The sequence below is a fragment of the Lathamus discolor genome, chromosome 6, assembly GCF_037157495.1.
Source record: "Lathamus discolor isolate bLatDis1 chromosome 6, bLatDis1.hap1, whole genome shotgun sequence".
Lineage (NCBI taxonomy): Eukaryota > Metazoa > Chordata > Aves > Psittaciformes > Psittacidae > Lathamus > Lathamus discolor.
The window spans coordinates 54,806,499-54,866,514 of NC_088889.1; the positions used below are offsets into that span (position 1 = coordinate 54,806,499).

The window sequence follows — 60,016 nt, forward strand, 5'->3', positions numbered from 1 at the left end:
CAGTGTAAAGGGATGCAGGTCCTAGGAATGCAACTATCTGCAGGACTTCATGTGAGCTGAGGAACACAGAAGGGTCACTAACGGCCTTGAAAGCTTCTGTCTTTTTGTAGGAATGATCAGGACCTTAGCAGCTTGGGAAAAAAAAAAAGGTAAAATATATGTAAGCATATATTCTCAAGAATGTCCTAATACTTCATATTCTATGGCTGTGGGCAGCCAGGGTAGAAATTGGCTGTGTGAGATGAATAGCTTTAGTCTCATCTGCTTTGCTTTTCCATTCCTTCCTTTCCAAGAAAGGAACTTTGTGAAGTATCAGTCTCAAGAATAACTCCTTGAGGCACTTAAAACCAAGAGTAAAAGAGCTGCGGAAAGAATGCTGTAGGGAAGATTCAGTTAGCTACAAACGAATTAGTCAGATTTGCCAAACTCTGTCTTCTGTAACTGAAACTAAAATTACAATTCACTTGCACCAAGTCTTTGTTGTGTGTACTTCAGTGGTACTGACAAATCTTTGCTTTGAGATCTGTTTTGCCATATAAGTGTGCATGGATTCTGTTAATAGCATCCATAGTAAATACAGTGCGACCACCCCGTTCTGTGTATATATGTGTTATGAGTGAAGTTAATCTTTCTGCAGAGCACCTGTGGTATATCTGTGTTACTAAGCACAGCAGTTTGCATTATCATTTTGTTTTCTTTCTTGCCCACAGTCAAGTTATGGGCACATTGAGTCACGGTGATGAGAAGTAAGAGAGTGTTGCATCCTTCAAGCGCAACCTTTTGGACTCTTAAAGTTGGTTCCAGTCTCATCAAGAAACAGGAACTCTTGTAACTTGACAAGGCTTCCAAGAGCTCATCACTTACTGTTAAGGGCAATTTTTCGAACACAGTGCTTGCTTTCCTGACTGAAGGATAACAAAAGGTAATAGCCCAGCCATTTAGAAAATACCTGTTTCTTACCAGCCATTTCTGCTCCTTAGCTGGCACAGACTCCTGGATCTTAACTGTAATGTTTTCATGTTCAGAAAATCTGTGGCCAAGGATGAAAATTTTGATCATGCAAAAGAAATTAGGAATAAAGGGAATTCCATTTTTAAGATGAAAGGAAGAACTGTTAAAATGGTGGTCCTTACTGATTTGAATATTGCAGTTCATGTTTCTGCAAAACTTGTGATCAAATGCTTTGGGGAGGAGTCTGGGGCTCAAAGAGTTGTAAATAACACTTTCAGTTGTGTATCATCTCTCCCATACAACAGATCTGTGACTGTCCATAGGGACAGAAAGATCATATGAGTCTTTATCACAAAAAATCACAAATCATTCCTGTCAGTGTGCAGAGTGCTGCTGATGAACAAATTTCATTCCCAAAGTAGTATCTGTGATGGATGTGAGGTTGTAAGAAGTACAGTAAGTAAAGTAAAACAAGGTTAATCTAATCTCCTCCATAAAGCTGACAGGAAAAGAAACCATGTATTTAAAGTGAAAGTAGACAAAGTAGGTAACAGGCCTCTGTTGTATTTCACTCATTCGTTTCTTAATTCCAAAGTTTCTTTTTGAATTTTAGGAGACAAAGCAATATTATGAGCTAAAGTTCAATGTAAACCAAAGCCTGATGTAACATGGAAAAGAGAAAGTGGGTGCCAGTGGAATGTATTTTAAGAAGCATGTGCCAAGGTAACACACCTTTTATTCTTACCATTAGCTCTTCCTTTTTTTTTTTTTTTCTTTTATTCCCACAATAAAAACTGTAAAAAAGAAAAACTTAATATATTATTCCTCAGCAGTAATAAAACTGTCCCTGTTTGCAGTCAGTCTACTGCAATAATTCTACTTTAAAATAATTTTTTCAAACACTTCTTTATTCCCAATCTGGATGCTGTTTCTGAGATGATACAGATAGCTACATCGTGTCCACTGATGCCATCTACATTGTCCCCTTGATCATAACTAAAGGTAGGCTCTAGAGGTCTGGCTTGACTAGTAACTAATAAATGAGCTTGGAAGACCTGTGAAGTTAGACAAAATGGAGAGTCTTTGCAGGACAGATTTACTGCAAGTAGAGTGGGGTGAAGCAGGATTAAAGACTCTACCCCCTGCTGACTTTAAAATGAGCACTGTGTGTCTTGCCCTTTGCATCCACTACACAAAAAGAACGTTTCCAAAGGTGTAAGCATTACGCTTATGGGGAAGAGCCTTTGTGCTCCCTGTACTCAATGAAAAAAAAATGATACAGAACATATGGGTATGAAATATGTGGCACCACCAATGTGAATGGCAATACCTCACACCTACAGTCTTCTTGTGCCTGACAATCTCTGTTATGCTGAGAGTGGCTGGTAATCTGCATGCTCATATACATGAGGCTGTGTGTGCAATGTCAAGATCTGAAACAAACATTTGATGGTTAAAACTGGTTGGCCAAACGTGATCTACTTTCTTTTCTTATGTGTCTTTGCAACATTCATGATTCACTGGTCTTTTTAAGCTCAAACAGAAATATAACACTGTACAAGTCATAAACTCACCCTCAATTACCAGTGCGTATGTGAAAACACCTTTCATAAGACAGCAGTCTTCAGTTTGAGGCCTAGTTATTACACATAATAAGCCAAATTCTCCACTGATGTCAGTGTGGCAGGGGGGTGAGTCACTACTGACTTTGGACTAGTTTTAGTGAAGAAGATGGGAATGATAAAATGTACCTTGGCACCATTCTTTTAGTGGAAGTGAACTTTGCATAAACAATGTTCCAGGACTTGGGAGTGAACTGATAGGCCTGGGCATAATGACAACGTTCCTTATCCATCTGCATATGCTTCCTACAACCAGCCAAATGTGTGTCTGCTGTTTGAAAGAAACCAACCACATTAGATACAGAAAACTTGCTTTAAATCAATGCCAGGTAAAACTGATATTGCCCATCTGCCTTACATTTCATTGCAGTAGGACCATTTCTTAAAGATGAGCTTTGCCATAAGTACCATTTTTTAAATATAGTACCTTTTAATAAAGCCTTTAGCAAGGCTTGGGCACAGGCTGTTTGGTAGTATGGTAGATTACCTTATTTAAGCCAAATAGTGATCCTGTGCCAGGCACTGCAGCACTCTTGATGGATAACGCAGGAAGATGTCAGCCTTCCTTCAGCTTGCCAAATGGTTACAGGTATGCTTATAGAGGTTGCCTGAAACCATTTGCTTTACAGTGACCTGCAGCAAAGGAGAAGAAACAGCAGAGGTAAGACAGAAGTACTGGACAGAAAAGCAGTGTGTCTGTTGGTAATTAGCTTTGTGGGATTAAGTGCAACTTTCACTGAAAATAATGAACTGTAGCTTAATTTCCACTGAAGTTGAAGGAATAAATTGATCTTTCTGCTATCACTCCAGGAAGAAATCAAAATTACTTCATTGATGTCTTGCTATTTAGCATAGGAAATTTGAGATTAGGGACTAAAAATAGTAGAGTGAATGTTTATCTTTTTGGTATTTTAACAGGTGGGCCCCTAAGTCCTGACAGAACTGAAACCACTGAAAGACAGACAGCAGCGTTTGAAATCCCCCTGCCAAATAAAGTGCAAAACTTGACTTAGAATTTCAGTGGGAAAGAGTTGAAGTTTGACAATAAATATGAAATTATCACATCTGATGATGGCTTGACCCACACAGTGAAAACTAAGGGTTTTCAGTCCAGTGACTTTGAAGAACCCAGTGTTGAGACTGGAGATCTAGTGCTGAACACTCTGCTCTTCATAAATAATGGAAATTAAGTATCTTCGGGCAGTTAGTGGATCAGACACAAGATAGTGGATTTGAGCTGCAAAATCCATAAAGCTAAAACACAAAACCTCAGAGTCTGGGCTGAGAAAACTGGAAGCCACAGTCTCATAAAGCTAGTCTGTGGACTAGCAAGCAGAGGAGCATCAAGACCTTTTCACACTGGAAGTGCCAAGCCTAGAATCTCTCCTGCACAGAAGCCATGTTGTACCTTGCAAAAGCCAATCCATTTATTTTGATCTATGGAGAGCTTACTGGTATGTGCCGTTTTTTTCTTGACAGCCCCTTGCCCTTTTCCCAGGGGTTCTAATTCAGTTTGTCAGTGATCTTAAGAACATCCAAACAAAAAAAAGGGGAGAAGCCTGGCTGGAGTGTGTGCTGGCTTCTGAAGATGTCAGCCTGAAGAGGATGAAGAATGGACAAGTGATTGAGAGGTCTCCAAAGTACACCATTGAAGCATGAAAGGAAGAGAGGACAGTTTATCATCAATCTGCTGAGCTGAATGACTCGGGAGATTAGCACAGAGGTCATAGGCTATGCAAGACAGTGACCCCGATGAGCAGCACCAGTGTAACTGTGGAAGGTAAGTGTGAATGACTCAAGAGGAAGAATAGGACACTGAAGAATGGTGTAGACTGCTCTCCAGTGAACTCTGCAGGCAGAGGAGCAGTGCTGCTTTGCTGTAACAGCTAGGAAACTGATGTGAAATAGCACTACCCTGTAGTCTATTTATGTTTAATGTGGAATAAGCCCCCAGTCTGTGCCCCCTCTCGGTAGCATGAAGGTAATAATTAAGGACTTCCCTTTGCTGTATAAAGTGGTAAAAACATAAGCAGTAAATCTTCCATTTAAGTCCTTGCACATGTCACCTAAACCAGCCTAGTAAAGTGTGCCGTGTGTTTTACTTTAATCAGGGTTGTCCTAGTGAATTCTTACCATATTCTTTAAAGTGACCTATGGGATGTTTGACTGCAGTCTGCTGAGGACCAGCAGCACAACATGAGGCTGGTAAATATTTAATACAGCATTTGTTTGGGGAGTTAATTTTTCAGTAGCAGTATTTATGCTATAAATTTAAGTCCATGATTTTTTACAGAAAGACATAGGGCTATTAAGATTAGGAAGAAGAGTTAGAAAGCTTAGCTTCATGCTGTAGGCTGGAGAACAAAAGTTAGGGTGTGGATTTCAGTGGCCTTTAGTATTTGAAGTTACTTCTGTTGGTTGTGAACCAGCTTTGGACTATGCCAGAAAGTTTTTTTATTCCATAAGAAGTGCAGCGTTTTAAGACCATTTTAAAATGAACTATGTGGAAGGAGAATAAAATGATACTGATGTATCTTGCACAGTTTCAGGAACAACTGAATATTCATAAGTATGTTCATAAGTATGGTGGAAGCTTCAGGGCCAAAAAGTTCAGCTGTGAGGTCAAACAGATTTTCTCACATGGAAGATCGAGGTGCTCTTGTGCCCACCCTTGACAGATGTCTCTGTAAGGCTGGCTGTTCCTAATAGTGCTGCATTTTCTATGTCAGGTAATGCCCTGCAAACCCTGTCCTGGTGTACAGACTCAGGTGGAGGTCACTCTGTTAGCTGCGTTTTGGCCAAGTATTTCTCATCTTCCTAAAACAGGCCAGAAGGGAGTGGCATCCTAGTGGCATCCCTAACCCTGGCTTTCCAGGTGTGAAGATTCTGTGGCCAGGGTTAAGTGTGGCTGGTGGGAGTGGGCAAGGAATTCCCAGCTCCTGGAAGATGGGTACCAGGCCTGGTATGTGAGTGCTCTCTGTGGGCCATGGCCACAGTGGCCTGAAGGGACAGCGTGAGCCGGAGCCTTCTCTGACTGCTCCTCTGAGGCAGAAACCACTTCAGTGGCACAGGTAACCTGGAAAGCTGTGGCTGAGCTTCCTCTGACTCTTGTGCACACTGGAATTGCAGCCCAGTGTCTTAGTTATAGATTCATCTTTACCTATGCAGAGTTCAGTTTCAGATACCAATATTATGCAGGCAGTAGAGGAAGTGCTCAGCAGGTTTGACAGCTCCTCTGGACCAGGTATGGGTCTGGAGCAGTTCCAAGAGACTGTCCTCTGCTTCTGCTTTTGTGTTCCTGTCGCTTGCATTCCCTCCAGTGAACACACATAAAGAAGAGTTAAAACTACTTAGGAGCAGCCTTTCTCCATCCCTCTTTCTTCCCAGGATGTCTGATTTACTGAACTGCTTTTCTGAAGGCCTGCCCATTTTGTTAAGAGGTCTCCCTGCCGTTAAATACCTCCATGGTGTTTGAAATGCTCAGCTGACAATCATTCTGCACAGTGTTGCTGTTCACATGCTTCCATCAGGATTTCTTCTTAGAGACATTTGCGACCATGTAGAGTTTGTGTGTGATGTTCATGCTCTAACTGGAGGATCCTACCAAGCTCTGTGTTGTCCCAAATGATGTGAAGGTGGAAGGAATATGACTCAAGAATGGCAAATCATCCTTGAGTCATATTCCTATCCTGATGATACCGTGGCTATGCCATGCCCATGGTAACATCAGTAAGGCTGCAAAATCCTAGTGGGACGTTTTCTCCAAATAGCTACTGTGAGGCTTGGCCTGGTGTAAAGAGCTTCTGACTAAGGACAAGAGATGGACCGATCAGACAAGAACATATCTAATCTTTTCCAGTCTACTGCAGCCTCAGTCTTACTATGTTTCAGCTTTGGATCTTGGCCTTTTCAAAATTTTCCTTCTCAGTTTCCTGCAAAGACACATTCACATTTGCTAACCCATTTTTCTTAGCCGATAGACTCGCATCGTTTCTCGCAAGGTTGGCTTCTAACCACCCACCGTTCTCCTTCTCAAGTCTCTGCTTTTCAGAGTAATGAGTAACTGTGTTCTTTGGGGGATAATGCACACCCTTTCTTATGTGCCATGTGGCTAATCTAGTCAGGTGCACAGATGACTTAACACTGAATTTGTTTTATCCATAGATCACAGAGCATTTTACCAGAGGACGAGCTAGAAATCCTGACCACTTAGTCATTATAGAATAGGAAACTGATCAGAGAATTCAGGGACAGGGTTGGAAATAGTGTTTGTTGCAGTGTGGCTTGATTCCTGCCTTAGTTTTCTTGTCACATTACAGACATGAAAAGCATCTGGATAGTGAGGCAGGGAGCCGTTCACAAACTCATCATTGACAGAATGGGAAGGGGGTATAAAGGGAGGTAGACATTCAGAGCCAAGGACAGAGTTGCCATTAGAGGTAGCCACCCCATCTCCTTTACTGCTTTTTAGCAGCTGTACACAAATACATGCAGAATCAGTGCTTCATCAGGTCCCCTTACCTGGGCCTGTACCATTTTACTTGCTTATCTATATGCATGAGCAAAACCTCTTCTTTCTGCTTCTTCATTCCACAAGGGGAGAAAATTGAACAGTCATACTAGTTGATTTTAAGTGACTAAGCATAGGTTTCCGTGTTTATAAATCAGTGATCAAGAATTTTGGCCCGAGCCATTACTTCAAATGTCAAGAGCAACAAGAGAAACACCTTTTCTGAAATTGTATCTAGAAATACATAAATATGTGTATTACTCAGCTCTTGGCAGCCAGATGGCGCCAGATGGACTTTCAGACTCGTCTGCAACACGGAAATAAGCCTCTTTCTGGCTGCTCAATCAAGGCAAGTTGGATAGATAGGCTGCCCAGACAGCGAGACAAACACAGCAGTAAGGATGCTCTGTCTGCAGCACTGAGTATTTATCATACCTGTGTTGCAGTAAAAACCCATCCACAGCAAAGCCTAGATACAGGGAGGGTTCATTTTCCTTCATTCAAAGATATTTTTCAATGCCTTTTATGACTTTCAGTAGACGATTGTAATTTCTAAACATACAAGTTGTGTGACAAAAGGAAAATCACAAATTATGTTTAGGAAGCTAGTTATTTTTCTTTATTGTTAGCAGGAAGTTCTCATCATTTTCCCGTATTACTCTAACAAATGAGGGAGCATTTTCTTCACAAGCAGTACGTAACTTGGACTCTTTATGATAAGCATAGATATATATCCCAGTGTGGGCTTAGGGATAACAGCACAAAGCACTGCTTCTTGTGCCTTGCAAAATGGAGAAACTTCCTGGAGTCCAAACTCCAGGCACTAGGGAAGTGAGGAACTCTGGGGCTTGCTATTTCCCAGAGGTCCCCCTTGCTCTGGTGAGCTGAACAAGGAGGGCAGCCATCTCCCTGTACAAGAAACAGAACTAAATTAAAGAGTCAAAACATACTGAAGATTTTGAGTATATCCGAAGAGTTTCATGAAATACAGAACTCGTACTCCTTAATGTTTTTACTGTAAATGAAGGGCCCAACTAGACAATCTTTTCTGGGAACGCACCACCAAAGGAAAGATGTTAGGCTATATTTGCAGCTCCAGCTTTCAAATGTCTTCTTTTCTTTCCAGATTCTCCTGTTATTGAAGAATTTGCCCTCAAGCTTTTACTGCACGCAGCCTTACTGTGAAGACTAGCCACAGCAAGCATCAAGGTGCCTTTCGAGGCAAAGCCAATACCCAAAGTCACATGGTTCAAAGATAGTATTGAGGTGACAGAGGGGAAGAGAAGGTGGTGATGGAGAAAACCAGTAACTGTGTTAAAATCAAAACCAGAAAGTATTGCAGCTGTTATGTAAAATCACTGCGAATTTGTAAAATCACTGTGGCTTGGCTTCTGGCAATCCTTATCTCAGCTTCACTGGTAGGTCCTCAATTAATTATTTTATAACAGGACAATCACTGGTAGATGTTTGGTTACACACGCTCAAGTTCAGACTTTCTCTTTAGAAATCTTACAGTAGGGCAGAGATTGAGTTACCAAATCAAGTTATTCAAATCAGTTTAGTTTTGTTGTAATCTACACTGACTTAAACCATGAGAGGATATGACCCTCTAAATCATAGGATATGACCCCATGTCATTCTGGTCAGCTGCTCACACTGCAGACAAACCAAAACCTCCACAGGGAAAAGCAGAGTTCCTGCAATATATGAGGAAAATGTGAAATGAGATGGAAAGCACCCAAAGGCGATGGAGGAAAGCAGGTGACTCACTTTGTCATGGCGATGAAGATGGCTGGAGGAAAAATCGTGGATCAAAGTGGGGATGGTGAGCAACTACACCACATTTGCTATGGAAAAGGTGAGCAACTACACCACATTTGCTATGGAAAAGGTGGAGGAAGGGAAAGCCTAGTAATTCAGAATACATACCATCAACTCTGAGGGCTTCATTGAGCACCTCAAAGCAGCAGAAACTCTTTCTGGAGAATCTATTAGCCAGCTGGTTTTTAGTGAGGTTTTACAGTCCTGTTTCCCATAGTTTTTGTCCTTTTCCTTCTTGCCAGTTCCCAAAAGAGCGCTGTACCCTGTGCTTCAGGGGACAAGATTTCAAGGACAGAGTTTAGAGGCTGCTTTGTGTTTGGGCTGATAACCAGGATCATGGAAATACCCGGGTCCTTTCACTGCAGGTGTCTGGACTCAGAACCCCCTCAGAATGGACTGGCCACAAGAGAGGACTGACTGATGCACTGTTTTAGTGTCAATTCTGGAAGCTTAGTAGAGTACAGCAGAAATGAAAAGTGTCTTTCTCTAGAAAATATTGTGGGGGAGAGAAGAGGGAATGCTTAAAAACGTTTTGTTTCATGTCAGAAAAATAAAGTCAGCAAAAAAATATCTTGGTTAGAAAACGCTGTTGAACTATCTTCTGGGAATTATAGTTCGGGTACCTCTTGCTCTTATTTTTCCTTTTTGAACTGGGAACCCCAGTGAAAGGAGATTTGCATTCCCCTTTCCCCAAGGCCAGAATGTAGCACAGAAGACACAGTGCAAAAGCAAGTCTGGCCTATTGAAATTACCAACTTGAAGTAATATATATATAATTTTTCACCTAGAACATTGCATTTCTGTCCAAACTTCCTATGGATTAGGGAAGGCATTTCTGAGCTGCTCTGTAATGCATTGCAGAAAGAGCTGATTTTTGAATAAGTGCAAGAATTGAAATGTTTCAACAGTGTTTAGAAAAATGTTAGTTTTAGAAAAACAAATAAACAAAAACATACAAGTTACCCTCCTTGACTTCTTGGCATATATACATACATCCATACTTACTTATATGGATGCACATAACACATCACACAATTTGGAGTCAATGAATTCTGATTGTACTGTGCTAATTTGATTTTCTTCTTTTTGCAGAGCCTCTGAAACAGGTGTCTCAGCCTCAAGTTGTAGATGTCAGGAATGAATCTGTCCCCATCACCTGGAACTCCCCAGCCCTGGATGGAGGCTCCCCAGTGAAAAGTTACGTTATAGAAAAAAGGAAGAAGGGCAGCAGTCTTTGTTTCCCAGTCACCAAAGAGCCAGTCCAAGGTCAGACTAAGATTACTATTTGTTTTATGTAGGCAGAAGGACAGTTAGATAAGCTTTGAATGAAAAGCGGAGTATTGATTAATCAAGGAAAACTGATTCATGACATCCAGCAAGATAATTTTGACATACGCTGTTCAAAGTGAAATTTTCAGCCCTCAAATAGGAATGGCTTGATACCCATGAGCAACAACGAGGGGGGCAAACACTCAGCAGCTCTGGAAGTCACATCTATGGATTTGGGTGCGTAAGTTCAAACATATGTTTTTTACATATTATATAAATTTGACTGCTTTTACCCAACTTAGACCAGAACTGAATTAAACAAGTGACTGATTTTGTTGTATCCATGCATTGGGTTTGCATGGCAAAGTTTTGGTCGCAGGGTAGGCTACAAGGGTGGTTTCTGTGAGAAGCTGCTAGAAGCTTCCCTTATGTCCAATAGAGCCAATGCCAGCTGGCTCCAAGAGTGACCCGCTGCTGGCCAAGGCTGAGCGACAGTGGTAGTGCCTCTGGAACAGCATAGTTAAGAAGGGGAAAAAATCTGCTGTGCAACAGCAGCCAGAGGAGAGGGGTGAGAATATGTGAGAGAAGCAACTCTGTAGACACCAAAGAAAGCGAAGAAGGAGGGGAAGGAGGTGTTCTAGGCACTGAAGGAGGCTGGAGCAGGCTCCCGGCAGCACGTGGGGACCCATAGAGAGACGAGCCCACGCTGGCGCAAGTTTGCTGGCGGGACTTGTGACCCTGTGGGGACCTATGCTGGAGCAGTCTGTTCCTGAAGGACTGCACCCCATGGAAGGGCCTCACACTGGAGCAGTTCATGAAGAACTGTAGCCTGTGGGGAAAAAAACATGTTGGAAATGTTTGTGAAGGACTGTCTCCTGTGTGAGGGACCCCACGCTGGAAGAGTGGTAGAGTTCAAGTTGTTCTGTGATTCTGTTATTCTTCTCTGAGGCGGAAGAAGCAGCAGAGACAATATGGTAAACTGACCACAACCTCCATTCCCTTTCCCCCTGCACTGCTGAAGGGGAGGAGACAGAGTGTTTGGAAGTAAAGTTGAGCCTGGGAAAAAGAGAGGGGTGCTAGAAGGTGCCTTTAAGATTTGGTTTTATTACTTATTATCCTACTCTGATTTGATTGGTAATAAATTGAACTATTTTCTCCAAGTCAAGTTTGCTTTGCCCATGATGGTAATAGGTGAGTGATCTCCCTGTCCTTATCTTGACCTACAGGCCATTTGAGGTGGAGGAATGATAGAGCAGCTTTGGAAGGCATCTGGTGTCCAGCCAGGGTGAACCCACCACAATTCATCAGATAGCAACCATATGATCCATGCTTAGCACAGCTTGTATAACACATGGGAGTGTTCCTGTCAGCAGCAGCATCTGACTAACAAGACTTTTCCTTTTCTGTTAATATTTTGGTTCTTTCTTGGATTTTTTTTTCTGTCTCATTCAAAGTGTTGGAATTTAATATTAAGTTACAATCAATCACACTAACCAAAAATATCCTCCTTAAAATACCAATATTATTCATGGTAAATAATGGAAACACTTTTTAAGATAAATTGTTCAAAGGTTTTTTATCCTTTTTATCCTGAGTGTGGTTTTGGGGGGTTTTGGTTGTTTGGGTTTGGGGTTTTTTTACTCAAATGGAGGTTTAACCTCGGTTGAAAGCTTAGCTGCTCGATTGAGTCATCATGGGAAGTCCCACTGAGCTCAGTGGAGCAAGACATGAGGATATTTTTCCTCAGTATGTATGATTACACCAGGCTATAGACCATAATCTAGTGGGAAGCAAATTATACATTTTTCCTCATATTATATGTATCAAATTTCCATCTCCTCCTTAAGGAGAGAGATACAAAAATGGTGCAGCCACTGGAGAAGTGAAGGTTAGACCTAGTTAAGGGGCTCCCTAAACCCCTGAAATTTGTATTGCTCTCCAGCAGTCTGTGAGCTGAAATTTCTTCTTGGTTTATCTCAGTCCAAAACCAATTAAAACAATAATAAGATTAATGACTATTGGGAACACTTTTATGGGTGATTAGAGAGTTGTGTAATTGCAACGTGTGTCTCTAGGTACCAGATTCAAAGAGGATGGTTTCTGGAGGATACAGAATGAGCTCTGTGTGATAGCTGTGAACTGTGCAGGCCCTGGACTTCTCAGCATGCCCTCAGCCTTTCATTGTAAAGGAACTCATCAGTATGTTTCTCTCACTATTTAATGTCTAGTTTTCCTGGTATTTTCTAGTTTTCGTGTATGCCGTGACCCAGTCTATGCATTTATGACTGAAGTCTGAGGGAGTGTGGCAATCTAGCCTTGCTCAGTGTGGAGTGTATTATGTTTATAGCTTAACTAAAGGTTAAGGAAGGCCTTAATACTGTTGGCTATAAATGTAATTATAAATGCCTGGAAGTATGGTATTATTCACTTAAAACCTGTAACTGTTAACATAAGAATGTGGTAAGAGATTCCTACCTGGGGGGAATTGAGTATATGCAAACAGCAGAGATTGACATGATAAAGATGCTCTGAGGTGTAGGTACCTTTACTATTTAATAGTCACATACAGGTTGCCAAAGGCCCTAATGTATGATGAAGAAACTTTCTTATACATCTTATTATGCTCTTTCATCCATCCCCCATCAGCTCTTAAAAAAAAAAAAAAAATAGGAGATTCTTGGAGAATTTGAATACTTGATTTTTAGTTCAGGAATCTTGTACTGGACACACAAGTGGGCCTTAGTAGCTGTACATAATGTAGGGAAAAAAAAAAAACCAAACCCAAAAAACACCTGTCCAAGTGTAGAAGTTGATACAGCTAAAAATTAAGAGAATTCTATGTAGTAGACAAGTGCCTTGAAGTTAAATAGTTACTTGGATGGGAAAGGGATTCAGGATCCTTTGCATCAGAAGACACACAAAAGCAGTTTAAAGCCTGAAGCTAAGATTCTACAGTTGAAGACTTGGATTATCTCACATTAGGCCTAGGATGATATATACCGTCCATATGCCTCATATTCCTTACGACCCTGTGTGCTCATTTGAGTGTTCTTTATGAAAGCAATTAGCATCAGGTTTGTCAAGGCATGCTGCACTGGCTGACTTTTTTGGTTTGGGGTGGAGGGTGTCATTGTACTTCAGCTGAGACTTTTAGAGCAGAATGTGGATTTGGATACATAACCTGCTATTCATTTGATTAAAACCACACAAATATTTTTTAATATTCTATCTTTTCTTCTTCTTTATGGAGATCTACCTAGTCTGCTGCAAGGTGGACTAAAGAGCAAAAAGCAGTATCTCTATTTTCAAAAATGACCATTCATTGGTGTTACTGTTATCTTTGGCAAATAAACTTGAAGGATATTAACAGGATCTTGCAAGCCAGTAAGTTCACTAATCCAAGCAGTCCAGATAGCACCAGACCGCTTTATACAGGACTATAAGAGGGGTTTATTAAATAAGGCACTCAAAGCCATACAAGACAGGTTATAGGAAATGTACTGCAGAGCTTTACCAGTCAGGTAGGAAGAGACAGAAGCAAAACTGAAATGCTAGACACCTCTCCCAAACACATGTGAACAATGTGTGGTGTTCAGTGCCCATAGAAGAGACCCTTTCCAAGCTAAAATCAGATGCTCCTGTGTCAAATGGTGTGAGGATTTTTCTTAAATGGCCAGCCTTGGAACAGAGTCCTACAGTATGTGCTGTGTTAGGAACTGCATTGTTTTGTTGGACAGAATTTGCTCTGTGTTTACTAAGGCTCCTTTTACCCTAAAACCTTGCAGGTTCAGCATCTTGAAATAGGAACAGCTCTGTATTCACATCTGCAAGCATAAGCCGTAGAGAGGCCGGTAGAGTCGTGTGTTACAGCTCTCTTGCTGTCACAGTGCCTCCAGGCACCTCCGAAGATGGTGGATTTTTCTAACTCCAGCATTCTCTTAGCCTGGCTGGAGCCAGACCAGGAAGATGTGATGTCGGGATACATACTAGGGATGTGAGCTGAGATCACCAAGTAGACAAAATGCACTAAGATCTCTATCTCTAGTACCACTTGTACTGCGGGAGGCTTGTAGGAGAAACAAATACTGTTTCTGAACCCAAGCTTTGAATGAAGCTGGTATGGGAGAAGCAGTGGAGTTACAGGAAGCAATTCTAGCAATGCCACCTTCAGGTGAGACCTGCAGTATCCATCCAGTTGGAAGTCCCATCTACCAGCTGTTACTTCTTATTATGTAATATGTTTTGTAAAGGGTTATCAAATTAATCTTGCACACATTCACCATCCCAGCTCTGCTGCTTTTTGCTGAGTTTTCAGAGTTCCTGAGGGGAGATGGAGAAGAGCACAAGCTGTGCTTGTGCCAAATTAGAATCATCTACCATCCTTTTTGCTGAGCTGTTCCCTGAATAAGTATGTCAGGTGTAACAGCAGTTGTTTCTTCCACCATCTGACCTTTCACGTCACATCTCACATGTGATTACAGAGGTCACTGCTGGAAGATTCTCTGATTCCTGTCATGGATACTGTAGTATGGGTTAGGAGGGTGGGTACTACAGCAAATAAACTGTCATGTTTGAAATGGTGTTTGCTGTAAATACGGTGGTGCTGAGACAGGATTGATATTCTTTCAGGTCCTCAGTTTGAATGGGATGAACAGTAAGGTGCCAGCATGCTAAAGTTGAAATAATATTATCAGAGGTCATGCTTCAAAGACACTAGTTACGTCTTGAGAATGAATGTATGGTGACCTGCCATCAAATCCCTAGATAGTTTACTCTTTGAGGTAGCAAAGTATTTAAATCTTTATTGTTTAGTACTTAGAATTGCTTAGTTATTAATTGTGAAAGTCAGACTTCTTTATGTCTAAAACACTTCCAGGTAACAAAGCATGGTGCTGACTGCCCTCGGTAGCAATAACACCAGCAAGAAAAGATTCATGAGTGATGTTACATAGTGTTGATTCCTATACAGTAAAAGGACAATCAGGCTTGACTGAGGAAGTCTCAGAAGTCATATCCAGGTGATACTGGGAAAAGAGCTTGCAACATTGCGGCCCTTATACTAAGTGCTTCTGCTGAAACAGTTTGAAGGTTTCTTCTTCCAGTCTCCAGGCAGGACTGAACAGTTTGAAGAATGGCTTTACATTTCTTTACAATCTCGCACTCTTTTAATTTTTAACTTCTCTCTCTCTTTGTTTTTCTTTTATCCACCCCATAGGTTTGATAGGACTGTGAGGCTGAAGAGCCACATGGTGGTTTGTGCTGGGACAGCACTATGCATTTTTTGAGCATGCAGTTTATCTTTTGAGCATTCAGTTAATGCTAACTGAAGTGAAATCATTCTTGAGTAAACCTTGAGTGACCCAGGGGAGTCACTGAGTTATAAAGACAATGCTCGATGTCTCAGCACTGTCCTTTCTGAGGTACAGTTTCTATTAACGTGGATATTGATCTCATTTCTGTAGAGGCTAAGGGCACCTTCTGTGCTTTCCTTTTTTTTTAGCATAGACTACTGCATGAGCTGAGGCTCTACAGTACTTTGCAGAATCAGCCACAGTGTACAAGTTTATCTGTATCACATCAGCTGTTTTCTCTCAGCTTTCACAATGATCAAACTAATGAACTGTAGTATAAGGTTTATGTGGCATCTCCCAAGCTAATCAAGCTCTGTGCATTTTGCTGAGTGCAAAACGTTTACAGCTTGAAGAAATCTCTAGGACTGTTGTCCTTGAAATATTTTGCTGTCAGGCTGATCATGTACAAGTGGTTCTTGTAGACACAGATATCTCTGTTGTACTCAGAGATACAGCTTGTTTCTGTTGCCTTCCAAGCCAGGAAGCAGAACACTATAGCTGTATGTTTGCCGTGGCCAGGACTTGCCACCACCACCACCAATGATGTGGCAAAAAGAAGGCATACCGGCATGAGGGAGCACAAGAACCGTTTGCCATCCTTATTCACCAGACCAGGCAGTTGGTTTCTGACTAGTACCAGATTATCCTCAAGAACAGTTATGGAGAATCCCTTTATGACATTCAGATGCAAGCTGCAGGTACAGTATAGAACAGACTTGATCATCTTGGTCACCTCTGGGTACTGACAGGAGGTATTCCTCTGTTGACAGAAATTTCACACAATTTCCCCATCAGTACTGGAGTTGGGAAGGTTGGGTTTCCCCTTAGGAAAAAAAAAAAAGAGAAGAATTATCCCAATCATACACACCCCTTATCTAAAAAAAGCCACAGGAGCAATCCATAATATTTCCACTCAAGGGGAGAAAGACCTCCTGGTCAGAAGGGATTTTCCTACCTCTTGTCACTGTATTTCTTAAGTCCCATCTTCACACTAGCTCAGAGACGGTTAGCTGAGCCAAGAAGCATGGTTCAGAGCCGAGGGGTAAGGAAGGGACTTCTAGGGCTTTGGTCACTCTGTCCAATGTGGGGGGAATTGATGAAGCAGTTGTCACTCCAGACATCACCAAATGCTGCCTTGTTTTTCATGCCATTACTTGATCAGGCAAATCCCCCTAACAGCACTAACACAACAGTGTCTGTCCCCTCAGCAGTCTGGTGACATCATTTCTACTGCAAGTGGGCCTGTGACAGCCAAGTGGAGGCAGGCTGGCTTGCTTCTGCTTACCGAGACTGCTTACTGCTTCTGCTTACTTAAGCTCCTGCTTACTGCTTGGCCTCCTTGCTTAGAGACTGCTGTTACTGTAACAATTTGCTGGGGGTTGAGGACCTCTGCAGTGTATGTTGTGCTCTTCAGAGGGTGCTTTTCAAAACTAACAGGCTTACTTTTTCATGAGACGGGAACTACATGCACAAGGAAAATTGGTCCTCAGGTTGCTCAGGCTAGAAGAAATCAAGGAAAGAAATACTTCTCTAGACACACAGTGACTATGGAGGGGAGGAGCTGAACTGAAAACTTTTTAACCTCAGAAAAGTACAGAGGGAGGGTCCCAAACAGAAGAAATCAATACTTAAATATGCTCATTAATTCTTAGATTTCCCCTGACCACCCACTGATGTGCAGCTGGTTGAAGAAATCCCTAATGCCCTAATGCTGTGACTCTAAACCATAACTCAGGGGTAGAAGACGACTAGCAGACAGATTATTGTGTCCTGAAATGTGATGTCAGTTCCTCCACATGGTTCACAGCCGCAGAGGTCTACAGCAATAAGTACACTGTCACAGGCCTGCTCCCAGGGAGGAAAGACTTCTGAGTTACTGTCTGCAATGACGCTGGGGACACTGACCCTCTGGATTCACAGGAGCAGTGGTACATCTCCAAAGACAGAGGTAAGCATAAAAAGTCATGACAGCACTGAAGGAAGACGGGTTCTCTTGTACATAAGACTGTGGACTAGCTCAGGCTCCCTCTGTGGCCTTAGGTATATCACTAAACTGTTCTGCACCTCAAGTCCCCTCCTGGGGAATAGATGCAAGAATACCTCCAGGCCTATCCTATCCATTTGTTGTTAACCTCTTCAGGCTTCCTTTTACTGCATGCATGTGTAGCACATTACATAGCAGTTCATACCGACGCTGTTTAAAATTCAAGGGGCCATCTGTGTACAGAGAAGGTGATACTGGCATATCTTAACAGAAGGCTGGCATTGCAAGTGGTTTGTCTTGTAGCATATTTCCAGTTTGACTGGGATTTGTTTCCTAAATAAAAAGCAAACCAATCTGTCGCATGTAGGACACTGTGTGACAGTCTTTCTGAGCCAGAAGCTATAAGAAGTCCTGAAAAGTACATTAAATTAAACACTTGGAGGTCATCCCACCATGTAAACACCTCCTTTGTTCAGCCACTCCCTGCTCAGGCCTAGTCAATAATAAGGATGTCTTATTAGCAGGACTTAACCTGAACATGCCCCAGCTCATCAAATCTAAATGGTAAGTGAGCCTTCTGCCCAGTCTGGGGGGCAAAGCAAAACGTAGTTACTCTGAGTAATGAGATCCAAGCCAATTTTTTTTTTGCTTGGCCTACTCCTGTTATAATATATACTATAGTAGTATGAAAGAAACTATATATTGATACATATTTTCAGACAATGTATATATTTCTTCAGAAGCCTACCTACATGCTGCTACAAGTCTTCTAATCCCATTAAAAATAATGGGAAATACATGAAAATAACAGAATAAATTGTACCTTAAGGTGAGTAATGAGGTCTTAAACTGTGCATTCAACTATCAGTCTTCCTTGATGAACATAACTAGACCATAGGTATGTTACTTCAGCTACATGTGCAGCTGAGAAAGAGCACTTCCAGTTACGTGGCTATGGCTGTGTTCTCGTGTAGAGAAGTACTCCAGGTCTGAATTTTACAGTGTCTGAAATAAATCGTGTAACTTCTTTGTATGTAGGCAAGTATAGGGGAGTAGTAAATGGAGGAAAGCTGGGTCGTTTGTACCTTGCAGTGCATTCCCTTGAACATTCCTTTGATAACAGCCTACCTGTTTTTAGGCAGGACAGCAGGACACAAGCAGATGAGAACTGATTTCCTATTCTTCTTTATAAATGGCAAGTCACACGGTTTATTTGCACAAACCTGAGAGATGGTAGAAAAGCTCTGAAGGATGAGAAGGAGATAAGTTATTTTCTGAGAATGAGGTCTCATGGGAGAATTTTGCTATACATTGCTACGTTTAGGATCCAGGGATTTACCTGAAGGGTCTTCATTGCAGTGCAAAAGTTGATAATAAAGTCTTCAACGAATGTGTTTAAACAGGCTGAAAGTGGAAGTTTTGCAGTGGACGCTGGAAATTAAATTGCACACTCACTTCCCCTTGATTCCCTCAGGGCATTCTGTAGACTATTAGTGCCTCAGAGAGACACCAGCAGAGTAATATCCCTTCCTTGACAAGGTTACCTGCTTTGGTTTGTAATTGGGTGTAATTTAATCATGCATTTCTAAAGTGCCTTGGGATCCAAATATCCAAAAGCACTTTACAATTTAAAGGCATTAGTGAGAGAAGGCATCAATATATCCCCATGGAGCAAAAACACGGTACCTTATTTACAGACCAAGAAACAACAAAATTAATTGCTTGCTTACAGTTGCATAGATTGATGGGAGAATGAGATTTCTGATTCCTTCTGCTCTTGCTTTTCAGTTTGTATTTGTTAACATGTTGATATAGGTATGCTGGTCAGATGCTGATAGTAATGTGGTATATTGTTTGTTCTTCCCTGAATGAAATCATTTCCCTGAGTTTTCCCTGGTGGCAAATAAGGCCCAGGTCATGAAATGTCATACCCAAGCTCTTTGGATTTGTACTCATGCAGAAGACTCTGTCTTGGTGGTGCTGGCTCTGTGTTTGCATGTGCAACAGACAGTGCAGTGCGAAGCATCCCACAGGGACTCCATCCTCAGCAGTGTTTTGGCTTCAAGATGGAGTATCCCAGGAAGATCTCTGCTTCCTTGTTTCATCGTCCCATTGAAAAATCACAGCATGAGTCGTGGCAATGACTGTGCCATGAGCTGTGCTTTCATCAGCAACCCCTACCTAAATATGACCCTGTACAAGAGCAATATTAGCATCACATCCAAGACTAAGTTGTGGTTCAACTCAACAAGTAGTAGTGTCTGCTTATTATCCCTACAACTTGCAGCTGCAAGCTGATCATCTGTGATAAATCAGTTTTGCAGCCACTGTGATTTTTTGGGTGTGATTCTCTCCAGGTAGAGTTAACAATAGATTTCATGTCTTAGTATAATTTACACCCTGTTGCTTTCCAGGGCGAGTGCACTTACTGGGACTGGCACTGGGGATCACACTTCCCTGAGCCAGTATGGCTCTGATCTTTGTCCACGGAGGAAGAGATTGCTCAGTTTGTAAGTACTGCAGCTTCATATCAAAAAACACAGCCTGGTTCTGACTTTGCCTTCCTCTGAAGTTACTGTGATTTGTCTTCAGTTGCTTGAGAGCAGTAGTAGGTCTCTTAACATGGTCTCATGAATTGCCTAGATAGCTCAAAAGCAAGTATGGGCATTTCTCAGTTCCTAATCTGCCTGGCTCTGCACATGTGGCGTACTTAGCACACCTCCAAGCAGTCAGCTGATACATTCTAACAACAGCTTTGCCCTTTTTTTTGCAGATACCACAGATACTGCACTGGGTAAAGCAAGTGAAAAATTGTAAGACACAAAAAGGAATAAGACACTCCATATCCCACTCTCCCTATTTTTTTCAATGCCGGAAGCTACCACCCACTGAAACTTTAAATCAGGTTGTAACACCTTGGTTCCAGCTGTCTCAAATTGGTCCTGTAAGACTGTACACTTCCAGGCGCATAGGGTGAGGTTTTACGACCAGTAACTCATGTCTTCATACCACCATGCCCAAACTTAGAGCTTGCAGAGTGGTTTTACAGCAGTGCCGCAAAACAGCTGTGTCCTGTGATTTTCATCAGGCCCTGCTTAGCTCACCCTGCGTATGATTAACTAGGGATCATTCAAGGTTAAACATTTGAGAGCAAGAATTATCCATCCTTTGTCTACCATGACACTGAAATGTTTTCTCACTTCTCCCTTTCTAGAGAAAGGCCCTGGTGCCTCAGGTGGTCTCTTAAAGGGAGCCAGAGAGAGACACTCGTGGAATGAAAACGGTGTGAAATGAAACTGATACAGCACCAATAATGAGGGCCATATTTGGAAAGATCTTTTAAGGTTATTTTTGGCTATGATCATTGCTTCTGGACAGCCTGCTGACAGCTGCCGAGTCCTCCCCCTTCCTAGGCTTAGTTCTCTCTGCTAATACTGAAGTAGCTCACTGGGGGTCAGTGGAGGGAAAGGATGTGCATGTTGGATTTCCTGCTCTGATTTTGAAGCAAACTTATCTGTCTTTGCATGCAGGGTACATGCAACACACTTCTTTCACTGAAGCCAGCCACTAAAAGCCTGAAAGCAATTCTTTACCATTTGTTAAGAATTCCTGGTGTTATTTGGTCTCTCACTTCCCACACTCCCTGATACACTCCTCCCTGAAGCCACAGTTTCAAGCCACAGCTGGGGGACAGCTTCCTTGTCCCTAAAATCAGTGGGAGCTTTCCCTGGTCTAGCGTTGCTGCCAGCCAGACTGGAGCAAGAGGAACCCTGGCAGCACTGCTTATCTAGGTGCAGCGAGGGCAGGCAGGCCTGAGGAGTGCAAGAACGGCTTGCTTTCCCCTAGATCTGATTGTTCCTAAGTTTTACCTTCTGCCTTCCCACACAGAGCTTGTTGCAGTGACACTGTTACAATAGGAACACACCTCTTCAAAGGTATTTAAAGCAGGCTGTTTACAAGCAGAGGCTTGTGAAAGCACTGTGTGGGTGCGATGCCAATTTATATTCAGATTCTTTAATGGGAGCCAATTTTTGAGGCCTCCTGGGGCTCCTCTTTACCTTGACTTGGGCAGTCTCCTGGAGGGTCTCTCTGCTGGTAGGGCTATTTACAGCTGAGTGAGGTGGGAAAGCAGGGGTTACAGTAAAAGACTGGAAAACCACTTCAGGAGATAGCTTAATTGAGCTTAACTGCAGGTTTATTTTAGATCTCAGGAACTATGTTCTTGCTGATTTTAGTTCTGGAAGAGGAACAATACTGCCTGGAGTCAGGTGCTAAAAGACATCATACCAAATGTGAAAGTGGTATTTGTTAGGCTCCTTCAGATCAGGGACTTGTAAGACTTTTGTTAGGGACTGTTTTTTAAGAGACTTGCAATGGCATTTACTTGGTTACAGGCTTTCATAAGGGAAAAGAGTAAGAAGCGATCTAAGGGATGGGCAAATCTCCCAATTCACATAGTTGTGCAGGAGTCTCAGTTGCTGATTTCTATGTGCAGGAGTCTCAGTTGCTGATTTCTATGCTGATTCCATGGGAGCTAAACCTCTAATGCCTGTCTCTGTTCATCTGAATGTATTGTGGCGACCCTGGCTGGACGGCAGGTGCCCACCAAAGCTGCTCTATCATTCTTCCTCCTCAGCTGGACAGGAGAGAGAAAACATAACAAAAGGCTTTGTGGGTGGAGGTAAAGACAGGGAGAGAGTATTCACCAATTATTGCCATTGGCAAAACAGACTCAAGTTGGTGAAATTAGTTTATTGCTAATCAAATCAGGGTAGGGTAATGAGAAGTAAAGCCCAATCTTAAATACACCTTCCCCCATCCCTCCCTTCTTCCCAGGCTCAACTTTACTCGCAAATTCTCTACCTCCTGCCTGCAGCAGTAGAGGGGGACAGGGAGTGGGGGCTGTGGTCAGTTTACCACGTTGTCTCTTCTGAATCTTCCTCCTCAGGAGAACTCAACACACTCTTCCCCTGCTCCAGCGTGGGGAGACAACAGGAGACAGTCCTCCACAAACACCTCCAGCATGAGTTCTTCCCACAGGCTGCAGTTCTTCATGAACTGCTCCAGCATGGGTCCCTTCCATGGGGTGCAGTCCTTCAGGAACAGACTGCTCCAACATGGGTCCCCCACGGGGTCACAAGTCCTGCCAGCAAACCTGCTCCAGAGCAGTCTCCTCTCTCCACGGGCCACAGGTCCTGCCAAGACCCAGCTCCGGCACAGGCGTCTGACAAGGTCGCAGCCTCCTTCGTGGAGCCTGGGGTCCTCCATGGTTTGCAGATGGATATCTGCTCCACCATAGACCTCCAAGAGCTGCAGGGCACAGCCTGCCTCCATGGGCCGCAGGGGAATCTCTGCTCCAGTGCCTGGAGCGCCTCCTCACCTCCTTCTGCTCTGACCTTGGTGTTTGCAGGGCTGTTTCTCTCACGTATTCTCACTCCTGTCTTCAGCTGCAGTTGCCCAATTGCACAGCAACTTTTTCCTCTTCTCAGATATGTTACTATATCAGTGACCACCACTGCTGATGTGGTCAGCCTTGGCCAGTGACAGGTTCATCTTGGAGCCAGCTAGCATTGGCTGTGTTGGACATAGGGGAAGCTTCCGGCAGCTTCTCAACAGAAGCCACACCTGTAGCCCCCCCTGCTACCAAAACTTTGCCACACAAACCTAATACAGATATGCTCTTCTGTCTTCTCTTCTTTAAGGAAAGACACCTACATTCTTCTGCTTAGCCATGTTTTCAGTTTTAACCCTTTTCTTAATATCCTCAAAACCAACTAGGGCATTGCTCCACCTCCGTGACACACACCAGCATATTTCCTGTTGTTGAAGCTCAGAAGGGTTGAATGCAATTTTACTTAGGCTGCAAAGTGGCAGGCTGCAGAGAACACAAAGCCTGTGAGACCCAAAGTGAATTATTGGGAACAGTGATGAACTGAACAAGGAGAAATGAGAACAAAAATGAGAACTCCCTAAATGTAGCCCTTCACTTCCTACAAAAAGTGCGGCCAGTCAGCTTTTTTCTTTATTTAGTGGAAAGCTTTATAAAGCGTCACAGTTTTTTAGTCAGAACTTTGTGAGACTTGGACTCAAAACATAGCATTGCTTGCAGTAAACTGTGGTACTTTCATTATTCCTTTTTTTTTTTTTTTCTTGAAAATAGGGTGATAAAAGCCTCCTGGACACAGTGACAGCAAGTTTGCAGAAGTCAAAACACAAGATATAATTACTGGAAGTTGCTCTTCCTGGTCCAGCATGCAGAAAAACATTGCTGTGTCTGTGTAGTTCGTTTGTGTGGCTCAAAATGCAACTGCCCTTGGCTTTTGTAATAGTCAGTTAAACCAAGTGGCAGAGTGGGGCTTCTGCTCGGCAGGGATGCTAGTATTTCCATCTTACTTCCCTCTGAGTGGTTTCAGACAGCAGGCTATGTGTTATATTTCTAATACCATCTGATAATGTATATTAATAGTAATAAAAGGAGCCAGAGATTGCAGTTTTCAATGTATGTTTGCTTCTTCACTGGTCAATGAAGAATCCTGCTTCTCAGTTCAAGAGGAGCCTTGGGTTCTGTCTCCATGTCTCCACATAGCTCAGCAGGACCTCCGTGATGATCTAGGCTTCATTACGACAGATTGTGTATAAACATAGAGTACGCCACAAATCTGAAGTACTTAAATCCTTGCAATACGAAGAAGGTAAATACAGTCTTCAGCTTTGCAAATGAGGGGATCACTATCTCAAAAAGCTGGCTGTAGAAAATAAAACTTGAGATCCAAAAGAATCCAGGCACCTCCGTGCTGGTGGCCAAGACTAGATAAGGAATTATAGAGTATCTGAACCATTGTAGGATCAACAGATTGACAGATATATAAATATGCATTTATACACATTGGTGCTGGTTCTTCTAGTGAATTCTTCCAGGAGCCAGTTGTGGGATAAAAGCATAGCAGTGGCCAGCCACAGCCACACGCTCAGTCTGAGAATATTTTGCCACCTTTGTTTCATGTGGAGCTAGGAAGGAGGTGTGAGGAAATGGGATGCTCCTCCCAGCAGGCCTCTAATATTTTAAAGGAATTGTAAACAACCAAATTAAAGAAAGAGGGACGAAGCACCCTCTTCTCCTGCTGTTAACCCCTTTAGGCTGCTTTAAAAAGAATTTGGTAGTAGTCCTGCTTGGAACTGGTTCATTTTCAAATCAGGAACCATTCCTGGGCTGGGAGCAGTTACACACAGTGTTTCTGTCCTATAAATCCTTGAAACCCATTCCTTTGGTGACAGATGGCCTGGTTTGGGATTAATGTAACCAAATATCTGTGCCACTGCATCAAACAGCTGAAAAAACTGGCATCACACCCCCACCAGAGAAAAATGTCCATACTACCGGACTTTTTTCCTCCTGGAAATTTTGCTGGGGGGAGGGACAGGGGTGAGAAAGATTTAGCCATTTGTCTGGGATTTCTGGGCAGTGAGCAGCCTTCCCAGAGCAGTCCTTTGCAGCAAGCTGCCTTCTCCTTGGAAGTGCAAACAGCTGTCGTACGTGGGACTGGCTGCAGCAGCAAGGGGTGAGTGTGCTTCAGGGCTCTGTATCCCAGGGCACCCAGGATGTGTTATAACAAGAGCTAGGTGCCATCATCACAGTGGTGCATAGTCAGTTTGTGTTGGATGTGCTCTATGGGGTTCATGTGACTGTGTTTCAGGGTTCCCCAGACAGAAATACTGTAGCTTTCTGTGATAGTCAGTCAGCTTCAGTGGGGCACTGGGCAACTCCAAGGCAGAGCCACACAACTAATGGCTGTAACAGTGGCACAAAACTGCCCGCCACAAAGGTTCAGTTCGCTACTCCGTGCTGAAACTGTCATAGAAACATAAAACAAGCAAGGAGACATTGTATCTGGACAGTAAAAAATACACAGTAAATTAATATTTTTAATTGCTGTTACACAGTGAAGAAATGAGAGAAAAATACATTCCAAACAAAGAATTCAAATAGTAAAATCAGCATAAAAATGTGTTAAGAAAAGATCCCAGATCAAGTGGCCATACTGCATGTGGTGACCTTTATAATCACAGTAAAGAAAGTAAGTGCTAGACACTTTCAGACCTGTCAAAATGCTTGACTCCCAGAGGAGAGCAGCTGCTTCAGTCATGTCTTTCAGTGCACTCTGCCTGAAATGCATGGAAGAGGGGCTGAAGCGAAAGGCTCGCACGGGCACAAGATGTGGAGATTAGTGTTCAGAACAGACCAGCCAGTCTGTGGTCTCAGCCATGCAGAACTACTGCTTACCAACGGCATTTGCTCTTTCCTTCCTGGTTTTCTGTAGTTGTTGTTTTGGTTTAGTGGTGGTTGGTGTGGCCTTCTAGTTTTTGGCATTTATTTAACAAAGCATCAGGTTCTGCTGGCCTGACTCTGCCAGCACCATAAGCTTGGAGCAAACCTCCCCAGTTGTATTAGGAGCAAGGCCTCCTGGTCCTACAGGAGCATGCACAAGCAAGGTCTAGGTACATGTTTGTACTGATTCAGCACCATTGCCCAACAGGCTGGCTTTGGCTTCTTGCTTTTTATTTGTCAGGAAAAGTTTTTTCTTTATTTCCTGATGCTCTCTCTCTCTCTTCTGGCTGATCCAAATTGGCCCAGTTGTGCTCCCACTGCTGTCTCAGTGGCTCAGCCCCTGCATCCCTCTTACATGAGGCTGGCCTTGTGCTTCAGCCTCACTGTTGAGCCGTCACACCATTCCAGTAGCTCATCCTACAGCAGCATAGTGTCACCACAGGAACAATACAAGCCACAGAAGTTTTGGCATTCCTGCCAACTGGCCATCTTTTTTCATTTGTAGTCTATCTAGAGTTGTTTAATTTTATTCTTTACAATAAGAGCAAAAATAAAATAACATTAAGAAAACTTTCTCCAAACTAGGAAAATTAAAACCCATCAAACATTAAAGAAATCATAAAAATTTGCATTGTGTTTGCTTCTGAGTTCATATTAAGATTTTACTGCAGCTGCTTCTAAATTATGGTCCATTTCACATGTACACAGCTTGTATTTCTTGGTGTGTAATTCCTTTCCTTCATTTGTGTTTGTACAGCAGCTAATGCTACTAGAACCAAGTAGCTTCTGGCTGTGGTCCAAACCTGAAATCAGTGAACAGTGGTGTTCTTATACTAGTTGAGAGCATGGTGATGGTTTAGAGCTGTATTTCTAGATCAACGTTTGCTCTGGGCCATAGGACTAGTGGTACAAGCACTTCCTTCATGACGGAACCTGCTATTTCTTTGATTCAGGTGAAAAGGAAGTAATTCAAGAAGGATATGATGACTTTATTGATTTCATCAAGGCCTTCCCTCTCCCGATTAAAGCCAGAAAACTTACAATCACAGAAATTAAACATCCCTTTGCAGGTTGTCCCATGAAACCTAGCTGACCTTCTGCAGAATGAAGGTTGAAAAGAATGACTTCTTTTTCTGTCACAGTCTTTTCAACAGCCATAGCAGATTGTGAGAGCGCTGTGTTTTGGCTGGATTAGATTTATTTTAGCTAAGTCAGGGATAAACTAGACTGCAAAATTTGGATGTAAGGCTCATATCTAAGAATTTGGTTGGGGCTTTTAGAAGACCTAAAAACCATCTGCAAAACTGAAATTACAGTTCAGGCTTTTAAGCTAAACCCTCCTCAGAGTTCAGGTGCAGCTGAGCCCATCCTGTTAACCAGTATCAACAAAAATTTTGCATTTTCTTTCCACCTGATGCAAACTGAAAAGGCAGTCACATGTTCCGTGCTTTAAGGAAAGTCCTACAGATCCCTAAAAGCTTTTTTAACACTAAGGTAGGATAATACTTGGGATTTACATAGTACTTTACATCTTCAAAGCACTGTATGAGCATTAATCCTCATAGCATCCTTGTGAGGTAGGTAGGTAAGTGCCAATATCCCCATTTCAGAAATGGGGTGAGGGCCTGGTCCTGTGCTGTTGTAACTTGGCATAGCACTGGCCCTCATACACACATGCCTTTTTACACCAGATGAGGACCTGGCCCTAGAAAATTTAAGTGACTTACCTAAGGCCACAAAAGGAGAAAGCATGGATAAAAGGCAGGAGAAGTACCCAAGAGGACTTCAGTCATGAGAAGTTGGAAGTTCCTTTTCTCTTCCCAGAACACAGTTACGATGCCTCTGCTAAAAAGAGCCCCTGTCTGTATCCAGAAACTAAGCAAAAAGAAAGAGGCACCTACCACTGAGCTTTACAGTTGCTGTTTGCTTTGATCTGCTTCTTCCAGAATTGCTCCCAAAATTGCCATGATAGCAAGCTGAAAACCTACAGTTAGTGTCAAACTACAGGAACAGAAAACTCTGAAGAGTCACTAAAAGTTCTGCAGTTTGTCCTGGGAATTTTATATACTTGTGTAAAAACTATCTCCGTGGATTACAACATGAAACCTTCAGCAATCTACTTAAAAGCCATGTTAGAATAATTTTTAAACAAATCAGTCTTAGAGCTGCCTCAGTACAGAGGAGTATGAAGCCGGGCATCAAGCATGAATACAAGTTTCTTGTTAGAGTAGGAATAAAGCTGTGAGAATCCTCTGGCTTTGTTCTTCTCAACCTGCCATTTCTACACGAACTTCATCCTGCTGACGCCAGTGTGACTGGCACAACCCAGAAGCATTACTAGTATTTAAAAAAGAGTTGCAATGAACATTGCTTCTCTGACTTCACTGGGAGTCCTGTGTGAGGAGGATCTATCTACAGAGATACAAAGCTTAAATAAATGTGCTACATCTTTTATCTGTCCAAATGAGGAGCCAAAGGATCTCAAAGAGGGTAATAACTACAGAAAGGAAAGAGAGCAAAAGTAATTGAACCATGTGTGGAACCTCTAAAGATCATAGACAGGAATTGCAGAGGATGTTTGAATACAGCAGTGTCAGAAGAAAGCCTCTGTATTTAGCAAAGGAGCTGATGCTGCTGGAGCCAGGCACACTACACCACTGGGAGGCTTCATTCCCTCCGTGATGTCCCTGGGCCAAAGACTGGGTGCTTCTCAAAGACTGTACCCCTGAAAAGGAGAAGAGTGGATCAAACCTCACAGTTTTACAGTGCAAAGAGACAACAGGAAGGCCCACAAAGGCAGTACCACAAAAAGTCACGTTGTTGCCACTTCTTGTTTGCTCCCTTTCAAAGTGAGAGTGTCCTCACTGGGGTTACAGGAACAGCTTTAATCCCAAGAAAAGTATTTAATGGACTATCAGCAGCTGCTTAGTGTTTCTCAGGGTTTATGAACCTCAAAAGTTGTATCAAATAAGTATCCACAGCAGGTGGTCTCTTCCCAGCAGGAACGAGCCTCCAGGAAAATGGTCTCATTCAAGTATATGGATTAAAAGGAGGAATGCAGAGTGGGAGAGAGATTTTGAAGACTGAGAGCCTTTGCTAGCAAACCTCAGAGCCAGCCAGGACTCTCCCTGACTTTGTATGCTGAGGGCTCTGCCTCATGTTCCTGGGAAGTCCGAAGCCATTGCAGCACTGGGACGGAGCCAGCATGGCTGGCCAGGATGTATCCCGGCCAGCCCACTCCAGGTGAGAGGACAATGAGAGAACAAGAGCCCACTTGAGCTGCACATGTTTGCTGTCCCAGCTAGAGCTACCTAGAGAACTCTGCTACCAGAAACTGCACCTCTGATGACAAGTGGGGAGGAATGGGCAGGTCTCCTAATAGCACTTAAAAGATGCATTTCTGCAGCTGTCCAGTGGCTGATGGTGGAGCAGAATAACAAAGCCAGCCAAGATCAAAACAGACACAGAAAAGCAACTTGGCCATCTCCAGGAAACTGAAGACTACTCATTTCTAGGGGAGAAGAAAGAATCAAAATTCTGTCTTTTAAACAGAGCTTTCTTTAACATGCAGTCATTCTCCTCAAAGTAAAGAGAAGCTCAGGGTGCAGAGGACCCCCCTGAAGAAGTGCCAGCTAAGGACCAAATGTGCTGGACTGACCCATGTCAAGGAGCTGTAAATCAGACTGATATGTGCGGTTTGCTCCCATGCTGGGAGAACAGTGGGATTCACCCCAAATGCTCAGATTTCTTCTTAGCTGGGTCAGCCTATTGCAGGAATTGATTTGCAAACACTCAGCCTGAGTGGCAGCAGGTGACATCTGCAGAGCTACACTGCTGGGTTCAAGCTGTGGCCAGGAGATAAGCAGTGCTGATGAATGAAGATGTTTTATGGCTCTAAATTCCCTTACTAGTTTACTCTAGGCAGGCCCTGGTGTGCCAGTGAATGAATCCTTACAATATTACACAACAGCATTAAAGCGAAGAGATTACACAGGGCTGTGCTATTTACTATGCTTTCCCTCTCAATAATGCAGCTGACCTTTCTGTCTGACTGAAAAGCAGCAGAAGACTTCACGGGGTCAGGGTGGTTAACCTAGATTTTTGTCATACTGGCTGCATTTGCACTAATGCAGGAGTCAAGGGGAAGTAATGCCTACTGCCCACCCAGTCCCACCATGCAAGGCTGGGGAGGAGCAGGAGATCCACGGGGCAACTTTTGACACCAAGGGAAAAGCTAGCAGGGTTGGTTAGGTTTCCTTAGCTGCCCCCTGACCCTGCTGCACTCTACAAAGAGGAATTCCTGCTCTGCCGACTGTGCCAGGGACTCAGTGCCAGGCTTTAACCTGGAATGGTCTGGGCATGCTAGGTATGGAGTCCGTGGTGATTTTCGGCCCACAAGACTGGTCTGGAGGGCTGCCCCTCCTGCTTCCTCTGCCTGCATGCAAGGGGCTGTTGGGGCACATGGATTCGAGTTGTGCAGTCTGCACTGGTTGTCCCTGTTTGCCTGCAGATCTAAAGAGGTGCAGGAACCCTCAGCAAGCTTCCTTTGCACACCTGAGTGCATTCATGTCTTAAATCACTGGGGGAGCATCTCAGCCCATGAGAGTGGCCCTAGGAAAGGCCAGAAAGAAAATGTACATTCAAGATAGTTTCAACCAGAAAGAGAGTTTGCTATGAAATATCCTAAATAAGAGGAAAAAAATCACAAATGAACTTAGATTAAAAATCAGGGCAACCTCTTCCTCTTATCTTTATATAAGAGCCTGAAATCAGAATTAATCTTGCTTCCTCAGATGGGCGGACAAATCCAAAGCATTTAGACCAGAATTAAACAGCCCTGATGGCACATTCTCACTGCATCCATGTGAGTTTGAGAAGGAAGCGGCAGGCACTTTGAACATACTTCAGTGCTTTTCAGGAAGCCCTGCTGAAAGAGGCTTTCTGAAAACAAGTGGTGCAAAGCTGACTGTTACCACCAGCTGGCAACAGTATACATCCAAAATCGGGCTTTCTCCAGAGGAAATGCTCACGTAAAAATTCAAGAGAGATACTGCAAGCAACGGTATTGTAAAGCTTAATGAGTATATGGAATATTATTTGTTAGGATACTGGGAAAGAAAGGCATAAAAGTCAGATTCCTGTCTGCCATATTAAGGATAATTAGGACATAACATTACTAAGACAAAAGCTCAAAGTTCCTCATGTGCCCATTACATCTCAGCTGACAGGGGTGGCCGCAGACACTATGTAACTGCACACGATTGACAGTGGAGAACACAGTGACCTGGCTACCTAGATGTCCCTGAAATCCCACCGAACTCCTAGTTCTGCCACACATAACAACGCTGACTTGCACCCACAGACCTGCCCTGGAGCAGTGATGAACCACGATCAAAGCACACAGCACTGCATGTCAGCACACCTCTTGGTCTGTGCTGTCTGGCATTTTGCTTTCATTCTGGTTCTGCTGGGGGTGCCCCACTTCCTGCTGTTGACTCCAAAGCTCATTCCTTATCCGGATTTTGGTGTTTTTACCCAAACTCCAGGTTTTCTTTCAGCAGAGGCAATAGCTCCAGTTTGCATACTAAGAAATACACAAAAAGAGACAAACGTTGATTAGATTAATGATTAGTTTTTACCTATGATTTTACCAGAGACCTGTGCCTGTCTGTTTACTAGTGAAAGCAAGTCTTCCAGCACAGTGCATGGCCAAACCTCCTTTCCATCAGCCCTCCTCATCCCAGACATTCAGCATCAGTTTCAAGACTAACAAATAATGCAGTAGTACAGTACTTCCAAGGAGGAAAAGTTGACTGAGTAGCTATTGCAGGGACAGTCTAAGCTTTCTGATGAGGACTCCACACTGAAGTAAGCTGTATTCAGAGAAAGCCATTGGAAAAAAAAATCCCCGAAGGTGATGCTTCAAAGAAGCAAAATCAACATCACCAATGTGCTTAGAGAAATGGAGATCTCTCTCAGGGGTGAATGCAGCTACAGCACCTGAGATATAGCCCACATTGTTCACAGACTATTGGCACTCCACCTAGCTCCTCTTTCTGAAGTCCTCTTCATCTCTGCTCTCTACAGCTGAGAGTGCAATAAGCATTTGGGCTGCATAGTAGGTAGCCATGATGATGAAGCGTGAGTAGGGCACAGGAAAACAGAACTTGTTAAGTGCAATGGTGAGATCCGACACCATGAACAGCATCGCTCCGATGCAGGCCGAGAGCTTGGTCCATGTCCAGAGGTCGTTGCACAGCTGCATGCCGGCGACTGCTCGCCAGCCCATGAAGCCAATCAAGGCAATGTAGACAGCTACCAGGTAGGTGAATGGGCCTGAGAGGTAGGAGTACAGGAAGGCATAACAGGAACTGGAAACAAGGCCCATCAACAAGCCGGCTTTGAGGTCCAAAGGCTTCATGCCAAAGGCTGAAGAGTACAGGATGTGTGTGATGGCAAACATCAGCAAACCTGGAAAGACGCATTGACATAGCAAGTGTGACCTTTTGTCAGTGACTGGCAGTTGGGAGCAGACGAAAACATGTAACTATATTGGGTTTCAAATACATCACAACAAGCACAGGCTTAGATGTCTTTGTAGCATTACAACTCAACATTATCAGTGGGAACCATACTGACCACTTGGGATCATTTTAACATAAAAATCTGTTCATAGGAGATCGGCCTTAGCACAAGCTCGCACCCTAAGAAAAAAGCCCAGCACATACACAACTGCAGCCAAGTACAGCTCTGTTGTGATGCAAATGTTTTTCTTGAGAGGCCAGATGAGCTAGGCTGCTGCAGAAGGAACAAAGCTTGTTTTTCAGGTGGTTCCTCCTCCCCTGCTTTGGACAGAAGGGTGTGAGCAAGGCAGACCAAAGATCAATCCTCTAACTATCCAAGTGTTTTGCTCATAGGCCACATGTGGAACAGGAAGGCTGGAGTCCAAGCAGTGTAGAAACAGAATGTGAAAAAAGATACCAATCCCTCTGAATTCAGATGAAAAGCCTGACAGTATTTAGCCACAAACCCAAAGGTACTCAGAGACTAAATCCGGCTTCTACTCCATCTCTGCCCACAGCTAGGAGAAACCTAAGATGGACAGAAGCAGCTGGCATATGTCAGGGACTGCACCAATGTGATCTGCCAACAATTTTATGGCTATTTGCAAGATTCAGATGAACCTTTGCTGGAATCAATGAGTGAAAATAAAATGCCAAATTCTCTTTGAAGTATTGGTACAGCTGCTGACTACTAGCTGTCGTGCCAATTGTAGATAATGGGCTCCAAACTGAGTCCAGCTCCTCTGGTCCTCTGATTCTCAGACCCACACGTCTGCACACGTGGTGCAGCTGCAGGCTGTCCAACTTTATCCTGGCAGGGTTATTAGAGTAGCTTTAAAGCATGAAATGGAGAAAAGGAATTGGAAGCTGAGTCCTGCATCAGGACACTTGTTTACATTGAAAGCATGATGCTGTGGTGTAACAGGCAGTCACTAAAACCACCTGCTGGCAGACATTTCTTCATCCTAATATTTGAGCAGCTGAGGCAGCTCAAAGAAGGGAAAGTGTCTCCCTCAGCCATGGTGGGATGAGAGGGGAACCTGCAGGAGGGAGGGGACTGGTGGGGATCTGGTCTTTTCTCTAGACTCGAGATGAGTCTAGAGAAAATGGACAGTGAAAAGGGGAATGAAGTGCAAAGGGGGGCAATGAGAAGTTGATGTTCCACAGAGCTATTACACATCATGGGCACAGCACTGAGGAAACCAAGGAGGGATTTAGGGTAAGAACTGTTTGTAGTGTTACAGTACAGGAAAGGTTAGAGCCCTGGCACAGTAAAAAGGTGACTTTGCCAGTAGTGAGGAGCGTTTTTTCCTTAAGTGGCATTATATGAGAGTTCTGGGATGGGGAACTGAAGAATGTGTTGTTCTTCATGCAGGCAGCTGGCAACAAGGAGAAGGAGGAGGACAGGATGTGGCAGCCAAGCAGAAGCCCAGAAAGGTAGGAGGAGTTTTGTGATATGTGGTGAGGCTGGTCACAAACAAGGGAGTCAGTTCCCAGGATTGCTCATACAACACACATAAAACAAGTCAAGAACTGGGGAATCCTGTGACGGTTGCGCACGGAGCGGCGGTGCATTTCTCTTGCATTTCCCAGCCTTTGGCTTGACCCCCTCAACCACATCAGGTAGATAAGCCATACTCCTCTCTGTCCACTTCCTTCCCGTGGGGTTTCCTTCCCTCTCCATGCCCTGGAGTCTCCCCTTAGGCTGGCAGTAAGGCTTTTTTGCTAGTCCCTGTCTCCTTCATCAAATGCATAAATTGTTTCTAAGTGCCTGCTGTCAAAGGAGGTGGATGTTAACACTGTAAAGTATCTTCTACAGATAAGACACTAGTCAGAAAACAGCGTGTTATTAGCGGACTGAAATGGCAAAAATGAAAAAAGCCAAGCCTGCCAAGAGCAGTTTCCCAGGCTCTCACTTCCCTAAAAAATAATGAACAAATGTCCTTTTACAAAATCATTGTCTCAAAAGCCATTCAAATCAGCCCAGTTCCTAAACCCTTTTTTTTCCATCCCAAAAGCTGTAGAAATTGAACAGAAAGCACATTTCTATCCAGTATTTCCTCTTATTCTCCTGAAATTTCAAATTCCCACAGTGTCAAAAGGTTGCATATTGTCAGCTGTCAACAACAGTGGCCTGCTGGGTTTTAAACAGGGGAAAATACCTTTTGCAGGAGAGTTGAAGGATGAAATGGGGTGGTGCACTTTATCTGCTAACAGCTGAAACGCAAGTGTTAACACCTCACTACAGAAGATGGTAACCTGGATTAGCACAGACTGAGGCAGGCAGGACACAGCCAGAATGAAGGCTGACATTTTTAAAATGCTCCAAGATAGCTTTTCTTCTCCGTAAGAAGAAAAATGTGTCTAAACCCCCAAAGCAATACTTCTCAGTCGTAAGGCTAGGGTCGGAAATACAACTTATTTGCAGATTAAAACACATTAACCAGATATGATAACTGATTAACAGATAGTGAATTGCTGTAACTGGTTGACCTTCCTCTAGTGCTAGACTGTAGAGGGAACTCAAGAGATATCCCAGCTACATGGGAATGGAGAAGCTCAGAACAGTCCATGTGTATAAAAATTATCATGGTGAGAATCAGGCCTTGAATGTTTTCCAAGCCACAGCTCAAGGAGCAACTCCAGGTGGCAAAACAGAAGCATAAACCCTTGGGCTGAGGTGACCTGCTCCATGCTGGCTTACCCCTGTTAGGAGGAGGCCCACCAGTGAGAATGCCAACACTCAGCACGGAAGGGATGCACCTCAAGAGAAGGCTAGAGCTCCTCAGCAACATGCCCAAATAAATCCAATCCTCAGGGCCCAATCTAAATCCCACCAAAATCTGTAAAGGTTTTTATATGGACTTTTAATGAGATTGGGATAAGCCCTTGGGAAGCAGAATTAAAACCAGATTCAGAGCATTTGGCCTTTCATAACTGGCATTGCACACACTTCCCTCTCACAAAGAAACAACTGTGGGAATACCAGAATAAAACCAAATACTGACCTCATGAGAGGGGAGAAAATAAGCCTTTGACTTTCAGAGCTGACAACAGCACAAGTCAGGAAACTTCCCTCATCTCATCACATTTTCCAGTGGGACAGTCACAACAGCCAGTTAACGATGGATGTTACATGAGATCCCTGTGCTGGTTGAATTAACTTCAGAAACCCCACCAGTCAGTTTAGTGAAGGACTTAATGCTTCTGATTTCTTGTGACAGTCCAAGGCCAGGGAGAGAGGTGCTGCAGGCAGGTCCAATGTGGCTTTAAATGATTAAATCGTTATGTTCTAGTCTGTAAACTAGTAAAATAAAACAAGCTTGTTTGCTCTGAGACATCTTTCTGTAGAGAAGACAGGCCACTGTGGTAAGATTTGTTCTTGATTCCCCATCATTTACATGTCTTGCAAAACAGACATGTCTTGTACAACAGGCTGCATGATTCATAATGATGAACCTGCAAGTAGGACAAGATTTCTGATGTTTTGGTTTCTAACATCCACTTTCTGACACCTCCCCCAGGCTACAGACTTGTCTATCAAAACATAAAGGTCCTCTTCACCTGCTCTGAACTGGGGATCTTTGCACCGTGTGTTCTATTTCTGATCCTTGTAGCGAAAGACTGACCAATCTCCTTGCAGAGACATAGGAGGTCCCATACAACTTCCCACAGCTTCTTGGGAACTGCCAAGTGCCACGAGCATTTCCTTCTCTTCCCCAGGGGTTCTGCCCATGCCACCTTCCCAGCTCCAGCCAGCTAGTAGGCTGTGAGCACATGCCAGGGAAGCAAACCTGTCCCAATTATCTCTCTAACCTCAAGAAAACCTCAAAAGAAAGACTCATCCATGCTCTGTGACTCCTCTAACCATGATGGATTTTAGTCAAAGGATGCGTGCTTCCCACTGCCCAGGGCTTAAGCTATACATTAATAAACAAAACACATGGCCCAGCAACTCATAACTAGATAAAAAGGGTAACAGCTGGACACTGTGGCATCCCTCTCTGACACCGCACTCACCGTGAATGAAGTAGCCCTGCTCCTGCCAGATGAGAAAGGCATCTCCCACTGCTGAGAATATGAGTCCCGCTAGGATGCGGCTGGCGCTCCGGTGTGACACTAAGAAGTTAATTCCATGAGCCAGAAGGAAAACCCACAGGCAGAAGATGGGCAGGCATTTGATGAGGGCACTGAACCAAGAGGGGCTGGAAGTTGGCAGCCAGAGGACAAAATAGACACAAGTGGCTTTAAAGAAGGGCACCAGCTTGGGACCTTCACTCTTCACCTAAAAGAAACAATAATTAAAAACAGAGAAATTAATGGGAAGATTTCAAAAGCATCAGTGTGATAAACTGCATAGCAGAACTGTCTCTTTCTGAAAGCTGCTCTTGCGTGTATACTGTCAGCCAGCAGCATTTCTACCCTGCAAAAGGCTGGCTGGACTTGACCATGATCCTTAGCCTAGACCATTGTGACCCTCTCTGCTGAAAACACTTCTTGTCTGGCAGGACGGGTTTTGGATGGTGGAGCTGGAGGAAGTTTTAGATACCTTTTCTCATTATTTGTCCTCCTATAAACATTTAGGCCATCAATCAAACTCCTTTGGTGATCCTTGCCACCTATCTTGTGTTTAGACTAATGCCTTCTATACACCTTTCCTGCACCTGCAAAAATACTGTACTCCCCAGGAGTATCTCAGCAGTAAACATGCCAATAAAAGTGCAGGTTTTCCCTCCCATTTTGGCAAATCCTCTTGCTTAGCCAGTTGCAGTATGCCAAGGATACGACTTTAAAACCATTAGCTCTCCTGCCCTGTAGCCTCATTCCTGGAGGTTGCTGTTGGCATCACCACATGACTTCAAATAACACCACATCAGTCTCCCAAGTGAGGATGTCACTTCCTCAGCTGATTAATACCGACATCACGTGTGGCTTTATTCTAGCATTACACTAATAATATACTGCCCATATTGCAGGAAATGTTTTGACTCAGGGCTCTATTGTGTAAATCCAAACAAAAAAGCAGCATGAGCAGTAGGCTACTCATAACAAAGCCACAGCAGAGTCAGGGCACAGAGCTACAGACTCCACAAGCTGAGTCTGCTCCTAAAACACATTTACTTGAGACCACTCTGGACAGTGATTATATACATATTGTGTTCACCTGCCCTCCTGTGATACTTCTATATCAGATTTAGCAGAGGTACAGAGAACTCCACATGAGAAACAAAAGTTATGATTCTATTTTCTCCTTAGTGTAGCTGAGGGCCAAAACAAGGAGCAAAGACTTGCTGCTTCATGTGCCTGCCTGAGCTACGTCTTGGGGTATTTTACAAGGCCTGTTTCCTCCTGCAGCTAAGGCAGTTCAACCTCCAGAGCTCCCCTGCAAGCCAGGGTTCACTCTCAATCTTCTCATTTCTTTGATCAAGCGAGATTCAGTTGCTTAGTATCACAACTTCCCATACTAATGCCCAAGGCACAAAGAAGCCTCACACACTGGAGGAGGACAAGGGGAAAAATAGAGGCATCGGAGCTGGCATCACACTTCAAAGTCCATCAAAATCTGCACAATCATGTGTGACACTCTGGGGTTGCTTATCCCACACAAGGAGCCCATGTGCCAAAAACCTGCAAAAGAAACACTGGTCTTTTTTTTTTTTTACATCACTTGGCCCTGTTTCTGCTTCCTGCATCATGGGACTTTGCCATGACACAAAACCAGTATCCATCTTCCTTTGATGCAGTGTGCCTTGGTACAGACACCTAGAATGGCTGAAGACTGCACAGCAAATATATCCATGCTTATGGTGCTCAGTTAATAAAGCCTAAACTCATTGAAATTCAGGAGGTTTTACAGACACAAGCAAAGAGAAACAGGTGAAGCTGGAAGACAGAGGCAGAGGCAGTGGAGGGCATCTTCACATGCAGTATCTAAAAAAGGAATGTGATCTCTGAAGCAGCAAGACCATAAATAAAGGGCATCCCAAGAAGGCAGTGCATTCAAAATTGTTCTCACATCTGATGGAAATTTCCCTAGCATATCAGCAGTTTCTTAGCAGTAAGGTATTTAATTATACATTATTCATAGGCTATTGCCAACACAATCTTTAAACACTCCATTAAACAACCAGGCTACACAATTCACTCACAAAACTGCATCAGCAACCCGTTAACTTTCTTGTGTTACATGGGGAGCCCATCAAGAGTCCTCTGCTGAGGCTGTCTAAATTAATCACCATTTACCACTTCATGTCTACAGTCCTTAGGAGAATTCTGGCAACAAATAACAAACGAACTTGAAATAAAAGTCATAAAAGCCTACATAGTCTCACAGCACTGAGGGTGCCTGGGAACTGTCATGCATGGATAGTGTCATACAAGGGAAGAATGAAGCCAAGCTTCCCTCTCCTTCAGACCCAGCACCTTGCCTTTCTGAAGTGACATCAGGCTCAGACTATCCAAAGCCAGTGCCTGCCTCCAGCTCTGCCTCTTTCCCTTCTCTTTTTTATTAAAAATGTAGTTGATCGCATTCATCCTTTCACAGTTGTAGGCAATAGATGACTGCGCTTCTGGCAGGGTTTGCTCTTCTCCTGCATCAGTTGTGGGGGATCCCCACCATGCCGTAACAAGCCTGAGATCTTCAGCACAGAACATTGACAACCTTCAGAGCTACAAAGTGCAAAATAATTTGCAGCATCATCAGTGCTCCAGGTCCCTGTAACAGTCTCAGCTAAGGTAGGTAGGTAGTTTTGTACCTCTGAAGACAAAAGTTTATGCTGAAAGGTATAGTTCAAGTTCAGCCTAGTTTGTAACACAGCACAGAGACACTGCTAGAAGCACACAAGAATATATTTCAGTTAATAAACAGAGGAAGTTTTATTTAATACTTCATATTAAAAGCACAACACCTGCTAGGAGTGGTTACCATTACAGTCATAGCTTGTCCTCCCCTGTATGTATGCATGAGACAGGTTTTAATTACACTTGTCATTTTCCCCAGGAACCTTGCCTTACTGAATATAAGACATGCACTTGTGCAGAAACATTATGTTTGCTTGGTAAGCTTAACATTTCTATTTCTTACTATTTGAATGGGCCTTCTCCAAGCCCAGCCAGAATGATTTTAAAATATTGGTTTGTATTATTTCCATCCTAATAATAATTAAGGAATTTTTCAAGCACAAGAGGTCAGATTCCAGTCGCAGTTACTCATTCGTATCCCTGGAATTTAAAGTGTTACAGAGTTCTCATGTAAAAATAATATTGTATATCTAGAAGGACTCCAGGCTTCTCATCATTAACACTTTGCTCCTTTACATTTTTTCCACAAGTACATTTCAAATGAGTTATTTCCACCTTCCCCATTAGCGAACACTGAAGCTTATGAGAGGGCTCTGACCAAACTGAGTGCTCCATGAGGGACACTGTTTGATGAGACAGAGGTACCTGCACAGCTGGGCAGCACATTCTGCTGGGATGGTGTGGCACTGGCAATACTTGGGAGAAGTCTCCCAAGGAAAACTGAGGCAACCAGAGGGTGATGCTGAGGGGTTGCCCTCTGTTTGGATATGTGGCTAAGGCTTAAGAAGTGATGGGTCAAGTTGCCACCTGGAAGACATGTCAAGGTTGGTATTGGGAAATCGTGTACCCACATGAGTGTAGGCTGTGGCTTGAGGAAATGCAAACTCCTAATCCATGACCGGACTTGCCTGTAGCTCAGGAAAGGAACATTATTTCTTGGCTGCATAGATAAATTGCATCAGACCACCTATCTCCTTTGTACCTGTGTCTCAAGAGACAGAATTTGAGATGGGGCTGTGCTGTGGTGCTGGAAAAGGAAGCACTTGATGCACGTGACAGGATCCTTTTTGCTCAGGTGTGTGATTGTCATTCCTTTCAGCGGGGTTTTGCCATTTTGTTACAAATTCTATGGCATTTTTGTTCCCACTTCTCTTCTTCTTCCACTGCTAATTTACTTTGTGCTGAAATGCAGTACAGAAAACATCTTGAATACAATGACAAGAGAGTATTTCCAAGTTTTGAATTTCTAAACTGAGCATAATTTAGAGCATTTTCTTAACTGCTATGACTACTAAGTTACTTAGAGTCTTTAAAAGTTTGTTTAAATTGCTGTAAAGCCACCATCTCTGTATCTGTGGAGTTACAGTGCAAGTATCATTTATTGAATTATCTGTATCCAACCAAGCCCAATGAAGCCCTCCAAGGCTTAGGCAGACTAGGAGGCAGTTATGTCCTGGTTCTCACTGGGAGATTTTGAGCCAGATGATCTCCAGAGGTCCCTTCCAACCTCAGCCATCTTGCGATCTTCAAACAGAACATGGTATTGGCACATGCAGCTCTCTGGAGGCTCAGGGCTTGGATATCCACCTGCCTGTTAGGGATTCAGGTTTACAGTATCCCTTCTTTTGTCTGTTCTCATTCTGCTCCAGTTTGAAATACTGCTCATTTCCTTGTTGCTGTTTCAGTGACAGATGACACTATCACATAAGTATTCCAGCCATGCTGTGGTTTGGTATTGGTGTAAGATGTCTTGAGAGGTTAGGCTAGCCGATGAAGAAACACAGTTACAGAAGTGGGAGACCTGAAGAAGTAACTCTGGATAATAAGGACTGACACAAAGCTCCCAAGTGTGCAAAATACAAGATGTAGCACACAAAGATGACCAAAAGCTTCATACAACGGCTTCTAAGCTATAGCCACAAGTTAGTTATTGGTGCCTCACAGGGGTCTCTACTATGCAGCACTAGGAGATGCTGATGATCCATGTCTGTATAAGCCAATATTCATTACAGGGTATGACCTGGGGAACATCTGTGTTGCTCCTGTTCTGACTGCTGCAGGCACATAACCAAGCCAAAGTGTTTACAGCTACCTCCACAGAGGAATAAGCTGCCTCCATAGAGGAATGGCTACATTTGTAAGACAGTGCCCTGATTTTCTTCAACATTTTGGAGCCACCTGTCTGTATCAACATCACAAGTGGGATGAAGAAAACCCAGCTGTCACAGGGGAGGAGGCATCCTGCTCCTGCGGTATAGAAGAACGTCAGTAGCTTGTTGCTTTGAAACGCTAAAGACAGACAAAGTTCACTGTTCATAAGCCTCACACTTGTCCCAAGAAACAGTGTAGAGTATCAAATAATGCTCTTCTCTTCACAAGTACCCTAAATCAGCCTGCACAGAAAACGAGTATACAGCCTCCTCCAGGCACCAGCTGTGTGCCATCCTGCTGTGGGGATATGTCTGAAGCCCACTGGGCTGAAAATGCTATTTTCCAGGAAAAGTATTTGAACAATAATACCCCAGCTATTTCACTGAACAACACTTGAGCACAGCTGTGTGCACTGGCCAAGAAAAGCTGGGTCACTGTCCTCCACCCATCCCTCCCGGTGGCCTTGGCTGGCTGAGCACCATTTTGTGTATCCATGGCTGAGCTGCTTCTCCTGGCTTTCAGCATCCTTCATCGTGGATCCTGCCTTGGTTCTGCCCTACTGTTACAATAGGTCTTACCCCCACTTGTGTGCCGATAAATACTTGTGTGGCTTTGTTGCCATGTACTGTGCTGCCACTGCAAGCCCATGGCTCATTCTTCTCATTCCCCAGACTACATAGCTCTTTTCAAGGCTGACAATCCTGTGTGCACTTTGAGTCACAGAGGGAGAGCTGCTTCAATCACAGCTAGGACAAAGTATACATATGGGCAACAGGCTCTCATCTATGGAGCAGCAGTGAGCCAACACAATTCCCCATGAGTCTCGGCCTACAGAAAACCCATGTTCGTGCTTAACCAAAATGAGTAGGCAATAAGGAGAAACCTGTGTGTGCACAGATCTTAGCTCGAGGCAGCCAATTGTCCCCTGAATTCAGCGACCCATCAGCTCTTGCCTAACCAAAAAGGAACACAGCAGCGCTGGGCAGATCCTGGCCACAAACTCACATGATCTGACTGCAAAGGCCTATCTTCCTGGGCTTGGAAACCATCTTCCCACCTTTGCTCAGATGGTGCCTTATCAAGCTTTCTGAATGTATACACACTGAAAAAGATATAAAAGAGGGAATTTTTAGGCAGGGGGACAGATGTGTGTGTAATAGGGAAGATTCAGCTGTTTGGTACCTAAATTCACCATTTACATCTTCCCTATCCTGGGTGGACACAGGAGCTGTCACAACCACCAGCACTGGTGTGGGCCCTCAGAGCAAAGGCTCCAGTGGCCATTCTGGCGGCTCAGCTCTGCGTCCCTCCTTGGCAGCACGCAGAGGTGAGAGGAGGAGGTGGATAAGACTTAAAGGGGCCACCCAGTCCGCGCTTTTCACTCCACTGGGTTGCTGAAATATTAGGGCTGGCTGGGACAGCCCCAACTGGTCCAGTCTCTTAAGTGTGGGTGAGTGCAAAGCGCTTCAACTCTGCTCTCCTGCAGGAGCAGATTGCTCCTGGGGGAGAACCGATTGCCTTTTGTCAAGGAAGGCACTGGCCTATGCAAGCCCCGAGTTGTTCCTAAATAAAATTATGATTAAAAGTGCTTGTTTATGGAGGGTGGCGAAGAATTGATTAGTGAAGAACTGAACCAGCCAATTAACTTGCCTGAAATACTGTGTTGGTGCAACATATTTATGCAATTAATAAGAGGGTTTATGTTTGTTTTGAAGGTGCCACGGGCCAGGCATCCAAGGCAGATGGCTCCTGAACAGGCTCCAAATACTGCAGGAAATTCTGGGTGGAGACAAGATTGTAGAGGCTCCATCTCAAATGGACTTGTAAAATAGCTAATAAATCACCCACGAGATATGTGTTTGGAAGAGCGTGTGTTGATAATCCTTTGTCTCCATCATGCTTATGCCATGCAATGAGTTTTGCCAGGTCCTGCAGCACTTCAGTGCAGCTACTGGCATTCACCAGCACAACTCAGGGCCTCCATTTCTCTGACAAGGGTAATGCAGTGAAACTCAGCTTGTGCTTGGCTGTCTAACCAGACCTGTTTGCAAGTGGTCAGAGAATCGCGGTTTTGGTTCACAGGAGAGCCTCCATCATTCAGTACAAGCCAGAAGTAACAGGGCTCGGCCTGAACACTTCCCACCTGCAAAAGGACCAACCTTGAGCTCAGCCACATGTGGCAGAAGCAATGTGTCCAAGGGACCTTTTCCACCAGCAGGATCTCTTCAACTCCTCCTGCAAAATAAGGCTGGGTTTGGGTTCTCTCATCCCTCCCTTCACTCCAGCCACCTGGATACCCTGTTCCTTCCCCCTGTTAATCAAAGTAAGCTCCAGATGCACTTTCCAGCTTTCTAACCCGACAAGGGTTGAGAGCTAGAAATATTCAACTTCTTTTCCATAAGACCAAGCTATGGCTATTTGCCAGAAAAATGCAATTAAAAATGTGGCACAGGCCCTGAAAGTCCTTGGGTAGTGAATTTGCTGCACCAGTTCTTGGCATCAGAAAAGTTACCCTTTGGTGGAGGCACAGGAGAGCGGGCAATGAGTGAGGATTAATCAAACTGGCATCTGACACGGGCCCCTATGCAGGGCTGGGCTGCTCCACACACAGCTGCACAGGGAAACAAGAACCACAACAAAGATTTTCATTTCCAAGCCAAAGATTCTGCCTGACCAGCAGCCACCTAATGTCCAGATTAACCATGGCGGGGGATGGAAGCCTATCAGCACAGAAGAGAAAATGTTCCAGAAGAGCATCTTGCCCCCGGACACAGACAGAAGGGAGGACATTTGGAACAGCAGCTTCCCCACAGCCGCCTGGCAGCAAGGCACGTGCCTCCTGACAGCAGGGCGACACTGGCCTGCACCCGTCTCTTCAGGGGAAACCACAGCTCGAGTCCCTGCAGCGCAGCAGCACGCCTGGGCACAGTGGGGGCACGGCACAGCCGGCGAGTGCTGGGAAGGGGACGTTTGGTATCAAGCCAGCTGCGCAGCACGTGAGCGAGGCTCATCCTGCCATGGGAGTGCCAGCAATGCGAGGCGGCAGACGTGGCTGTTGCAAAGGTCTCTTTCCTCGTGTTTGCTCTCCAAGTGTGATTTTTCCATCACAGGCTGCTGTCTGTCCCTAGCCACAGACACAGCTCAAGAGAAGTCTGTGCTACCCAGTGCTTTATCTTTGATCTACTACCAAACCCCAATCATCTGTATGGGATCTGTATAGATGGATCCCATACAGACATGGGAGTAAATTTCTGAAAGGGATTGTCTAGGGTAGGTTTTAGGAGAAAACTGCACTGAACACACAATGTATGAAGGATATGTAAGTAAATGGCTTGAGAAAGTAAAAGAGAGACGGCAAGCTCTGTGGCCTTCTCCAGAAGACAACAAAATAGCTACAACAATGAAACCTTGTGCAGTGATAGGGAGGGATGTAGGACAGCATAGGGAGAAGTCACAAATAAGAAACAGGAAACACCTTCGAAAAACTCCTTGCAGGAGACCTCAGAAATGTGAGGGAACAGCCCCACAACAGCCTAAAATAGAGGCAGATGGTTCTGGAGCCAATGAAATAATCCCCAGCACATCAGGGCACTGCATGTGCCGCAAGTTGCGTCAGAAGCCCATTCCTGCTTCTTGCCTTTTAAACCATGACATTGCCCAAAGCTATTTTGAGACACTGATCCATGTTTTTTTCCTTTAGCAATTAAGGAAGTAACAGCATCCATAAAGATATCTCCTGCACTGAATAGAAGAAGAAATTGTGTTAGCTCAGCTAATGGCGGTCAACAAGCTATGCAACAGTGTCTCTGGTACCTGCTGCTTCAAGGCAAAGTGAGATAGCCCTACACCAGCCAATAACTTACTTACAAAGTCACTGGGATAGTAGCCTTTGGCTTTCCTGGACTGCAGAGAAGCATTCAAGATAGTGAAGCCTTTCATAAGCAGTGTTAACTGATAAAAATCAAATTACAAACACATTTCACCCTGAAGACTCAGCTTGGGTGTATGTAGTTTTGCTAGGGCTTGTCTTACTGGGTTGATTTTGTTTGTTTCCATTACTAAGCATCATCTCTCCTGTCTACCAGACTGGCACAGGACCACAAGCAGGGCTATTTTAAAAACCTTTTCTTAACCTGTGGTAGTGATGACTGACTCCACATCTGTAGCAATCCTATAGCTGTCAGCAGGATTGGAGATTTCCTTCTGAGTACAGTCAGCAATGTACCATTTCCGATGACCAACAATATTAAGCCAGTCTAGAATTCAAACGTCTCTGCAGGGTTGTAGGAGCTGTCACAGGCTAATGCTTTCAGGGTAGGCCACTGGGTCTCAGAAATAAAAGCAGAAAAATAGCATTTGCTGCCAGCATCTTATCTCAGAGCAAAGACTGCTTTTCCCTCCTGGGGTTCCAGATCTTCCTCTTCGTGCAGCACCAAGCAAGCCTCTCCAAACATTTCATTTTTTGTAACACTCACAAAAGAGCCCCTTCCAGATGTTTAAAAACCTGAACCACAGTGGGTCAGTCTTCCCATTTTGCTTATCAGAGCTGCACTGCTGGCACCTCAAGGGCACACACCCTTCCTCAGGGAGCGAGATCAGGTGGGGCTATGTCCCCCAGTGCTGCCCAAGACCTCAGGAGGATGCTGTGAAGCTGCAGGGAGCTTCAGGAACCAGCCAGCCAGCAACCTGAAATGCCCAGCCAGGGGCTGTCTCAGACAATTCTTCTCAGGGTGGGAAGGGGCATTTATTTGGCTTGTCACACCAAAATCCAGATTAAAAATTTCTACTGCTTATGGAAAAGTCCCCACAGCTCATCCCAGGCGTGGTTTCCAGGCTACAAGCACACATTCTCAGGAGACTTGTCATTATTTGTATCACACTCCTCTGTGAAAGAGAATGCAGATCTCTGTCACTCAGCAAAAAATAGTGTTAGGTTTTACGCTGCTCTAAGCATCACCTTGGAGGGGCTGGGTAAGCCCAACGTGCTGGCTGTGGGGCACAGGGCCACAGCAGAAAGCAAGGCCCGTTGCCACAGACAAGTGCCACACACTGCCATCTGCTCCACAAGCTGTGTGGCAAGTCTGGGGCCTCTCTCCAGTCTTTCTGATATGGGTGCAGACCCAAAATAAAACGCCGCACGGAGAACTGTCAGTTCCTTCCTTGTCAGCAGCAATGGCAAGCCGAGCCTCTAGGTAGTAACAGTGGGGGGTTTGCACACAAAGCGTGTTGTCCCCAGGGCTGAAATCCACCTTTTACCTTCCCTTTCCTATATCCAGCTTTATTTGTACCCCACAACCCGTCACATTTATATACTTGTTGGAAGGCCCCAACCACCTCAGTATTTGGCTGCAGCAGAAGGGGATGCACAGAAGAATGGCCACTCAGGAGAAATGGGCACTTGGCAAAACTCTACCCTGTCACATGTGGCTTTTCCAGTAGGGACTGGTATTTTGGAAGGAAGAAAGGCACTTCCATCCAGAAGTGATTTCTTCAGCAAATTTCTTCAACAGAGTAGACTTCGTTTTGCCTACAATCTATCTATGGGGAATAATGCAGGTCTAAATGAAGAGTATTGCAGGCATTGTTGTCACAGCCCTTTATGATAACAGCTAAAGAGCCACTGGTGTAGCACAGAAGGCAGGTGGCATGTGACAGGCTGTACCAGCCCTACCAGCCATTCCCAAACACATGCCAAGGCTGAAACCACCTCCAGCATGCAAAAGGTGCTTTTTCAGCTCAGCTTTCCGGCCCACACAACAGATCCATGCACACCTGGCAGGTGAGGTTTTTGCAAAAGCAACAGGAAGGCAGAACTCAGAAGAGGGGAAGGAGGCTGCCAGTGGCTCAGAAAGCTGGCAGCTCTACACAAGAGACTTGTCCTACAGATCCTTGCAAGGGGCTGCAATCAGATCAGCAAAACCTGGCAAAAGCAAGCAAGGCTGTGCTGGGAAACCCAGGAGGACAGCTCAGCTTGACCTGTGCCTAACGAAAAGCTGAATGAAAAGCTCCACTTGAAAAACATGTCCTGCAGGCTGAAAGCTTATGAAAAACTCATGTTAAAGAAAATGAGAAAATAGTAATGTACCCCAATAAAGCTGTGGGTTTAGAGAGGTGCTACTCTGATACCTTATAAAAAAAGCAGCAGCCCTCCTTATGTAATCATGAGATGAATATGCTTAAGGAGATGGGAGGATGTAAGGTTAAGGTTTGACAGTAGAGCCACAGGTTTTATTTCCAATATCTGTTTTTATGCCAAGATGGTGTGACCTGGGCAAGTCAGTATCAGGCACATACTACATGAATTTGGACTTTCCCAGCCAATCTCAACATATATGGAGTGTGCAGGTACAAACACTGGCCTGTGCAAACACTAATGTACACAGTCCAGGATTCACACTTAGGTATCAAGGGTTTCACTTGCAAAACCCCTGCTGTAATTGGGCTGCAAATATAAATGCGGATCATGCTCACAAATGAGCCTGTAGCTGCTTATCGGTGTTATGCCCTTTATTTTGAGGGTGCAAGTCCACAGGTGCATGGGACATTAACCCAGTGGAAACTTCACAAATGCCAAATTAAGTGCTAAACTTGTCATCATGCTCCTTTTATATCAGGGTTGCAGGAAAAGCCATGAAGCTTCCTTAGTTTTCCCTGCAATGGAGCACAATCTGCACTGCTGTCGCAGCAGCCTGGCTGGCTCTGATTTGTGCTGTAACAAAACCAAAAGACACAAGCAAACAGTGATATGGTAACCAAGCCATGGTCTCAGCCAGCAGAAGCCCAGTTCTGCTGAAGCCATGGGAGACAAAATGACTCACATCAAGCTGAGGATCTGCCCTGTATGTCTAGTATGTGCTGAAAATGTGCAGCTGCTTAATGTCAAACTTACCCTCAGTCTCAAGCAACAATTCAATCAGAGGCTATTTGCAAGGAGCAGAAATGCACCCATTTTGATACATAATCAGAAATTTAATGCTTGATGCCAAACGGGGCCATACTGTCTCCAGAACTGGTTCTGGTGAAGGGCAAAAATTGCCACCATCCTCATTAGCAGGCAGATCTGCAACACAACAGTCAACCTGCAACACTAAATTAATGCAAGAAGAGACACAAGTTGGACTTACTGCAAAGAGAAACTGCCCTGTGCAGCTCAGGGTCAGAGGCTGTGGTGTGTGCCCCCAGACTCTCTGCAGGCATCTGAAATCCTTCCCAGCCTAGCGCACTTTCAGTCTTCCAGGAAAGCTCTCACTCAGCCCATCTACCACTTTTCAGCCTTGGTGGCATGTAATCTCCCAGACTGTTTTGTGCTCCATGTCACCTGGATACTTGTGCACATTCAGCATTACATGGAGGGATGTTCTAGACTGAGTACTTGTCATACAGAAACCTGTCATTAGCTTAAATGCTGTTTAGATTGTGGCAGTATAAGACATGGAAGGGCGCCAACAGGCTAGAAGAAGAAATAGCTTTCACCTTCAGTTTGGGCATGCTGAAATAAGCAAAACCTTCATCTCTACTCGTAATGACAAATTTACTGGGCATCGTATGACATAAAAGGCAGTGGAAAAGTTAAGTGCTAATGTAACAGCCACTTAGGTCTTCAGGAGGGAAGGGAGTTATATAACTAATAATCTTTTTGCTGTTCCAAAGTTTCCACATGCTAGCAGAAGACAGGTTCCAGATGCCATCTTTTTCCAAGAGTCTAATTTCACTGGAGTTATTATTTCCTCAGTATGGCACAGAGAAAGATAACTTTGGCTCGTCTGTCATACTTAGTGTTTTGGATATAGATACTTGATCGAGAAAAGAGAATGGAAGAAATTATCTCTGTCCATTCTGAGCAATTATGTGTGAGTACAGGCTTCTGAACTTGACCCACAATCTCCATGCACAAAGCACACTTTGAACAACAGAAGTGTGTGACTTGAGTGATATATTTGAGTTAATGAAGCCTTTAATCTACAGCACTGCCTGCAGCAGTGATTGGAGCTAACTGCTTAAAGCAACCACACTGGGACACTTTCTAGCCTCCAATTTCAGTTAGCCATATCTCAGCCCACCCTCTCACAGCTACAGCTACAGCAAAGAATGTCAATGTCATAGCAAGAATGCACAAGTTCAGTCTGAAAAAATAAATCATAGCATGTAACACTATGCCTAGGCTCTATCTGGCAGAAATCAGCACAGCTTTTTGCTCAGTAGGACCCAAGCTTTTAGGCTTCTCCCAAAACGTGTGACTGACATAAATGTTAATAAGATGCTGCTAAGCTTACCTAAGGTGGTGACTCCCTCTCTTACTTCACAGAGTTCAGATGTTTAGAAATCTTTTCTATAACTCATTTACATTGGTTTGTTTTTTATACAAGTGCCATATTTCCATAATTGTTTCCGTGGTGTATAAATGTGCATGTTTACAAGCTTCCTGTGTAATAAAATCCCAATTTATGAGGTATTTAAGTAATGGGGAAAATTACTTGAAAGCAAAATGAACTCAACAATGTTGCATATAAACAAAGAGAACAAATAACATTACCCTCTCTACTGTAAGAGTTTCCTCTGACTTAGATGGTTGCTAACACTTTATTAATTAATGCAGAAATAATACATCCTCTGTTTAAGAAGCAAGGCTGAAATAGTTCAAGTTTGATCTGGCATTCTTGTTTTCAACAGCAGTTTGAGGATTAGGAAGCACACTTTCTAATAATAAACCCTTAGAACTATGCTTAGACCTACTACTGCTACAATTGCCCACAGAGCAGACTATCTAAACAGTGTGACTTACATCAGGTTTCTACACTCATTTGGATCACTGTGGTTTGGCCCCTCTTCAGAAGCTCAAACAACATGTACCCCATTCTCCAGCCCTATTCAGTATTTGTTACTCATAAATACCTTTCCAGATCATACCCTTCAGGATTTTCACCCAGTGTTTCTAACTGGCCTTCCTACTCCCCCACAGTGACATCCTGCATCCCCCCAGGGGGTCAACAAGGACTGTTCCCAGGAGGGTTGCTGGCTGCTTCCCAGCTAATGGGGACAGGGCCAAGGGCTCCATGTGCTTGATGCAGCCGAAACAACATATTCTTCCCCAACCCAGCTCTCTCTATTTAAAGATGCAAATACAACAGAATATAAAAGGGAAAGGATTGGGATTGTTAAAATACAGCTTCTATGCAAAAATCTGTCCCATACAGGGAGTTTCACCTCTCTCCCCACACAGGACTGTGTTAGCCCAAGTAAAAGTCAGGTGCAGAGGCAATGTTGTAGGCTCATAGTTCATCTTGCTCAAAAAGACACACTGATACCACCTATAATTGCGCCCCCCAGAAAAGACATATCCTCAGGCAATTAATGTCTTTATATTTCCCATGCCATGTTTTCCTCAAGGGGGTACAAAGCCCTGTGCTAAGTTTAGCCCTAACTTTAGGGAAAAAAAATACTGTCCCTTTGAGCAAGGAACATTATGTAAATGCCAAAACAACTGTGTGTCTTCAGGCGCATCTCTTGCACACGTGTGGCCCTGCAATCACAGTGCCTGCTGGGCAGAAATATCTTTAGGGCAAGGGCTATCTCCCACAAATGCACCCTAAAAGCTGCTTAACCAATATCAGGAGGGAAAAAACAAAACCAAAACAGGACAAAAATCAGTAACAAGGCAGTCTTAGAAAGGGCTTTTATTAAAATGGGACCACTGATGATCGAACAAGAACAGAATTAAACTTCACAGAATCATAGAATAGTTTCGGTTGGAAGGGACCTTTAAAGGTCATCTAGTCCAGCCCCCCTACAATGAGCAGGGACATCTTCAACTAGAGCAGGTTGCCCAGAACATCCACATCCAGCCTGGCCTTGAATGTCTCCAGGGATGGCGCATCCACCACCTGGGCAACCTGTGCCAGTATTTCACCACCCTCTTTGTAAAGAATTCTCTCTTCACATCCAGCCTGAATCTCCCCTCTTTTAGTTTAAAACCATCACCCGTTGAACTATTGCAGCAGACCCTGCTAAAAAGTCTGTCCCCATCTTTCTTACAGGGCCCTTTTAAGAACTGAGTTAATAAGAGCTCTCCAGAGCCTTCTCTTCTCTAGGCTGAACAACCCCAACTATCTCAGCCTTTCCTCACATGGGAGGTGCTCCATCCCTCTGATAATTTCTGTAGCCCTTCTCTGGACCCCCTCCTACAGGTCCATATCTTTCCTGTACTGAGGACTCCAGAGCTGGAAGCAGTACTGCAGGTGGGGTCTCGGAGAACAGAGGGGCAGAATCACCTTCCTTGACCTGCTGGCCTTCTCTGCACCTCACATATCCATGAAACAAATGCACCATTTATTAGTACTGCTTTCTAACTGCAGGCTCCCAGCATACATGGCTTCATGCAGAAAAACCAGCTCTCAATCACAGCAGTATCAAGAACAATAATTTGTAAGCAGGATGCTCCTGCTTGCCTAGCAGAGTAAGCAGTGAAAGCTTCCCTCCAAGGTGACTTCCAACCAGAGTGAGCATTGCTCACCAGCTGGTACAGGGCTGGCAGGCAAATGCATCTTCTCTGCCACAGCCCAGCACCATGCAAGTCTAGACTCTGGCATCAGCAGGATCCCAAAGCTTTATGCCAGCTGGGGACCTGGCACAATACGTTAAAAGGTATTTTAGCCCCAGACTTGTTTATCTGTGGGCATGCTCCCCACACAGCACATCCAAATTGTGCAGCATCACGGACAGCAGCTTGGCTAGCTCTGCACGACAACAAGGTCTCTCCTTGTGCAAGGGGCAGACATGCCAAACCCTCCAGGCCATGATGCATGCCTGGCAACCAGCACAAACAAGCAGACCTAGCCACGATCTCCCTGTAGCTTCCTCTTCATAACCGATGCTTTCTCGTGTGGCTTTTTCCAGCTATCAGCCGTACAGCAGCCCTGGAGCTCACAGTTTCTGATTCCCATTACAAGAGTGTCCTAAAGAGGAAAGAGGGGGACATGGAGGAGACCAGGCTGCCTGTAAGTAGTCAGCGCTATCTGCTGCAGTTATGTACAAAGGCCATTGCTTTGAAAAGAGGAAGCAAAATCATGTCGCTCTCAGCTGTGCTCTTCTAATGTCCTCCCCACTGAAGCTGATGCTGCAGTGTACTGGGAGAGAACATACACTGTAGACAAATCAACTCCTCTGGCTAATTTGATTATGCCTCAGGTGCTGCCCATGAAGACAGCATCCCCACCATGTGTAATAGCAGTGACAGCCATGCTGGCTCCAAACACCTGGTCTATCTCTGCATCGAAAGGCACTGTGGTACTCAGATAAGGCCTGGGCCCCAGGGGGAGCATCTAGCTGTGGCCAGACCCAGTGCTGGTACCTTCGGCAAGTGAACCTGCATGTCACTTCCTGCGCAGCTCCGGCTGGCAGCTGTGCACAGGCTGCACCATGTTCCTGGGCAGTGCACGCTGATGCACGACTCTGTTTCAGCCTGCCCTTGGCAGAGCACAGCACAGCCGGTGCCAGAGCAGCACAGTGTGCTCCTTCGGAGAAACAGCGATGTGAAAACACACTGAAGGTGATGTGCAAAGAACTGCTCCTTAACAGACTGAAGGCTTGCAGCTCTTTATGAGCTCTTTGGAGGATCAGACACCCTCTCCTCCTACCTCTACAGCCATGGCAAACAGCTGCAGCTCTGGTCTGCAGCTGCCAGTCATATCATCCCTCCAGCTCTCCAGAGCTTCACACCTGCATTAGTTGCCTTTGGTGAAGCAAAGAGTCAGTATGTCAGAGATGAAGCCAGAGCAGAAATAAGATTTGTTACATGCCAAAAGGGCAAATGAAGAAAGGTGGGTTTTTTTATTATCCTTCCCAAGTTATGTTCCTAAGTTGTAATTTCTGGTGCAGGCAAACCCAGTCTGAAGGATATACACCCTCCCCAAACAATACTCATGCTTTAGTCCTTGCCACCTCTCAAAGCTCGGTTGAAATACACTCTGCAAGACCACCCTGATTTACTAGCCTTAACAGTGAAGTACTGCCTCCTGTGCATTACGGAACGACTCCTGCCAGGGTGTGAGCCATTCCAGTATTGTCCCAGCATAAGATTTTAGTTCCAAGGTATACGTATGCAATTCACTGTAACCAAAAGCATTACTTCAGGTTGACTTTAGCTTATGGCACAGAAACATAAAAATACCAAAACCTCTTTAGTTACTTTTGAAAGCACACATACACACACACAAAAAAGTTTGGCACTACAGTGGTATAATCTGCAAGCTACTTCCCTCTGTCTCTAAAGATAAAAGTCACCCCAGGGCTGCTGATGAACTTACCAGGTGCATGTTAATAACTGGAGGAAAATTCATCTTAAGTATCAGACTACCAGCTGCTGTGCAGAGCTGGCAAAGCAATTTGAAAGTTCTGAACCCTAGCTTTATGAGTTGGGAACAGGGAAAGGACAGGATTTCTACCTGCAAGAGAGAACACAATGGACTGGCCATTAACCTAAATACTTCCAAACAGGATGACAATGGATCCAGCAGTAGCTGTTCAGAGCTGCAGCAAAGCACCAGGCAACTTTTCCACCAACAGTTAGCTCTCCTTAGTTAGTCTATTGGGATACTCAGGCAAATCCCCCACTCTCTAGAAAGCGGAACATGCACAGTAGCACGCCTGACAGCACAGCTTCTTTGCCGTTCTCACTGAAACCGCTTTCTCTTCTTTCAGCGCTGGAACACCGCTCCACACCTTCACCTGCAGGGCCAGGGCCTGGCATTGCTGGCAGGAGCCACGGCTACTTCGGTTACCAGCTCTGCTCCATCAATCCAGCTGCACTGCTATACACGTCACCTCCTGACAGGACGGCGGCAAGTCGCTACTTTATTGCCGGTTACATTAATTAAGCATCGTGACTCCCCCATGAGACAGGCAGGTGACACCATACCTGCCTTATGTCATCACACGCTGGGGGTGCCGGACTGGCTTGTCTGGGGCGACAAGGTCCCGGTGGGAGGTCACGCAGCCTACGGAAAGGTCTGCCCAGCGCGGTGGCCGCACAAGCCGTGGCCTAAGCCGTCACCTGAAGCGCAAAAGCCACCTCCGGATGGTGAGGCGGAGGTGCCTGCGGGGCGGGGAGGTCGCGCGGCAGGAGGATGCTCCCGGGCGCAGCCGAGGGGAGACCCCAGCAGCGTTGCGCGTGTAGCAGAAGCGTCACGGTTCTGCTCCGCACGGATGTGGAGCAGGAGCGGGCGGGGAGCCGCACCGCGGAGCAACAGCTGCCGCCGCGCGACGAGGGCCGCGCGAGAGCCCGGCACGCAGGGGACGGGGGGCGCAGGGGAGGGGGCGTCCGCCAACGGCGGCTGCCTCACAGCCGGGGCGCGGCGGCGGGAGCCGGCAGCGCCGCGGTGACCGGGCAGGGGACAGCGGCGGGGACAGAGGAGGGAAGGGGATACCACCGGGGGAGGCCATGGGACGGGACGCGGGTCCCGCTCCAGCCACCCGCCGCGCGGCCCGCACTCACCACGGTGACGGGGGAAACCATGGCGGCGGGGCGCAGTGCTGGTGGTGCTGGTGCTGGTGGCGGCGGCGCTGACGATCGCGGTGGCGCTGGCGGCCGCGGTGCTACCGGTACCCGCGCTGCCGCCCGGCCGCTGCCCGCCGGGGCGCTTTTTTAGACAGCTGTGACGTCACAAGAGAGGGGGCCCCCGCGGCGAATGCGCTGAGGGCAGCGCGAGGGGGCGGCCCCGGCTCCGCCCCACCCCGGGCCCGCTGCCGGGCGGGCGCGCGGCCCCCTCGGCCCCCGGCCGCCGCGTCAGTGGCGCGGCCCGCCCCCTGGCGCGGCGCTCGCCGGGCAGCCGGCAGCGGCTGGGTCCTGCGCCGCGGCCCCGCCCCGGGGGTGGCGGCAGCGGAGGCGCGGCGTGCGGCGTGCCGTGGCGGGCGGCGGGGATGCGGGAGCCCCTGGGGGCTGCGCCCCGGAGGGAGGGCAGAGGCTCCCTGCCAGCGCCGCGCGCTGCCCTCCGTGTTGTAGCTCCCTATTGCGGCCGCTCGCTCCTGGCCGAGAGAAGCGTCGGCCCGTTAGGCAGCACGGCTTCCCCGCACGCCGAGGGGTGCCAGCGGCCGCGTATGACACCCGCCCGTCGGTAAACGCTGCGCAACGGCAGCGCCTCGGAGGCTCGAGGACATCCCGGGCAGCTCAGGCCCTCCCCCCGTCGGGAGCTGCTGGTGCCGGCAGGACCAGGCACGAGGCAGGACTGCGTACCCCATACCCCTCGCTCTGTGTCAGGTCCTTCCCGTCCTGGCCTCCTCCGGCACTCCTGCAGGTGCCCGCATACCCCCAGCCCCAGCCTTTCCCCTCTCTTGCCTTCCGGCTGCTTCCTGCCCACCACTCTTCTGCTCTCTCTGCCCGTCTTTTCACATCCCTATTTCTTGCACAGACTCCTATGGCCTTCCATGCTTTCTGCTCCACCTTGACTTCTCACCACCCACCATTTCCCCATTTTTCCTTTTCTAGGGGCTTCTCTCAGTTCACAGTTGCCCGCTTCCCATTGCCCCATCTTAAGACCTGCAGGTGCTTGGCAGGCCCTTTCCCCTCAGAGCTGGACATGGTTTCCAGCTTTCTCTATGCTCGCAGCAGCTGGTGATGGTCCCTGACCCCCCCCCCCCCCCCCCCCAAGAGCGGGTTCCTCCCAGCTCACCTCCCCGTCCCCATCCTTCTGCCAAGGTCATCCAGAGGCTGAGGAAATGTTAGTGTTGGCACAAAGACAGGGTGAGGAACATGTAATGTGAGATACTAGAGAGTGGGACACAGAAGCTCAGGCTTATTAAAGTGACCCTAGGACTACCTGTACTAGTCTATTTGTACTTGAAGATTAATACTTAAGGATTCAGGAAGCTGCTTTACATGTAATACAATCCTGCTCAAAAGTTTCACTTCATAACAAAGCAAACAGGTACTTAAATAGTACATGATTAAGTAATCTGCTATTTGCAGTCTGAGCAAAAGTCATGTTCAGTGTTTATCACAACAAGGGAACATTTTCTTCTATAAAGTAAAAAAAAAAAAAAAAGAAAATACTGTAATAAAAGCTGTGCAACTCTTTGCAGTGTCTGTGCAGTACATCGGTATCTTATTTCCGAGGACAGAATGTATACAAACAACTGCCACAAGACTCACACGGGCATCCGGATTTGTATCAGTAGAGATGTGTGAATAGAGGGCAGCATTTGACCCATCACCATCCAATGGGTCTGAGGTGGACACTGAAGCCTGTGCCTCCTTACCAATCTGAGAGGATTTCTACCCAAACAAAAAACCCTACAGATCTGCTCTATCAGGTTAGAGAGGCATTCAGTGAAATCTGAGGCAAGTAAACCTCAAGCAGATCAAAGCAAACTGTTCTCTGTACAGCAAAGACCTGCGTGGCCACAGCCAAGGGTTTGACTGCTGTTCTTACAGTTTCAGTTCAAACAGTTCATAGGCAGTAATGGAGCAAGAAGAGAAGGATAAGCTTTTCCTTTCAGGGGGAAGCCAGGTGAACTACGGAATGGGAAGAGATTCCATAGCTTTTCACAAAAGAGGCTTTGCTCTGCTGAAATCAAGGTGGATGGTCAGTAGCAGAAGCAGCACAAGGAAACAGGGGTATTTGGATGTCCAAGGGTGCAGTTAATTTGATACCATACAGGGTTTTCAGAAGGACCAATGGAATCTCAGAATTTGGGTTCCTAATTGCTTTGGAAAATCCTTCTGGGAGCTGGATTATGTCTTGGCATTTAAATACCTAGAAAAACCCAAACCCAAAACCTGCTCCTTGTCCTCAGCCAAACTCTTCCTCTGCTTGTTCTGCCCTTTATTTAAGAGACTAGCCAGGCAGTGCAACGGGTAGGGGCATGTTTACACTTGTGTAATGTCTTGTGCTTCTCCAGAAGTGGGAGATGATCTTAGGATGGCTGCAGCTTCACATTTGCTCTTTTTTTCTAAGGCAGTATCTGTCTTCCCTGGTTACCACCTGAAGCTTCCCTTGGTCTCGCAAATGAGGTATTTCTGTCGTTGATGCAAGCATTCAAAATATGTTAACACTGGGGTGGATTTTCATGCTACGTTATTAGCTCAAAGAAACCTATCAGAAGTGAATCTGTGTGCATGTCCTGACTTTTCCGTCTCAAACAAGCACTGGGAAACTCACTCTCAATAGTTTTGTTTGGCAGGGGGCTGACCATTTCTGACTTCCAGACAGTTCCTTCCACAAACCTTTTTAAAACAGAGATTCAGAAGTCCTTATGGTAAACAGGGTATTTGCATGTAATAAGGAGACAGCTTCTATGTCAAAGATTTCGCAAGCTGAATATAAGCTGAAAATTGTTGTTGTTGTTGTTTATTTAATACTAGATTTAATTTCATGTGACTCACAAGATTATTCATGGAATTATGTCCATTTTCCCACTATCAAAACAAGTGCTACATCAATGATAAGTAATTCCTTGTAAGTGAAGGACACCTGGGAGGATAAATTAGGAATTTGGATAAAGCAGAAGTAATTTACGGTTTATCTAAATCCAAGCTCATACAGTCCAGGTCCCGGCACAAATCCATTCCTACTGTACAAACTCCAAGCAATAGACGAGGCAAACGAAGGGAATACAGGATCAATGGCTTCATAACACAGTCAAATTTGCCTTGGTCTGTGCATGCCGCACTTTGGGTGGGTTTCTTTTGCTGGTGGTGTTGCAGTCTCCTGTTCTGACTAGTGCAGGCAAGAGAGATCTCGTGGTTCATCACATCATTTTGTCCTGTATCAACTGCAGGGATTTAACAAAAAATAGAAAATAGTTCTAATTTGGGGTGTGTGGTATTTTTAACTTGCTATCAGTAGGCAAAGAGAGCAGTAATTACTTGAGCATAAATTTATGAGGGTTGGGTATAGCAAAACAGAGCATTAAGTACTTCTGTGCATGTTTGTGCTTGAGAATGCTTCTGCTGGGCCATGTGTGCAGGGGAAAAAAAAAGAAGTTAAGAGAAGTCCCATCTTCAGCAAGGCTGCTCCACTGCCATTTTTTTCCTGAAGGATCCCATGTTGTTCAATGTAGTGCAGTAGCTCCATGATTCAGATGCACATAGGAATTCTATTTAGAATTAACTGCTGTACACTTCACTAATAGTTTGACCCTTTTTCTTCCTGGCCCTGTGGGGTTTTTTCCCACTGTTTTATTCTCCTGTTGGATGAATGTCAGCCTGTGGACCCCACCAGTCCCTAGCTGGGACCCCCACCCAAGCCCGCTCTGTCAGGAAGTATCAGAACTCTTGTGTTGTTAAATGCAGTTCAAACACACACACAAAAGGCCGACTCTTCCCAAAGGTGATTGTCTTTGCAGTGAAGGGTCTGTGGATGTTTGCATGACACAGAATAAATGTGTGTTTATAGGCACATGTTGGGACAACCATAAAGCTCTCTGTTGCCTAGCTGTTTCTTATTCAGGGAGGTTGTCCGACCTCCAGCAATGGCTGGAAGAGCAGCAAAACATTTCTCACATTCAGGTGCCTTTGGAATGAGGCAGGTCCCATTTGCTGGAACGGGCTTTGCCAACGGACGATGGAGCACATGCTTTGTTTTACACTTTCAGATTTACTATTAATACAAAAGTGTCTGGAATTAAACTACTGAGGAGCCAGAAACAAGTGTGTTGCCAAGTGCTGGAAAGGTTTCATTCGAGACTTACACATGTGAGATGCTTCTGAGTCATCATCTCCTTGCTGGCTGCTTCAGAGCACAGTGCACCCAGATCCTAGGATGGCAGTGTCCCTGTCAGCCGCTGCAGGATACATCCGATGTGGCTTTCTGTTTTGTGATATCCAGCTCCATTTAAGCCCATTTGTGATTTGCATACTGGACAGAGTGCTAGTTCCTGAAACTTTTCATGTCAAGTAATGTGGTGTTTGTTCCCCTGTACATGAGTACATTTCCTTTCTACACAGATTTATTTCCTGTCCTTCAAGAACTGCCAGCTCTGTCCAGCTACTTTGTCCCTGAGGGCTATTTCCCATCCACTAATTCCTTAAACAAATGGAATTTTGCTCTCCTAAAATTCAAGGTCCTGACTCTACTCTTCATTTGGCCCATAACGCTCAAGATTGTGAATTTTACCACGGTGTGAACACCTCAGCCAGGCTGCCACCCCTCTTGTAATCTTTAGTCAGTTAATCTGTGTTGGTAAGAAGTAGGTCTAGTGATGTTTCTAATGTTCCTCCTCTGGTCAGGCTGTCTGTTACCTGAGCCTGGTTTTATCAATGTCCGCTCGAGAAGGGATTTTGTATCATAGTTGAGCAGTTTATTAGTGAATGGAGTTCAGCCACTGGCTGTTGGCAAAAAGGTGGTGGTGGATTTCTCATGCCCTGACATTGCAAAGGAGATGCACGTTGGCCACCTGCAGTCCACTATCATTTGCAGGGTATGATGTTTTGCGGTTAAACCATTTAGGAGACTGGGGCACACAGTTTCGGATGCTCATTGCTCACCTCCAAGACAAATTTCTGGATTAATTACTTATCCTCAGCATACTACAAGAGTCTCCTGGGTCACTTACAGCTTGCTGTGCTGCTCTTCCAGGAGACACCAGGGTGACTGGAGTGCCCCGGCAGGATCAGAGCATGTGAGTGCAGTGTTTCCTGTAGCTGAAGTAGGAATGCTTTGTCAGCAGGCTAGCT

The 60,016-nt window shown here is 45.0% G+C and overlaps 2 protein-coding genes and 1 long non-coding RNA gene across 3 annotated transcripts; 2 read left to right on the top strand and 1 right to left on the bottom strand.

Moving 5' to 3' along the window:
- Nucleotides 1-739: 739 nt before the first annotated feature.
- On the top strand, nucleotides 740-19,806 carry IGSF22 (immunoglobulin superfamily member 22). The gene is given in 24 exon segments (XM_065685805.1): nucleotides 740-746; nucleotides 1,565-1,650; nucleotides 3,587-3,724; nucleotides 4,053-4,213; nucleotides 5,449-5,539; nucleotides 6,170-6,248; nucleotides 6,893-6,962; nucleotides 8,271-8,369; nucleotides 8,494-8,501; nucleotides 8,731-8,786; nucleotides 8,788-8,880; nucleotides 8,882-9,092; nucleotides 9,997-10,170; nucleotides 12,021-12,061; nucleotides 14,061-14,242; nucleotides 14,244-14,347; nucleotides 15,382-15,447; nucleotides 15,827-15,927; nucleotides 16,044-16,120; nucleotides 16,122-16,222; nucleotides 17,177-17,238; nucleotides 17,241-17,472; nucleotides 18,547-18,563; nucleotides 19,396-19,806. Coding segments are annotated over 24 exon segments (2,667 nt in total).
- A 104-nt stretch (nucleotides 19,807-19,910) lies between these two features.
- Nucleotides 19,911-43,189, top strand: LOC136016125 (uncharacterized). The gene is made up of 3 exons (XR_010613502.1): nucleotides 19,911-20,018; nucleotides 33,773-33,834; nucleotides 43,065-43,189. It is a non-coding gene; the product is annotated as an uncharacterized LOC136016125 (long non-coding RNA).
- Nucleotides 25,412-55,060, bottom strand: TMEM86A (transmembrane protein 86A). The gene is made up of 3 exons (XM_065682839.1): nucleotides 54,839-55,060; nucleotides 36,418-36,682; nucleotides 25,412-32,305 (listed from the first exon to the last, which is right to left on the bottom strand). The coding sequence occupies exons 1-3, from the start codon at nucleotides 54,857-54,859 to the stop codon at nucleotides 31,878-31,880; spliced, it is 714 nt and encodes a 237-aa protein (XP_065538911.1). The 5' UTR covers nucleotides 54,860-55,060; the 3' UTR covers nucleotides 25,412-31,877.
- Nucleotides 55,061-60,016: the final 4,956 nt, after the last annotated feature.

Coding starts and splice junctions, on each gene's coding strand:
- TMEM86A (XM_065682839.1), bottom strand. CDS start 54,859: ATGGTTTCCCCCGTCACCGTG. Junction 36,683..54,838: donor TGGTTTCCCCCGTCACCGTG/GTGAGTGCGGGC, acceptor TGTTTCTTTTAG/GTGAAGAGTGAAGGTCCCAA. Junction 32,306..36,417: donor GCAGGGCTACTTCATTCACG/GTGAGTGCGGTG, acceptor GCGTCTTTCCAG/GTTTGCTGATGTTTGCCATC.